Source organism: Lacerta agilis, chromosome 2 (genome assembly GCF_009819535.1).
Source record: "Lacerta agilis isolate rLacAgi1 chromosome 2, rLacAgi1.pri, whole genome shotgun sequence".
NCBI lineage: Eukaryota > Metazoa > Chordata > Lepidosauria > Squamata > Lacertidae > Lacerta > Lacerta agilis.
Genome location: NC_046313.1, coordinates 9,477,956 through 9,549,244, shown reverse-complemented (window position 1 = coordinate 9,549,244; position 71,289 = coordinate 9,477,956). Strand labels below are relative to the sequence as shown.

General features: G+C 47.5%; 1 protein-coding gene across 2 annotated transcripts; it reads left to right on the top strand.

Annotated features, from left to right (window-relative positions):
- The first annotated feature begins 32,554 nt into the window (after positions 1-32,554).
- Positions 32,555-64,727, top strand: CALCOCO1 (calcium binding and coiled-coil domain 1). Of its 2 annotated transcripts, none has more exons than XM_033138525.1 (15): positions 32,555-32,673; positions 42,078-42,226; positions 46,975-47,080; positions 48,509-48,708; positions 50,626-50,784; positions 52,117-52,265; positions 52,502-52,592; positions 53,644-53,799; positions 55,612-55,866; positions 57,568-57,693; positions 59,326-59,421; positions 60,994-61,105; positions 61,702-61,916; positions 63,503-63,609; positions 64,477-64,727. In XM_033138525.1, the coding sequence occupies exons 2-15, from the start codon at positions 42,086-42,088 to the stop codon at positions 64,676-64,678; spliced, it is 2,115 nt and encodes a 704-aa protein (XP_032994416.1). In that variant the 5' UTR covers positions 32,555-32,673; positions 42,078-42,085; the 3' UTR covers positions 64,679-64,727. The 2 variants fall into 2 exon arrangements, with proteins under 2 accessions (XP_032994416.1, XP_032994415.1); XM_033138524.1 differs by having other exon boundaries at positions 32,629-32,701.
- The last annotated feature ends 6,562 nt before the right edge of the window (positions 64,728-71,289 follow it).

Sequence of the window (71,289 nt, the reverse complement as noted above, 5' to 3'; positions counted from 1 at the left end):
AGATTCTTTAAATGGTAAGGGACTCTTTTCACTTTGTCCTGCTTCTCTACGGCCAAAGGGGGGGGGGAGGAAGCCGAGGCTCCAGAGCCTGACACCCAGGCAGCTGGTGCACTGATGCAGTGACCTCTAGCCCTGCTCCCTTTAGGGTCCTTGGCAGGATGGCGATCTGCTGCAGAAGGAGTAGCCTTCATCCTCTGAGAGCCAGTGTGGTGTAGTGGTTAAGAGCGGTAGATTCGTAATCTGGAGAACCGGGTTCGTGTCTCTGCTCCTCCACATGCAGCTGCTGGGTGACCTTGGGCTAGTCACACTTCTCTGAAGTCTCTCAGCCCCACTCACCTCACAGAGTGTTTGTTGTGGGGAAGGAAGGGAAAGGAGAATGTGAGCCGCTTTGAGACTCCTTCGGGTAGTGAAAAGCGGGATATCAAATCCAAACTCTTCTTCTTCTTCTCTTCCAGATCGAGGTCAGGTTCCAAATCTGGCCAAGGTCAGGGCTGAACCCTTTGCCAAGATGGCAGTCCTTGCGAAAGGTATGAAATTGCAAAACAGAAGGTCATTTTATCCACCTCTTCATGCACACCGCCAAAACGCCAAAATATCTACCACTACTGAAAAACAGCGGAGAATAGGGAGAGACCCCAATTTTACATCTCTGTGTCTTCTTGTTTTTCCTGCGCCATCATTTCCACCTTTGACCGGAGTTGCGGGGGGCAGGAAGGCTGCGCCTGCCAGAACTTTATTTCCCAATTTGTTTCCGTCTCCCCCCTTTTCCTCTTGTCTTTCTCTCTCTCTCTCCCTTTCCCCTCCACACACCCTGCTCCCCCTCACTTTCCTCCTCCTCCTCCTCCTCGCCCCCCTTTCTCCTTTCGTTGGGCACCGTAATGCGGATCCGGTTTTCAGGTCATGTTTTCAGTAATAACCTTTAATGCAGCTGGCTGGGGTCCAAATTGTTGCTATGGTGCCGTGCGTGTAACTGATCAGATGGACTATGAAGTGTTAAGCTGCCTCGGGGGTGCACTCCCACATAAAGCTATCATTAATTTCTCTGAATTACACCAATTCCGGGACATTCTTTATGGACAGATAGTGAGGGAGACAGTTATATGACAGGACTTGCTGTGCTAAGCAGATGTGCCTGCTTTTCGGCTATTCTATGAATACTAAATGACTGCTCTGGAGAGCCTACATTACAGCACGGCTTTACTGCCAGACAGGAAAATGGCCGACCACGTGCCTCTCTGCCAAAAGGGGAGGGAGGGCAGGCTTTTTTCCGGGGGGGTGGGTTGTCTTCAGAAGTCGACTTGCATTCAGATGCCAACTTTGAGGGGATGAGCTGATGGGGAGAGGAGCAAATAAAGGGGGGGTGCTCCCCCTCCCACAGGAACTTCAAGCAGCCATGGGGTCATTAGCATATGTGAAGTCACCGAAATGCAGACAAATATTAATAATTGTGCAGTGAAGCTTTTTAAAGGGAAAAGGAAAGGATGAAGGCAGGTGGCAGAAGGCGAAGACAAACCTGTCGAGGTGGTTTAAAAATTGGGCAGGTGACAGCTCCAGTTTTGGGGTGTTGCTCTGACAGGGCTACATGTTCTTCCCCCTCACAATCACCTCCTTGTTCTTTCCCTCCCCCCAAATTTCACTCTTCTTCCCTAAAAGCTGTCCCTAATGGAGGACGGAAGGCCTAAAGGTGGTATTTGGGCAAGGTTAGGATTCATCAATGGTAGAAGAGTGCCAGAACAGTAAAGGGATGAAGTAGCTGGGGGGGGGGGAGGAAGAAGAAGAAGAAGAAGAGAAGAAGAAGAAGAAGAGTTTGTATTGGATATCCCGATTTATCACTACCCAAAGGAGTCTCAAAGTGGCTTTTGTTGTTGTTCAGTCGTTCAGTCGTGTCCAACTCTTCGTGGTCCATGGACCAGAGCACGCCAGGCACACCTATCTTTCACTGCCTCCCGCAGTTTGGCCAAACTCATGCTAGTCGCTTCGAGAACACTGTCCAACCATCTCATCTTCTGTCGTCCCCTTCTCAAAGTGGCTAACAATCTCCTTTTGCCTTCCTCCCCCACAACAAACACTGTGCGGTGAGTGAAGCCGAGAGACTTCAAAGAAGTGTGACTAACTCAAGGTCATCCAGCAGCTGCATGTGGAGGAGCGGAGACGCGAACCCGGTTCACCAGATTACGAGTCTACTGCTCTTACACCACACTGGCTCGCAGGATGTCGTTTATCATCAATGGGAATTGGAGAAGTTAAGGGCAGCCATCATGACACCAAACTGTTTCGGCTCCCATGTCTATCTTGAGACGCTGGGTGCTTCCAGACTGTCGGTATTGGAGGGGGATTTTGGGGTCATCCAAACTTCCCTTTGTCCCATGATTTCTTCCAGTTGCCCTGTGATTCCCAGGCATGGGTCTGAGAGGCTTTTACTTTTGTCCCGTCATTTTCACCAGGAAAGCCCATGGTTTACTGCTGGATCGGAAGAAGCAACAATCCGCAGAAAACTCGATAGACAGTTGTTCTGATTCAGCACTAAACTGTGGGTTTTCCTGGGGAAAGCGGTGGGGCAAAAGGAAACCTCTTGGACCCATGCCTAGAAATCATGGGGCAAAGGGATTTTGCTCTGAGTCACATGTCGGCAAATTCGGGTTGATTTGGAGCTCCTGCACAACAAACTCACTTTCCCTTCCAAACGGAGGCCTTTTGCAGGAAGGCAAAGAGATGGGTTAGTGTGCTGGGAAATGTGGGCTAGCAATTTCTGGTTGCCATGGCACACAACCTCCCTGCAAAGCAATCAGAAGGACCATTCATCCTATAGCCTCCCTGCCAACTTTGTGCAAACAAATCAGGAGAAATGTTCAATAAGCAGGTTGTGTGGGAGCGACCTCTGGGCAGCCGCCGTGACAAAAGGAGGGGCATCAATTTATTTTAATTTTTCTATTTAACAATTGCTTTTCAATCATTGCAGGGGGTTTGGACTAGGTAAACCTTTGAGGTACCTTCCCATCTCTGCAATTGTAAGAGTCTATGATTAGCCTTTTGTGTACAAATGCATTGATTTGCAGCTCGATGCTGAAAGAGTATGTCACATTTCCATAAAAAGGAGTAGCAAAACTGACCAAATACAAAAAAAAACAACCCTCCAGTGTCTGAACTTGAGACCTGCTTTGAGCTTCAGGCCTCAAATGGCCGCCCTTTTGTTCCCGATTGGCCCTGCTGACATATGCTGACTATGCTACACATTATACTGCCTTCCCTCCCTGCAGGAATCCTGGGAAATATTATCTGATGAAGGTGCCCAGGATTTGTTGTTGAATGTTACTGGCATACCGTCTAACTTTAACCCAAAACCGGGATGTGTGTCTTCTGAGACGCACGGCCGGGTGAGTCACGTGACCCGTGCCTCGCTCTCACCCCAAAATCGCAGCCCTGAAAAAGTGCTTTTGGGTGGCAAGAGCACAGCGTGGGAGTGCACGAGATTGTGGCACCCAAAATGGCCGCCGCAGTTTTGCACAAAATACACAATGTTGTGTTTTTCCTGGGACACATTGCAGGTGTGTACTAGTCTCCCCACTCCTTGCCCCCTACCTACTTGTCAAAGAACCAAAGTTCCCAGCATTCCCCAGGGCAAGGGATTGATTGTTAAACTACAGTGGTGCCCCGCTAGACGAATGCCTCGCTAGACGAAAAACTCGCTAGACGAAAGGCATTCGCTAGCGGAAGGCTGTCTCGCAAGATGAAAATGTCAATGGGCTTGCCTCGCAAGACGAATTTTTTTTTTTCATCAAACCACTATTTTCCCGTTGGTGCTTCGCAAGATGAAAAATTCGCTATACGACAACACTCGCAGAACGAATTATTTTCGTCTTGCGAGGCACCACTGTAGTTGAATTCTGGTGTGATGCAGATATACCCCCATCTTCGACAGGGTTATTGTTCCACCAGCACTAGAGAACCAGAGTAATGTAGTGATGGCCTGGGAGATTGGGGTTCAAATCCCCATGTGGCCATGAGGTTTGCAAGATGACATTCATGTGACTGTCTCTCAGCTACGCTTCGGCTTGTCCCACCGCTTTCTCCCAGGAAAACCCGCTGCTTACCACTAAATCAGAACAGACGACAATCAGCTTTTCTGCAGATTAATATTTCATTCAATTCAGCAGTAGGACCTAAGCAGAGGGCTGTCCTGGGAAAAGAATCCGGACAAATGAAAAACCACTCAGACCCATGCCTAAGAACCTCTCGGACCCATGTTTTCTAGACACAGGACAAACAGAAGTGTGGCAGATCACCAGTGTCGAAGCAATGATTCTTCAACATCAACTTCGTTGGACTGGTCATGTGCGGATGTCTGATTATCGACTTCCAAAGCAACGACTCTATTCCGAACTTAAAAATGGAAAAGCACAATGCTGGTGGTCAACAAAAGAGGTTTAAAGACTCCCTCAAGGCAATTTTTTTAATGTAGTATAAACACCAACAATTGGGAAACACTTGCCTGTGAGCGCTCCAACTGGAGAACAGCCTTTACCAAAGGTGTCATGGGCTTTGAAGACACTCGAACTCAAGATGCAAGGGAGAAATGTGCTAAGAGGAAGGCACGCTTGGCAAAACCACACCGTGATCAACTCCCGCCCGGAAACCAATGTCCCCACTGTGGAAGGACGTGTGGATCCAGAATTGGCCTCCACAGTCACTTACGGAATCATTGTTAAAACCGTGTTTATGGGAGACAATATTACTCGGCTACGAGTGATAGAAGAAGACGAAGAAGAAGACGAAGACGAAGAAGAAGAAGAAGAAGAAGAAGAAGAAGAAGAAGAAGAAGAACCCGCCTCATAGGGTTGTTGTGAGGCCATTTGCCCCGAGGTTTCCTTTTACACTGCATTCCCTGTTGCATTATGAAACTGTGGTTTTTTGATCGATTTTCTACCATGCTGCGCTGAATTTCACTCACATCAGTGAGTGACATAACAGCAGGCATCACGAGTCATGTCATTACCCTTTCTGTGCATGTGTGCTTGTGTTCTCCCATGATTCACCCATGAAAGAACTGTATGCTAGAATACCACCACCACCCCTCCTCAGCTTCTGTCACATGGTGTGATCTGTGAAAATTGCAGGGAAATTATAGTGCAAAACTCCCATGATTTCCAGGTTTGCGGGTTGTAAACAGGGTTTTTTTCTGGAAGTGATTAAGGCAGAAATCAATCCCCCCCCCCCAGTTTTCCAGAAGTGCCTCTTACACCCTGTGAAAGATCCTGTAAGACGTGGACTGTTATCAAGTAAGGAAATGTTGCAGAAATGGAGTAAAGTACTTTCTGAAGGCAACCTTGGTAAGAAAGCTCAAAGTGGCTTATGTGGAGGGGAAAGACCCCATTTGCTTTGTACAGGGGTGTCGCTAGGGGGGTGGGCCGCCCCGGGTTCCAGGGGAGGGGGTTGACTCTCAGCATGCCCACCCCACAACTCATAAGTTGCTCAGTGCAGCAGCTGGCTTACATAGCACACACTTTGCTTTCTCATTCTTGCTGGAAAGAGCCATAGAAGCACAGCTCTGCCCAGCCCAGGCTCCACCCAGCAGCCTGGCACATTTCACCAGGGCACTGCCCTCTCAGGGGGCACAAAGGTGCCATCTTCAAGGGGTGACATTTGCCACCTCCACCTAGAGCCTCAAGCACCAGCCAGAGCAAATCCAGTGGCTTTGGGCTTAGGACTCACCACAGCACTGCAAAAGCATTGGCTATGCTTGTTTTACTCAGTCCACCTGGACCTGGGGTACCATCCGCCCACACCCCTTCAAGTCACAGTGAGTGTTTTGCGCCCCCCCCACAATGCTTTGTGGCACCTCATTTGTATGCAAATGAGGTGCTGCAAAGCATTGTGGGGGGACACAAAACACTCACTGTGACTTGAAGGGGTGTGGGCAGATGTGTTGGGGGGGTGACAAAAAAAAATCTGCACCGGGTACCACTTGGGCTTGCTATACCTCTGGCTTTGTATGTTTAGGGAACTGAGTGACCTGCCACAGGCAGCCTGATGGGTGAGCTGGCCACGAATGGGTAAAATGGGTAAAATGGGTTGAACTCAATACTCAGATGGTGATGGAAAAGGTAAATGGGAGCCCTTCTTGAAACACACAAACCCCACTCCTTGACCTTCCCCTGTTTTTTAAACAAATCTTTGCACCCCACATAGCATTATAAAAATGTAGCTAAGGAGCTGTCACCGAAGAGTAGGGGGCTGCCCCTCTTATAGCTTGCACAGTGCTTGATGTGATTTCCTGGCTTTGCCAAACTTTTGTTTTTAACCTATAGTCTGATGTTCTTTTTCACCTGGAGCCAAGAAGACCTTTGTTTTCTTAAGAGAATTTATGATATTTCCCCCACCACCACTGTTGAAAAAGAAAGTCACTTTTCAGAATCGTCGCTGAATATTCCTCACAATCCCCCCTCCCCGGAGGGCGCCATTTGTCACCCACAATGCCGCGGAACGATGCTAGGCCCAGGGCATTGTGGGTGGTGCAATGGTGACCAGGCTGCCAGCACAGTTGGTGAGGTCATGGAGGATAGGGCTTCTGACAGTCAGAGTTGGGAAAGACTCCTGTACAATATCCTGCAGAGTCTCTGCCCGTCAGTGTAGACAATACTGAGCTAGAAGGACAGGTGGCCTGTCTCAATATAAGGAAGCCTTTTGTGTTTTGTGTTCCTCTGCAACGGCAGCGGAAAAAAACTAAATACCTAACCTGGGGCGGGGGGAGAGAAGCTGTTGGTGTAAGACTGCTGAAGAATTTCTTCTTTCCCTGGAGAAATTCAGTGAAATGGTCCCCCAATTTCAGGAGGCTCGTTGCACACAGTTCTTGTTTTACCAGCCTACACATTATGGTCATGTATGTGTGTGGCTCCCTGTTAACATTTGGTCAAGGAAGGCATGTAACAACATGATGCCACTGCTCTCAGAGTTCCCCTGTCCCCCTCCCCTGAAAATGAGAGCCAATGAAATGGAACTGAGATAATGACTTCACATTCTATGTCACCCTTACTGAAAGATTGCCAGGCAGATTCAGCTGGAGACATGGATTCGCAGCAGACACACATTCATCACTCATGTCCATGTGTCAGTTGAGCCTGACGAAGACAATTTCTGCCCTCTTGCCAGACCTGGCAAGGAATACACACACACACACACACACACACCAATTCCACTGATGGGAAATGTAAGGTCCTTGGATGGTTGCTCATGAGTAACCAGGCAAAACTCCAGCCGTTCCTTTAGTTGTTTTATTGTGCATACAGTGGTGCCCCGCTAGACGAATGCCTCGCTAGATGAAAAACTCGCTAGACGAAGGCATTCGTCTAGCGGAAGGCAGCCCTGCAAGACGAAAAAGTCTATGGGGCTGCCTCGCAAGACGAAAATTTTCCACCTTTTTTTTTTCCATCTAGCGAAAACGCGGCTTGCATTGCCGCTTCGCTAGACGAAAAACCCGCTAGACAAAAATTTTCGCAGGATGAAATATTTTCGTCTAGTGGGGCACCACTGTACTATGTACAGTGCAGAGCTTAAAAGTTCATGTCTGTATCAACCGTCTTCAGAATCCGGGAGTGGCCCCTTCCGGTTCTGACCTCAACATAAGAGCTTTGGTATACGAAATCCCCACCTCCCCTCTTTTCGTTTCACCCCTGGAAATGGCGTGTCTCTCTCCTCTCCCTCTGCGTGAGGGGAGTGCAGGGTCTCTCCAACATCCCCAGAGCCTCGGCTCTCAGTTCCCTGGGCTGCCTCCCCCTCCCTACTGGAGACATCGCTGTCACCCCTGCTGGAAGAGGAAGTGCTACTGGTCAGGTGGGACTGAGGCTCTCTCTAGCACCCCGAGAGCCCTTCCATCACCCTGCGCTGAGCCTGGGACAATCCCCTGACAGGAAAAGATAGTTGTGTGTGGACGTGGTCTGAGGCAGGTGGGTGGGACGGCAGGATTTGCAAAAATAAAATTTATTTCTCCCTCCCCAACAAAAGAAAACAAACCTCTCCCTTCAATACAAACAAATCGGAAAGATATTTGGCTTGCTATTCTCCCCCTGTAAAGGAAAGAGCTGTGTGTGGGGGAACCTTCACCTGAATCTCTACCTTCCCTGAATAAGAAAACAATTAAAATTTCGTAAAAGAGCTTTGATGGGTCCCTGAGCTCCATTCAAAGTCATCGGGTCTCTGCCGCCGAAAGGCTGCGATGCACAGAGACTTAAATATAGCTGGTAATTTACGTAAAGCAAGTCAGCAGATGGTTGAGCAATTTAGCAATTACTGGGTGTTAGAACATGTAGATCTCGGCTTTATGTAGAATTTTATTATTCCTAATTGTCTCACTTTTTTTTTTACCTTTGGTTTTTTTTTAAGGGGAAAAAAATCTTAAACAATTTCTGTGGCTTTTGGTCTCCCTTGCTGCTGCTTCTTCTGTTCCTTCTGCAGTTGAGGGGTTGGCTGGAAGGAGGCTGAGCGTCACCTTCCCAGGAGGCTCTGGGGGAAATCCTTGTTTGTCTGGGGGGGTGGGGTGGGGGTAAGAAGGGGCATTTAGTTACAAGGTTGTTGTTTTTTCAATTTGTCCTTAAGGATAAGTCACGTTAAAGGTGTAATCGTAAAAAATAATTGCCAGGCATAAAGCTTTCGCGAAAATGTTGTGCCCGTTACAAATTGCCGTTGCTTTCTTATTGGGCTCTGGTGGCACTGCACACTAATGCACTCAGCTATTTGCCTCGGGAGAGGCCGGGTTCAAATCCTGGGTAAGGTCACTCGCGAAATGAGCCCACAGGGCCTCGGCGCTGCTGCCGTGGAGGGCATTTGGCTGCTGCCTTTAACAGCCTGGTTCCGTAGTAATTGGAAGGAGGACGGTCTATTTAGTTACAGCAAAGAAGACCAGAGAGGGAGGGGGACCCAAGAGAGCCTTAACACAGCTCCTCTGAACTTGTTGTGTCTCTGCCAACGCAGCGAGAAATTCAAGAGGAGAGAGAGAGAGAGAGAGAGAGAGAGAGAGAGAGAGAGAGAGAGAGAGAACCCTGTGAGCAGGAAGTTCTTTGGCTCAGTTTGCATGGCAATTTGGCACATGGTCGCTTGATGCCCACATGCTAAGGAAGAGCCCTAACCTTCCGCAAGGACTTGAGGTAGGTACAGTCGTGCCTCGGAAGTCGAACGCCTTGCGAGAATAACGTTTTGGCTCCCGAACGCCGCAAACCCAGAAGTGGTTGTTCCGGTTTGTGAACGTTCTTTGGAACCCGAACATCCGGCACAGCTTCCCCAGTTTCTGATTGGCTGCAGGAGCCGTGCCTTGGTTCCTGAACATTTTGGAAGTCGAACGGACTTCCGGAACGGATACCGTTCAACTTCCGAGGTACGACTGTACTTTGCTCCAGGGCCAAATCAGTGGGGTTAGGGAGGGGGCAGGCGGGTTGGCCCCCCAATAGTTAAGTGACAGGGCCTGGAAGCCTGGCCTCACCGAGCACCTGCTTGTGTTTGCCTAATTTTCACATATTTATGCGTTGCCTCTTTGAGCCCCTGACTGAGCTAAGGTGCTGGCCTCAGTGCATCCTTTGTGGTGGCCAACTCACTGTTTGTTTTCCCCCTCCCCAGAATGCCCTGTTCCTAGGGGACAACAGGGAGTAGGGCTAGGGGAGGAATTTGATTCAGCCAAATTTCCTCAAATCCACACTTTCTGAAGCAATGCACAAACCGAAACAAAGCCAGCCTTCGAAATTCAGGCTTATCTGAATTTTGTGGCACAATTATCCAACCAAGCAGCAATTACAAAAATGTATATATTTGGGAGAAATGTGCAGAAAAAGTGAATATATTTGTGAAAATAACATGAAAGTGCATTAGATCAGAATAGTCAAAACTGCAGACAGAAATGTGTTTGTAAGTCACGGGGATTAAAAAACAAAAACAAGAATTGCTGCAAAAAAGCAGGCAACTGAATTTAATATTGGAAGAATGAGAACAAAATTAACAGATCCTTCCATCCCTAGTGAGAGAAACAAAGGCAGCCAGAAAAAGAGGATGTATTGGTGGGGGCCAAAATCTGCCTCCCCTGAATCTCACACCCCTCCCCAAAATGGTGCTCCCCATTTTGTGGCTGGAAAATTGGCTGAGAAACCAGAGGAGTGGAATTGAAGCCCAACTCAACAAAAGCAAACTTGTGGAAAGTGGGGGCAGAAGTGACTACCAATTTTTGCAAAAAAAACAAAAAAAAACAAGTTGAACTTGGAGACTTCTCAAATGCTTTTACCATTCACTTCTGACAGAAGCAAACTAGATTTCAGTTAGACCAAAGAAATGGTTGGGTTGTATTTTCAGCTGTACCACAGTGTTATTTACATTTTGAAGATTCTGAAGTGTCGAGCTACAGTCATGGGACATGTTGGGCAATTCACAAGATGGTTTGCTGCATCAGTAGACAATAGACATGATAACTGGCACTGCATCAGAGATGGTGTCAGAGAATGCTTGTGGGGGGGAAACCCTAGATCAAATTTACTTGCAAAAAATCTGTTTTCATAACTCATATCTCCTTCAATTCCATAATCCATCTTTCCTCAAAAAGTCAAAGTAAAATTGGAAAATGTTCATGTTTCAGAAAGCTACCTCTGAATTCTGAAGTTGTAGCAAATTTCAAATTTGTGTGAATCTTTGTCATTTCTTTAGTAGCCATGATGATGATGATGATGATGATGATGATTTTTTAAAAAAATCACCCCATAGATAAAACCATCCCCTTCATTGTATCAGTTGATTCTTGTTACTAACATGGGGAGTTGGTGGCAGTCAGGGGGTGAGGACCATGTATACTCTTCAAAGGAAGGACAGGACACAAAGTGGGATGATGAAGACACAGGAAATCTTGGTTAAAGGAAATGAAGATCTGGGTCAGTTCTGAGCATCCTTCTTTGTTGTCAGGTCTGAAAGGCCTAAGATTCAGGTGGTTGGACAAAAGATGATGAGAGCTGTGGTCCAGGAACATGTGGGAAGATTCCACACCCCTTGTCCTAGCACATAGCAATAGCATCAGCCAGGGTGCTCCGTGAACAAGGAGCTGCAACATCAGGACTTCTCTGCTTCTGCCTCTTTAATCTCCCCTTCGGGTCCTTTCTCCAAGCTTGTTTCTCTCCCGTGACGTTGCTCGTCTCACCCTTGGCCACGCTTGGCCTTTGCACTTGAGACCCAGTCAATTTTTTTGTAAGCTTCCCAACAAGGGATGCAGCAAGGAGACACGGCAAGGTCACCCAGCAATGTCGTTTTTAACAACATCAACATACATGAGAGCTCTTAAGCAATGAAGGCAGCGGCTTTAATGGGATGATCAACAGAAGCATATGTACAATTTGAAAGAATAATGGTGAAGCTACAGCTTTTGACTACTGAAAAGGCGTCACTAGTATTCCAGCAGGAATGGATTGTAGTTCGTCAAGCTGTAATCCTAACCTTTGGGGAAATGGAACATTTGTCCCCAAGCCAGCACCACCATGAGGTGTGCCCTCCTCACTGCCCTTCATGTGTTGAGCTGTGACAGAGTGGGGAAGGCCAAACTTAGACAAAAGGGGTGAATAAGGCAGCTGACACCAGTATTAGCATCGAGGCATCATTTGAGCCAGGACTCATCAAGTCTTTGCTGCTCTCTTGGTGACATGGGTGGTTGTTGTTTTTCCATCTTTCATCTTGTTATTTATTATGGGTGGTTGTGGTTGTTGAAACCCAGCCCTGATGTGTGTCAAGTAATCATTTCAAATTGAGAATGCTTCTGAGCAGAAGAAGTCAAGGCAGTGATGATACACTGGGCTAGAGATTTTGGATATAATATTCAACTTTCATCTTGGGAAAAGTTATGGAAAGAGGAAATAAAATTTACTGCATGCTGTTCGCTGAAAGAAAATTATATGAAAATGATGTATCGTTGGTATCTAACACCGAGTAAAATTGCGAAAATGTATAAAACTAGTTCAAATCTGTGTTGGAAATGCAAAGGGAAGGAGGGTACTTTTTACCATATGTGGTGGACTTGCGCACTGGTAAAAGCTTTCTGGGAAACGATACTTAATGAATTAAAGAAAATGTTTAAAAACACATTTGTTTAAAAAAAACCAGAAGCGTTTTTGTTAGGTATAATAGGTGAAGAGATACCAAAAAAGGATAAAAGACTTTTTTTATTAAAGATTTTCTTGGTTAACAAAAGTGTGTGTCTCTCTCAGGTTCCCCCCCCCCCCATGTAACATTGGTTGTTGAGATATTAGGGAGAAAAGGGGGAAAGAGGTACTAGACACAATCAAAAAACAATGGGAGGATGACATAGGATACAAAATCAACCCCACCCAATGGACAAGAATGTGGTCTAAACCCCCCTTTAAATCCATATCAGCAAAAAGAAGAGAACTCACCCTAAAACTAACCTACAGGTGGTATCTAACACCAAGAAAATTAGCGCTAATACGCCCAGGAACCTCACCAAAATGCTGGAGAGGGTGCACAAATGGTGGGAGTGCCCCAAAATCCAACCACTCTGGACAACAACCATACAAGAAATATGTAAAATAACCAAGCAAGTTCTAGAGACCACCCCAGAACTGGTCTTACTAAACATCTTCCAAGACAATAATGCCCACTTATAAAGGACTTTTTAATGTATGCAAGGATGGCAGCGAGAATGCTTCTAGCCCAGAGATGGAAGGAAGGAAAAGTACCAACGAAAGAAGAATGGCAGATTAAACTGATGGAGTATGCGGAGATGGCGAAACTGACGGGGAAGATCAGAAACCAGGAAGATCAAGTATTCTTAAAAGACTGGAGTAAATTCTTAATTTATTTAAAAGACCATTGTAAACAGTTAAAATCATTGGCAGGGATGTAATGACACTTCTAATGTGGAATTAGGTATGATAACTAAAGATATTTAATAGAAGGATAAAGGGAAAAGATACAGGAAACTTTATCTTGAATATGGAACTCATGGAGGGAAGGAAGGAGGTCCGAAGGTTCAATAGAACCTTTTATTTTAATATTTGAAATGGTTAAAGTTAAAACGTATAAAATTTTGTATAAACAATTTAAAAATGCTATTAAAAAAGAGAGGGAGAATGCTTTCTGAGCATATCCAAGATTCATATCCCTCCCTGTTCATTACAAACTCAAGACTTTGGGGGGTGATCAGTGACGTGGGTTTTCCAGGAAATTTTCTGGTGCAAATTACGGTAAAAGTCTCCGAAGCCACGGAGAGGGATCCAATCTGGCACATGTTGTTTACTTGTATTTAGTAAACATCCCTTGAAAACGTTGAAACTGATAAGCTTGCCTAGTATTTATTTGCAATTGACACCCGCAATGAACTTATGGAATGGATTATTTTTCCGGGGGGGGGGGGGGAATAAAGCACTGGAAATGTTTCCATTTTGGAACATTTTCCACCCCACATTCCTGGGGGGGTTGAAGGCAAGAAAGCTTTCTGTTCTGTCTGATTTCTGGGCAAATGTTGTCCTGGAGAGGTCACATCCAGGCAAGATAATTTGTGTGGCCTCCGTTTTAGAAGCAGAAACCTCTGTGGAACACTTTCTCCTGTACAGTATTGTGGAAAACCTGTTCTTTTCCTTCTCTGTCCAACCGGCTTCTCTCTTATCCTTTTACTCTCACACCATGCCTATTTCCTACCCCTCTCCGGAGGCATATGACTTGACTCGCTTGCTCGAGTTCTTTGGAGCTATTTATTCATTCGATTTCTTTCCCACCCTTCCCCCGCAAAGGAGTCCAGGGCAGCAAACACCAACGTCATAAAAGAATGCGTTTTAAATTAAAACACGACGTATTATAAAAGATCTAAGAACATCAAGAACAAGTGAAAACATGTAAAAGCGCCAGCCTCTGTCTCATCCGAGAAGTAGACTCAAGGTTTCTTTCCTCCAGCCCTCTTCTGTTTAATTAGGGTTTTAAAACCCTAATTAAATATTAGCCCCATCCCTAAACTTAATTGCAACTGGATCCGAGGCGGGGGCAAGGTGGGAGTGGTCACCAGGTTATTCCACTGTGGGTCAGAGCCATGGGGAAGATTGGGCAAGTGTCTACACACACTTATTTAACAATTTGATTCCTCATTTTGTACTTTGTGTGTAGCCTGTTTCACGACTTGGGTGCACAACTTATACACACCATTTTATCCTTGTCCTATACTACAATAAATATGGGTGCATGGATCTGATCATAATCCCAGACATGCACACTGGTTGTTCGGTGGGCAGCGGGGCTGCAATTTAACAAACCAAAAGAAAGAATGTTATTTTGCCGGCCATGCAGGTCAATGTTGCCAGCTTTACAAGTCAACTTGAACCGTTTGCACTGTTGGTTTCAGCTGTTGAGTGGCAAGTAGTTGAGGAAGGGCTGTAGCTCAGTGGTAGGGCATCTGCTTTGCATGCGGAAGGTCCCAGGTTCGATCCCAACCATCTCCAGACTGGGCTGTGAAAGACTTCTGCCTGAAACCCTGGAGAACTGCTGTCAATCAGTGTAAGCAATGCATACAGATGGTTTGACCCAGTATAAGACTGCTTGTTCCTAAAGCTGAGTAGACGGCCAGGGCACCTCCTCAAGTCTTGTAGCCACAACGGTTCCCTGCAGCTCTTAAATTCAGGCCTGGCCTGTTGTACGCAGCTGCATGGAACAGGAAGTTTCACTGCAACGCTGTGAGTTTCTGCTTAAGATCTCTCTTGCAAAGAAACTTCTGGTTCTCCTCTTACGTAGCCAGAGATTGATGGAAGAACTTTCACACGGTTCGCAGATTGATGGAGCCAGTTCCAGGAAAACAATTGCAGGTTGATGGCTCAGGGCTTCGCTCGGAGCCTTACCCTCTGGTCTCCGCAGCAAAGATTTAATTCCTCCAGCTGGCAAAGAGGGGCTAGATGGGCAGGGCCAACAACCTTTCCCTCCCTGGCTTCAGCTGGTGCAGGACCTGCCCAATCCGAGCTGCCAAGATCCGGCACTTTGCCCCTTGACTTCCTCTGACAGATGGGACAGACTTTTCCAAGACTGGCATGCTACTTGCCAGAGGAGGGGGAAGCCATTAACCCCGAGGAAGCACCAAGATTTCATTTCTCCAGATGGCAAAGTGCTGCCAGCTGGGCAAAGCCAGCAACCTTTCCTCAGATTTATTGCTCTTGGGGCAAGATCTTCCTCCCCCAGCTGCCCTCTGATCCGAGCTGCCAAGATCCAGTGCTTTGCCCCCTTGCCTTCCCGTGACAGATGGAATGGCCCTTTTGGAGAACGGCATAATGTCCCTTCAGCGCATGCCAGAATCTACACATGCACGCACGGACAAAAGAGATCCTATTCATGAAATAATACTGAGATTCCTCAATCAAAGGTAAAAACTCAGGTTGAGCAAAGTTTGCTCAGAAGGTGAGATTTGCCCATCCATCCCCAAGTAGACAGGGCAAAGCTGGGTTTGGATCCTGCCGTCAGGGCAGATCATGAACTAAGATGTGCAAAGGACAGTGGATACATATACACCGCAGGTGGGGAACCTCAGGCTCCAGGGCCAAATAAGCCCTCCAGACCTCTCTAATCTGGCCTTCAGCACTCTCCATTGTCAGGAGTGAGCCGACAGTAACTCACACCATGTGCGTTGAAGTTAGCTCTTTATTAGCAAAAACCCAATTTGCGCAGGAGTGTCAACCCTAATGAGCACAGCAACCCATCTCCGGAAGGTCTTACCCCTATGAAGCAGGTGCTGAGACTGAAGGTCCCCCCCCCCTCCAAGGTTTTTTTCCAAGCAATCGGAGACTTCATCTGTGGATCGGCAATCTCTCCTCCGCCCTTTTCATGCCTCATCTGGTTCTGGGAAATTCTGGACTTCTCTCTGCCACTGACTCTCCCAGCTTACTAAGCCCCTTTACCCCTTCAGCTTTTGACACCTCCTCTTCCCAGTTTTCTCCTTCTTCTCCCTCTGACCACTCATTGTTGTTCTGCCAGCACTCCCTGAGTTCTGAGCCTTTCCCCTGGGGGTTTCCCAGCTGGTTCCTCCCACCATTCCTCTGCATCCAACCAGTCCATGACACGGCTGTTCCTTCTCCCTAAGCCCTGCCCATCACTGGTCCTGCTCCACCCACTCAAGTGCTTTTGTCTGGCTGGAATCTGTTTGTAAACTGCAAGGGCCTCTTGCCTGCATGGATAGAAGGGTGAGTGGGTGGATTTGGCAAGAGGGAGAGGAGAAAGGGGGGAGAGAGAGGTGCAACTTGTATTTGCTTGGCTGGAGTGCAACCTATTTTACACATCCTTCGCTCTTCCCACTTTTCCCTCTGGCCCTGCCGATCTCTGCTATGTGGCCCGCAGAAGGTTCCCCATGAAGGAATGTGGCCCTTGTTTCCACATCACCCACATCACCACCCACTTGCCCTCCAGGGTAGTGGAGAGAACCATGTTGACAAGTGTGCCGCCGTTCAAATCTAAGCATCCCACAAGTTCTATGACTGATGGTTTTGTGGGAGAATAAGTTAAGGTTTGCAGTGGTACAGGTCAGATTGGCAAAGGAACAACTGGAGTTTGAGAACGCCACCAGGGGTCCGACAAAAGTTGAGATGTCTCAACAAATGGTGTAGTGCGGTGTGTCCCAGAGTTAGGTCTCCAGCTGTTGTTGGACTACAACTCCCATGATCCGTAGCTAGCCGGACCAGTGGTCAGGGATGATGGGAATTGTAATCCAAAAATGGCTGGAGGCCCAAGTTTGGGAAACACCAGTGTAGTGGTTAGAGTATGGAACTAGGAGCTGTAAAGGTAAAGGGACCCCTGACTCACGGACGACTCTGGGGTTGTGGCGCTCATCTCGCTTTATTGGCTGAGGGAGCCAGCGTACAGCTTCTGGGTCATGTGGCCAGCATGACTAAGCCGCTTCTGGCAAATCAGAGCAGCGCACAGAAACGACGTTTACCTTCCCTCCAGAGCGGTACCTATTTATCTACTTGCACTTTGACATGCTTTTGAACTGCTAGGTTGGCAGGAGCAGGGACCAAGCAACGGGAGTTCACCCCATTGCGGGGATTCGAACCACCAACCTTCTGATCGGCAAGCCCTAGGCTCTGTGGTTTAGAATCATAGAATCATAGAATCATAGAGTTGGAAGAGACCACAAGGGCCATCCAGTCCAACCCCCTGCCAAGCAGGAAACACCATCAAAGCATTCCTGACAGGTGGCTGTCAAGCCTCCGCTTAAAGACCTCCAAAGAAGGAGACTCCACCACATTCCTCGGCAGCAAATTCCACTGTCGAGCAGCTCTTACTGTCAGGAAGTTCTTCCTAATGTTTAGGTGGAATCTTCTTTCTTGTAGTTTGAATCCATTGCTCCGTGTCCGCTTCTCTGGAGCAGCAGAAAACAACCTTTCTCCCTCCTCTATATGACATCCTTTGATATATTTGAACATGGCTATCATATCACCCCTTAACCTTCTCTTCTCCAGGCTAAACATACCCAGCTCCCTAAGCTGTTCCTCATAAGGCATCGTTTCCAGGCCTTGGACCATTTTGGTTGCCCTCCTCTGGACACGTTTAGACCACAGCACCACCCGCGTCCCTTGAACCAGGTTTCAAATCCCTATTTGATCCTTGAACCAGGGTTCAAATCCCTGTTTGACCCTGGGCCGGCCCCCCAGTGCTCAGCCTAACCTACCTTGTGTGCCATCTTGGAGGAAAGGTGGGATGTGGACGTAATGGCAAAATAATAAATAACCATTTCTACTCAGAAATAAGTCCCACTGAATTCAACAGGGCTCACTTCCAGGTAAGGGAGTTGGGCTTGCAGCCTTACTCATGGGCAATTGTGTTTAAGGTTGCGACCTAAGAGCCTGAAAACCTTTGGAAGGATGTGCAACGCAGGCTGGCAGGAACTCAGTACGCAGGAAATAAAAACTGTGTCTCTTGTTATACGAGCCCAGGAGATTCTGGAGGCAAAAGCTGGACTTCCACATCTGCCCTGCCCTTCCAGAGGATGCTGAGGAGCAGTGTGATTAAGCAAGCCACTGACTGGATAATTGCAGGCTGTGAATGGTGGCCCTCTCCGTGTTGCTCGTTCAGCTGCAGCGGAGAGCCATTACCCGCCAGAGCGACTCTGCAATAACACACCGAATCCCGGTGACAACAGCCACCATGTGCAGCCTGCTGCAATTATCCAGTCAGTGGCTTGCTTAATCGCCGGCTGCCCAAACAACATGGCGAGCACCAGGAGGCACAGAAGGACTCGGGGGCGGGGGGGGGGTTCCCAGAAAGGTGGCTCCTAGCAAGAAACGAAAATCCCCCAAGCAGAGCCTAGCTAAGGCGTTGGGTTCCACATTGCTGGCTCAGCTTGCATGCCGTAGGTCTCAGGTTCTGTGCTCTTGGTTGGGAGCACCAAGATAATAAAGGCATCTCTCAGATTGATGAGACATATCGTCATCATGTGAATACCAACTGTCAAGTTTGGTCTTGGATGGCTTTTAAAAAGGGTTGGACAAATTCACAGAAGACAAGGGTGGCTACGGCCCACAATGAATACAGTGGACGCTCGGGTTGCGTTCGCAACCTGCAGTGCCGCTTCTGCACACCGGAAGAAACCCGTTCCAGTACAGCAGTGCTGTCAAGTATCCTGTTTTCCCCAGGAATCTCCCTTATTTCAAGCCATTTCCCGCTGCTATCCCTTATTTTTTATATCCCTTTAATTTCCCATTTTTTCAAAAGAAGCAGCTCCTCTCCCACCCCCTGCTGGCCAGGGACTGGGAAGACCTCGCCTCCTTGCAGCCTCAAAGCAAGCGGGAGCCATTTCCCGCGCTTACAGGCGTCGTAGCCCACGGGCAGCGTTTCCAAAATACAGTAAGCCTACTGAGTGCATTCACACCAGTGCCGCCCACTTTTGCTTCTGGCTCCGCCCACCACTGCCATGTGACTATCCCCGGGATAGGTGAGGCTGCTGATCCCTTATTTTCAAATCCGAAACTTGACAGCTATGCAGTACAGCGGTTGTTGTTGTTCAGTCGTGTCCTACTCTTCGTGACCCCATGGACCAGAGCACGCCAGGCATGCCTATCCTTCACTGCCTCTCGCAGTTTGGCCAAACTCATGTTAGTAGCTTCGAGAACACTGTCCAACCATCTCATCCTCTGTCGTCCCCTTCTCCTTGTGCCCTCCATCTTTCCCAACATCAGGGTCTTTTCCAGGGAGTCTTCTCTTCTCATGAGGTGGCCAAAGTACTGGAGCCTCAACTTCAGGATCTGTCCTTCTAGTGAGCACCTCGGGTTAAGAACTTAATTCGTTCTGGAGGTCCGTTCTTAACCTGAAACCATTTTTAACCTGAGGTACCACTTTAGCTAATGGGGCCTCCTGCTGTTGCCGTGCCGCCACCGCGCAATTTCTGTTCTCATCCTGAAGCAGAGTTCTTAACCCGAGGTTCTATTTCTGGGTTAGCAGAGTCTGTAACCTGAAGCATCTGTAATCCGAGGTACCACTGTACTTCCAGGTTCGGCGCAGTGCGCAACCTGAAATCGCGCAACCCGAAGTGGCCGTAACCCGAGGTATGACTGTGTACAATGTCTCTGAATAGTGTTGCAGGAATGTATGTATAGGTGGGGGGGGGTTGCCCCTCCAGCAGATATCATGCACATGCAGCCCACTACCAAAATCAGCACAATCACTTTTGTGATTTGTCCATTTGTCCCCACAAAACACGTCATCACATTTTCTTCCTATCTATTCAAAGGGCCTCTGCTGCACAATACCAAATGTAAGAATTCACTGATCGATATATCTATGTACTGGCTCACTGGGAAAACTTCAGAAATGAATATACAGTCATACCTCTAGTTACGAACGCTTCAAGATGCGTATGTTTGGGATACGCACCGCGGCGACCTGGAAGTAATGGAACGGGTTACTTCCGGGTTCGCCGCGCATGCGCAGAAGCACGCAGTGACGTCACACGCATGCGCAGAAGCACTGAATTGCATCACGCACATATGCAGATGCGGCGCTTCAGGTTGCGCACGTCACGGGTTACGAACGGGGCTCCAGAACAGATCCCGTTCATAACCAGAGGTACCACTGTACTGTAGACATGTGAGCTCAGCTACCCAACAGCCCCTCTGCCTAAGTGACAATCCCTGGCATCCTGATACCTGAGTGCCAGACAGGTAGCCATTCCAGAAATAGCAAACCCAGATGAAGACAAAAGGGTGTGATTAACTCGGCTGGGAAACAGGGAAATGTACCGGTAAAGATCTCTTTTATTTTTCACTTGATGGTTGTTTGGTTGAGGGCAAGAGGAGGCATGGGGCAGGGTCCAGGACGCTCAGATTACTGCCACCAGACCTCCCCTTTCATGATGTAACCATGATGTATTAGTGATGTAGTTTGGGAGGGGGTTGTAACATAGGGATTAGCAGCTAATAAAAGTGTGGGTTCTCTTTTTGGACGGGGCTTCCATCTTGTTTCACCTGGTGGCAGGTGGGAGACCTGTCGCGACAGTCTTCAATAAAGGACAACAACCATACGAGAAATATGCAAAATAACCAAACAAGTGCTAGAAACCACCCCAGAACTGGCTCTACTAAACATCTTCCAAGACAATAATGTCCACTTACAACACAAGGAACTCATAATCCATCTACTCTCAGCAACCAGAAACATCATAACCAGACACTGGAAAGACCTGTCAGGAGTCAACATGGACCAATGGTACCAAGTAGTATGGGAAACAGCCCTACTAGAAAAATTAATCAGCAACCTAAAACTAGCACGGGGACAAACAGAAGAAGACACCTTCACCCCCGTATGGTCCCCCTTCATCGCACACACAGCCCAACAAGACAATGACAAAAATCTACCGACAGCATACAAATCAATATGGCTAACCTGACTCAAAACACCCACCAACCCCACTCACACAGGAAACCAAATAACACCACAGCCAACCACAAATGAACAATCAAACCCTACACCAATCGCGACCTCTCACCGCCAAAGAAACACAAGCAAACAACAAAGAACCAACACAAGCGACGCTGATACCAAATCCTACATATATTAAGGAAAATAGAAACATCATCTCCCCACCCCACCCTCCCACCCATCCCACCCACTTCCTTCCCCCCCTCCCTCCCTAATGTCTCAACAACTAAAATTGATCTGTAAAAATGTTTTATGGAAAAATACGAGAGAGATTACACACACTTTGTAAACCAAGAAAATCTTTAATAAAAAAATAAATAAATAAAAATAAAAAATAAATAAAGACCAAGCCTACTGGCTGCTGTTTTGCTCTGGTATTCCTGGCTGGTGTCCTTGTTTTTTGTCCAAGGGAGCCCTCGGATTTCTCCGTTAACAATAGCACTTGCTGGAAACCATAGGAGGGGAGCATAATGTTGTGCTCATATCCTTCTTGTGGGCTTCCCACAGGCATTTCTAATGAGAGGTTGGGTGGCCATCTGTCATGAATGCATTAGTTGAGATTCCTGCCTTGGAGAGGGTTGGACTTGTGACCATCAGATCCCCTTCCAGCTCTACAATTCTATGTTTCAGTGATCTGGTTGGTCACCGTGAAAACAGAATGCAGGGATAGATGGGCCACTGGCCTGATCCAGCAGGTTTTTCTTATGTTTTTTACGGTCCTGTGAACATTTAGACTGGGTACACATGACATTTGATTCTAGCATCAGTACAGACTTAGTACTTGGTTGTGTGTGTGTGTGTGTGTGTGTGTGTGTGTAGTCTGCACACAGTTCAGATCTACTGCATATTTTTTGCCCCTGAAAAGCACTTATTGAGAAACTGGCTTCATTCCAAAAATAAAAAACTCAATTTGAAAACGGATGTAGGTGGCCCTGGCAATGGGTGAGGGGCTATATTTACACCTGTCCAATAACATTGTGGGTGGGCATATAGCAAGATCACAATCCCCACTTCTTACTTCATTCGTCTGCGATGTGCATAGGGAAGCAAAAGGTGTGGGTAACCTAATCGGGGGGCGGGGGCGGGGCAGGTTTTCAAATGCTATCAAATGACCATACCCACCCAGAGGCGTACCTAGGTGGTGGCCTCCACAAAGAGCACAAAAATCACACCTCTCCACTCTGGTTAGGCATCTCCCCACCCATCCAAGTGTTCCCTGGGCCACTCCTCTGCTGCTCTGGGTGGCTGGGCAAGGCACACAGGTGCTTCGATATGCCTCTGGTCCCTTGTGGAGTTTTTAGAGTTTCTCATCCATGGTCTCTCCTGGCTTCAGAGCCACCGATACCTCTGGCCAAGGGTGCAAGAGAGGCTAGATAGGCCTCTGTACCCACTCTTGCAGATAGCAGGATCTAGAATCAATCTAGATTGAAAGCAGCACGTTGAGGATGCGGGCGAACCATTTCAGATTGAGGGGAAACGACGTTTTTGTGCTGCAGATGGGTTAGTGTGGAGGATGCAGGCTGGCTTGAAGTAGTGCTGAGTTCAACATGTACAGCAAGGACGGGGGTGCGGCATCCATTGACCATGCTGGCTGAGGCTGATGGGAGCTGAAGTCCCCTGAGGAGGACAAATGATTGTTGTTGTTGTTCAGTCGTTCAGTCGTGTCCGACTCTTCGTGACCCCATGGACCAGAGCACGCCAGGCACGCCTATCCTTCACTGCCTCCCGCAGTTTGGCCAAACTCATGTTAGTAGCTTCGAGAACACTGTCCAACCATCTCATCCTCTGTCGTCCCCTTCTCCTTGTGCCCTCCATCTTTCCCAACATCAGGGTCTTTTCCAGGGAGTCTTCTCTTCTCATGAGGTGGCCAAAGTACTGGAGCCTCAACTTCAGGATCTGTCCTTCTAGTGAGCACTCAGGGCTGATTTCTTTGAGAATGGATAGGTTTGATCTTCTTGCAGTCCATGGGACTCTCAAGAGTCTCCTCCAGCACCATAATTCAAAAGCATCAATTCTTCGGCAATCAGCCTTCTTGATGGTCCAGCTCTCACTTCCGTACATTACTACTGGGAAAACCATAGCTTTAACTATACGGACCTTTGTCGGCAAGGTGATGTCTTTGCTTTTTAAGATGCTGTCTAGGTTTGTCATTGCTTTTCTCCCAAGAAGCAGGTGTCTTCTAATTTCGTGACTGCTGTCACCATCTGCAGTGATCATGGAACCCAAGAAAGTGAAATCTCTCACTGCTTCCATTTCTTCCCCTTCTATTTGCCAGGAGGTGATGGGACCAGTGGCCATGATCTTAGTTTTTTTTATGTTGAGCTTCAGACCATATTTTGCGCTTTCCTCTTTCACCCTCATTAAAAGGTTCTTCAAATCCTCCTCACTTTTTGTCATCAAGGTTGTATCATCAGCATATCTGAGGTTGTTGATATTTTTTCCGGCAATCTTAATTCCAGTTTGGGATTCATCCAGCCCAGCTTTTCGCATGATGAATTCTGCATATAAGTTAAATAAGCAGGGAGACAATATACAGCCTTCTCGTTGACCCTTGTGGTCCCTTCCAATTCTACAATTCTATGATTTCACAAAGAGCCACTTGTTCCCTACCCCTGGCACAAGGTTATGACCATCAGTAGATTTGACTGTGATCCTGTTACTTTTCTGGGAATCGGCCCTACTGAATTCAGTGGGACTTACCGTACTTCTGTGCAATACATGTATGAGAGAGTATGTTTCTCAGTTATTTTATATCTCAGGTCCAGAGCGGTTCAGTTTCTACTGTGGAACTGCATAATGTCCTTTTCAGAATCATTATCTGGACTCCTTCCCCAATCTCTCCTGAAAGCAGAGTCAATACATCTGTGTCAAATAATTTGGTTCATTCGTATCATCCTATTGAAGAGCTATTAAAAGCTAAAACACTCTCCTGTTGTCATATTTTATTTAGCGGTTTGTTTGTTTTGATTTATATCCCACTCAGGGCAGCAGATCTGAATTGTACAGCAGTGTCCACATCCTTAAAGGGCTCTCAATAAATAAAATTTCCCATAAATATATGCAGAAGTAGAGAATGCAAGGGGGAGGTAACTGGAGCAGGGGAGGGAAAGAGAATTTTGTAGTGTTGATTCCAGAAACGGCAAAAAGCTTTCCAACACACAATGCCGTAAGCAGCAGCAACAAAAAAACAGATTTTTGCCCCACTGTGCTTATTAATCTATGACAAGTTGTGCACATTTTTCTCTAAAGTTTATGTTAATTCAACTGCAGAAATGTTGGGACTCAACCTCCAGGAGTCCTGCTTTGATCTAGCAGCTCAGTTCTTGCAAAGCTTCCTCTTGGGTTGCCACCAGTAATGCCCTTTGAATAATAGAATCAAACAATTGTAGAGTTGGAAGGGATCCTGAGGATCATCTTGTGTGGGAAATGTCAATGAAGCAGCAACATAGCGTGGTTTGCTGGAGCCCGGGGCAGGCACATAGGCACTAGGGGTGGAGAGTGAACATGCCCACAACGCTAGCCCAGCCCTTGCCACTGACACCGCAAAGAGGCACAGGGCTGGCAGAGCGGCATGAGCAGTGCCCCCCACAAAAATATGTCCGGGGCCATCGCCCCGGTAGTCCCCATCACCACGCTATGCCCCTGCATTGAAGAAATAAGTACCTGTTGAGAATAAGGTTACTTTGAAGAAGTTTGGATGCAACGGGCTACAAAATATTAGATGAAGGTGGCCTTTGCTAGAGAGAACACCAGTTTTTCCTTGGGTCGGCTGCCCAGTAAATATCAGGTCACGCCTATCTTCTCAGTACAATAATTGTGGCTAATCCTACCTGTTGCCGTGGATTGCGGTGGGAGCTCGTAGGAAGCAATGGGTCTCTAAACTCTCTGCACTCCACATGACCACAATATTATCTCATTTGAGTGTTAAGGTGGAAGGGCCCATCTGCTGCACAGGTGCACGCTCCCTGACACCTCGGTGCAGGTGAACTGGCCTCTAGTTTGATGGAACCTGTAACTTTGTGCAAGAAGGAGCTTGTGAAGATGCGTAGCCATCGCCAGCGAGCTCTTGCACTGCAGGAAAGCCTGGTTCACTGTGGCATGGGTCCCATCTGGCTTTCGCCACACTCACACACAGCCTGGCCAAACAGGGCCGTCTGCTCAGACCAGCTGGCCCCAAACAAGGATGTGCCAGCAATGTGGCAGCGCGATGGAGCCTTTTGAATCCCCCCCCCACACACACAGATGCCTTCAGTGATACCAGCCAAGCATCCATGTAGGCAATGAGCATGGTGAGGTTCAGGTAGGAAATGGCTACCGTGTGGCCCAGCCATACTTTCTCTGGGCAAGTCACTCGGGGAGGAGATCACATGGAAAACTCGTGTTGTACTGCTTCAGACTGTAAGTTGCATGTCTGAATGCTCCCGTGTCGGGGAGGGGGAAACCTGCATTGAGAAAACTAGTGTTTTATAGAGAAGGCTCAGCTAGAACCTTGATTCCTAACATCTAGTGCAGGGAGATGGGATGCAGACCATAGCTGTCAGATTTTCCCTTTTCTTGCGAGGAATCCTATTCGAAATAAGGGAATTTCCCTTTAAAAAATGGGAAAAGTTGACAGCTATGATGCAGACCCTCCAAGTGTCCTGGATTTACAGATGCCATCCCAGTTTCTGATTTGATCCTGGAATGTCCCGCTTTCCCTATTTTCGTTGGAGAGTATGGTTATGCAATCCCTGAGCCAAGGAGGTAACCAACTACACAACCTTTAGAAAACAGCGGAAGGCAGCCCTGTAAAAGGAAGCTTTTTTATGGTTTAATGTTTTGGTATGTTTTTATATATGCTGGAAGCCACCCAGAGTGGCTGGGGCAACCCAGTCCCCAGTCCGATGGATGGGGTATTTATTATTATTATTATTATTATTATTATTATTATTATTATTATTATTATTATTATTGACGTCCCTATTTTCATTGGAGAAATGTTGGAGGGTATGTAGATGGGCATTAAGTCACGTGAGCCCCTCAATTCCGAAGTGGTACCAGCCCTCATTCTCAGCCTTAAATCCCCTACTGTTAAATGGGAGCACTGGTAACCTTTCTCACGGGGCTACTCTGAAAGTCTGCTTTCAACCTGAGCCTCCATAATAATAATAATAATAATAATAATAATAATAATAATAATAATAATAATAATAACAACAACAACAACAACAACGAAAGCTCATACCAAGAACAAACTTAGTTGGTATCTAAGGTGCTACTGGAAGGAATTTTTTTTTTTTACTATGGCAGACCAACACGGCTACCTACCTGTAACTGGAATTATTAGTCCAGTTTAAATATCAGGGTTGTATTTCCAGGTTTCCTCGTTCTGTATGACATGAAGAACGAGAAAAACAGTAAATCAAATCCTTTAACTTGCCTCAGTAACAAATTGAAGGCAGGCAGAGATGACAGATAGATAGATAGATAGATAGATAGATAGATAGATAGATAGATAGATAGATAGATAGATGATGCTGGATGAATACTGCACTGCCAAATGTTCTTCTGATGAGCATTTTCACTTTAAGCCCAGTGATTGGCAGGCCAGAGGAGGACAGGAGCAGCCTGCCGAGACGAGGCGAGCTGGCACTCAGTGCGGGGCTGGCCACAGAATGCTGAGCCAACAACCCCTTCTGTTCACTTTAGTGCCAGGCCTGGCATCAGAGGCACTAATGAGAGGCAGATGAGCCAGCCGGATCGAAGACTTAATTAGGTCCCTATCAAGCCGTGGTCTCTGTTTTTTAGCACTCTGCTGCGTCACCATCCTCCAAACGGCAGCCCCATCCACAGCATGCCGGGGCGCAGGAAAACATTTTTTATGTCCAAGTTACGACGCCCTCAGCCTACCCACCAGCGCATAGGCGCACACACTCATGCACTCTCAGCACACATCCACGCGCTCCGTGCTAGCCTGAAAGCTGCTGACATGGGGCTCTGTGGGATCTTAAAGCACTCTCTCAAGATACTCCAACTCCTGCTTAAAACCCAACAAGACTCTTGTTGCTTTTTACGGCACGAGGCCCCAAGCAGCTATAACAACCAAAGGCTTATAGCGGCAGATATTTCTTGCTGTATCTTCTCTTCCGCTGAGCAAAACCTGTGCGGTGCACCGTCAGAATTAACTCTGGCCAAAGCACATAAGCAGGGTTGTGCCCTCTGGGAATCAGGCTTATGGGTCCAAAATGGTAGTCCTCTCTGCCAGCGCCCACAAGGGTAGCAGCAGTGTTCAAAACTCCCATTTTTTCTAGGCGCATTTTGCAACAGGGAATTTCATTAGTGCCAGTAGTTTCTGAGCTCTGGGAGCAGAACCTCATCTGAAATTTCAGATTAAAACTGCAGAGTGCAAGGAAAAGAGTGTTGGGTTTTATTTGAGTGACCAAAATTGCACCTGAGCCGGTCTGATGTCAGTACTGTCTCTTGAAGAAACAGAAGAAACAGGTGCCGGTGTTTTGTTCTTAATTCTTAATTTCCCGAAGTGTGGGCGTTACTCTGTGTATATAAGGCTCTGTTGGAAAGCAGTTTCTTGTTGGGAGTTTTGGGGAGTGTTGGAGGTTGGGAGTGTGAGTTCTTTGATAAAGCATATTTGTTTTTGTTTTTTCCAGAAATTTATTGATTTTTAACAAAACACAAACAAACTACACATACAACAACAAAAAAACATTACAACAAAATACAAAACAAATGAGATTAATAAAAACACTTATTTAAAGCTGTAAGGACGCTTAGTGGTTGCTCATGAGTAACAGTCCAAGGCAAAGCACTTCTAAAAACTAAGTTCTTTATTGTGCAAGCTATGTACAGCAAAGCAAAGTCTCAAGCGTCCTCTCAATGCTCAGCAGTGTCCAGGAATGAACTCTTTCGGTTTCTCTTCCAGCAGAAAAGCCTCGGAACCCTGAAACCCCTCCTTCTTCCCTCCTGTGACCTCCCACGTAGCGTGGGAACCTGACCTCTATCTCTGCTTTCCCTGTGCTGTGGAGGCTCTCTGACCCCTTCTAAGCCCCTGCATCACCTTCCTGTCTCCCCCTCTCCGTCCCTGCCTGAGGAATGCGAAGAATGCGAGCTCCCACTGGAAGAGGGGGAGGAGGAGCTCGTAAACAGCGGACGTGGATCCCTGTACTCTAAATGCTCCTGCGACGCTGGCCGTAGCGGGGAGGGGGTTTTCCTCACAAAATCTATCTAACCCTCTTTTAAAACATTGTGAGTTGACTTCCTCACGCCCTTTCCGTCTGCTTCCCTTGTAAATCATCTTTAGTAATTTCTTTGCCTTTTTCTATTCTCATATTAATACACAAATCAACTTCTCTTCTTTAATAACTTTAACATTACTTCATCTATAACTATCACTTATCTAACTTCTATATCTGCTGCCTACCTGTTTCTCCCTGCTTGTTTTAAATACTAATTTTAGCATACTTCTTTAAATATACTTTAAATTTATTCCAATCTTTCTCCACCGCATCATCCCTTTGGTCTCGGAGTTTCCCAGTCAGTTCAGCAAGCTCCATATAGTCCATCATTTTCATCTGCCATTCTTCAATCGTTGGTAGATCCTCTGTCTTCCAGTTTTTAGCTAATAAAATTCTTGCTGCTGTTGTGGCATACATAAAGACTGTTCTATCTTCTCTTGGGATTTCATGGTTTAAAATACCCAGTAAAAAGGCTTCTGGTTTTTTTTTACTAAATGTGTTTTTCAACACCTTTTTCAACTCATTGTATATCTTCTCCCAGAAGTCTTCCACTTTCGGGCACATCTACCACATATGAAAAAATGTCCCTTCTACTTGCTTACATTTCCAGCATTTGTTACATTGACCATGATACATTTTTGCCAACTTAACCAGAGTTAAATACCACCTATACATCATTTTCATGATAAAGCGTATTTGGAATTAGTTTAAAAAGAGTCTCTGAGAGAAGGCTAGCAGCTAACAGGGAGTTCTAACTTCATTTGCTTAAAATTAAAGTCTAGATTAGAAAAGCCTTTTTTCTTTTACTCCTGGTGGCCTGCTTCAGCCAAGTCAGTTTCTGTTGCGTTTTTTCTTCTTCTTTTGACTCTGCAGGAAGCGTACTTTTATGGGCCACTGTTAACTGGGGTGTGAGTTTTTCTTTTGCACCTTTGTTCAGTGCTCAGTTATTTTTCTATCGAGGAGGAGCTTGTTCTGCCTCCCCACTTCCAGCCACTCTCTGAAGAATGGAGAAGAGACCCTCTTAAGAATATTAGGGTGGTGGGGTGGGCAGGAGAAGCATGGCTTTGTTTTTGTTTGTGTTGTTGTTGTTTTTTGCAGTCTTCAGATGAGGACTAGACCATGTAAAAAGGGAACATAATACTGCAGTTCATTCATTTTCAGCTTTGTATTCTTGTACTAAAAAAGTGCGCCTATAACCTAGGTTTAAGGTGTCATTTAGCTCCTGGCTTTCATATCTCAGTTTCTAACACTGGGTAGCAGCTCCTGCTCAATCATCTAGTCTGGACGCTTCTTCCAAGTGGGATCTGAAACAACAGGAATGCTGTTTTTGTGCTGCCATTTCCGTTTAAAGCTGCAGGATGCTTCATAATGATTCCCATGAGCCCATCTGCCTGACAGGAACCAGCAGGGTTACTCATATGCTCCAGGATGGGCATAGCTGAGATTTATGTTAGGGAGACAGGAGGACATCCACCCGTCATCATCCTCTGTCTGGCTCTGTCCAGCAGATTCAGAATGAAATGTCCCAACAACAGTTATTTTAGATTCTGCTGCAAGGCTACTACTCGCTAAAAATGGGAAGACTCAAGATTTACCAACTATAGATGAATGGCAAATGAAGATGCTGGACTTTATGGAACTTGCCGAACTGAATGGGAGACTCCGCGATCAAGGAGAAGAGACGGTGGAAGAAGATTGGAAGAAATTTAAAATTTATTTGAAAAAGTATTGTACTGTAATATTTAGTATTGCCTAAGGAAGTAGTTATAGGTTTATCTGCATTATTTTTAGGTAATCTTTCTTTCAAGGAAGTAGGTGACAAGGCCTCCCTCTCGCCCCCACCTAGCGGTGCCGCCAATGTTTGGATTGGCTCTGCTTTCCTGCTTTAGTCAGCAGCCTATCTCGTTGACATTTTCCAGATGACATTTTTCCTGGCATGGAGACGGAGGAAGCTTAATTTTCTCCCCTATCTTTTGTCAGGCTTCTGTTAGGCATAGGAGCATGGATGACCTCGCCTCCTCCTCCTCCTCCTTTCACTGTTGCTGGGTTTGTAGCAATGGTATCTCCCCTTCACAATAGCCAGGGAAAAGCGTGAGGAGAAGGAAATGAACCCATCCAATGGAATTAGGCTAATAGAATGAGTATCAAACACTGGTGCTGGGAGTCAGGTTGCTGTCATTCACGATAAGGATGGGAGGGAAATCCTATTTGGCTCACAATGAAAGGTTAATCTACCTATTTGGCACTTTCTGAAACACGACGTGAACTGAAGTGCAGGTGTCTTTCTTTCAAAATTCACACTTTTTCAAATTTTGCAATGCACTGCAAGTAACGTGCACCAAAATATACCAAGATGACACGTGCCTAGACTATGTATTAGTGGAAATAACTTTTAAACCATGGGTTATATTAGGGGAAATATAAACCTTGGGGGAAATCCACTTTGCAAAACAATGTGAACATTGGGGAAAATGTATACAAAAATGTACGTGTTAGGACATTAAAGCACATTAAAGCGCTGGTGAATTTTCATGAGGACTTTTCGAAACAGAATTTGCAAACTCCTGTGGAAATGAGGACAAATGAATTGAAGATTAGGGAACTGAGAAAATGTGAGAAACTGTAAAGGACAGATTCACCTGTCCCTAATCACAGATTATTGTTGTTGTTGTTCAGTCGTTCAGTCGTGTCCGACTCTTCGTGACCCCATGGACCAGAGCACGCCAGGCATCCCTATCCTTCACTGCCTCTCGCAGTTTGGTCAAACTCATGTTAGTAGCTTTGAGAACACTGTCCAACCATCTCGTCCTCTGTCGTCCCCTTCTCCTTGTGCCCTCCATCTTTCCCAACATTAGGGTCTTTTCCAGGGAGTCTTCCCTTCTCATGAGGTGGCCAAAGTACTGGAGCCTCAACTTCAGGATCTGTCCTTCTAGTGAGCACTCAGGGCTGATTTCTTTAAGAATGGATAGGTTTGATCTTCTTGCAGTCCATGGGACTCTCAAGAGTCTCCTTCTAATCACAGATACTCTCCCTTAATTCTTATCATGTTAATAACAATGCCAAAAACACCAATAATATAGATCCTGCAAACCTGAAACATTTCCAACCCTCTTTTTGTGTGCATGTGTGCATGTTGTTGTGTTCTAGTCAATATCCATGTTGTAGGAGTACAAAACCCTGCTTTCACCTTGAAATCCTTATCCCCTAGCTTCTACCTCATTCTGGTGACTTTCCCCGTCAATGAAGTTGTGGTAAAGGTCTTGCTAAAATCAAAGCAGTACCATGCAAGAGCTCAGCTCCTCCGCAAGTAAACGGAGTGATTCAGCTCAGTAAATAACACTGAGCTTTGCAAAAACCCAAGTTGCCACATTCAGCAATAGGTCCTGGGACGTCCTGAGTCCTTTAGCAAGTTAATTTAGATAAATGTGGGCAAATTCTAGGACTTCCCTGCGCGGGGGGGGGGGGGGGGCACAAAGTTGCAATGCTCGGAGCATAGATCAGAAGTGCCTAATGCACCAAACCCCGCCAATTCCTAAAGCTACACCAGGTCAGGAGGAGAAACAACTTGAAAGCCAGCAATTCCAAGGAACAGGGAACAGGAAAACCGAAGACCCCAAAAATGGAGAAGGGAACGAATACGGTAGCAGAAGGGGCAGGTGAAACTTGTCTGAGGCTTTGGAGGCAGGCAACAGCTTTTGCGCGAAACACCAAGAGCTTTGCATTGCATACCGCACATCTTTTCCTATCAATTACACCAGAACAGGTGCAGTTTGGCTATGGCGATGAGTCATCACACATGGCACCGACTTCCTGTGCACGATTTCGCTCTCTGCGGGTTTTGCGTGGCATTTGAGAATGCCTCTCTAGAGTTTCGCACACCTGCGGGTGCAGGCGCATTTGTTTCTGCTTATTTGTGTGCTTATTTATCCCTTCCATCTCTGACTGCTTGTATAAACTCTCCATGTGCATGTCGTTGTGTGTATAATACATGCATGCATGGAGCTGCACATTTTTGCACGCGTTCCCCCGCCTATTCCTTCCTATTTGTCTGTGCTCCATCGTTGTGCTTTTCACGTCTCTTTTCCATCCGTGCAATTGCTCCCCCCCCCCACGATCCCGCGTGTAAACTACTTAGCAATGTTCATAAAACACCCAGGCCAGAAGCTCTACAAAAGTATTCTCAGGATTCCTCTCTTGGGCAACTTGAGCGCCCTCCTGCATGGTCTCCTTCCAGCAAACTGCGCCCATGTCCCGTCCCGTCCCGTCCCCCCCCCCCCAGCCAATGCTGCTCCCTGGAACTTGGAGTCCCCCGGGCCCCATCCTCCCCTTGTTTCTCCGAGCCTTGGGACTACGAAACCCACAATCCTTAGCGGCCTCCCCTGCCTCGCGCGGCTCTTTGGGAGATGCAGTCTCTGCGCTGCGCTCCTGCCCATTTACGAGCAGGCGGAGAGGACTACAATTCCCAGCAGCGCTGCGAGCCCTCGCCTGCCTCCGCCTCCCCAGCTGGCTTGAAGGCTGTTATTGTTGTTGCTAAAAGGTTAGTGGAACAGCTGGTTGCTCTCTGGGTAAGAGACGTCTTCGGGATTGGGGAGGGGGACGCTGCTACTTTCTCTCCTCCTCGCCTTTCTTTGCTGCTGCTGCTGCTGCTGCTGGGAAAGCGGATGGCGCAAACGGACTCGGGGTGCAGTGGGGCGCATTCCTCTTATTCCAGGAGATTTTAATCCCCCCCACACACACACTTCCTGCGATTGCTGTGAGCAAAACAATATGTAAGAAAAGAGGGGGAGTGACTTGCCTCCCCCGCAGTCAAAGGAGTCGTTTGCATTGATTTCCACTCCTTCGTCGCTGAAAAGAATCTGGGGAGGGGTGGGGGGGAAGGCAAGAAAGGCTTCAACGGGCCTTTAATCCTGAGCTTGCGGCACAAAGGGTTGAGGTGGTGATGGGGGGAAAAGATCAAGGGAATCTCTGAACCCCTGTACCAAATGCTAAGGTCTTTCCTGGCTACCTCTCTCTCTCTCTCTCTCTCTTTCTTTCTTTCTTTCTTTCTGCCACCCCCCTCTTTGCACACACAAGCCTCCAGAATCTGTCAGTTTGGAGACAGCCCAAGCCCTCCTTCCTCCATACTTAATAGGCCTGGGATATTCTGTGCCTGCCATGCCTCCCTCCCCTCTGTTCTTCTTATTACTCTCTCTGTCTTGGATATTATTCCTGTCCTGGGGCCGCCCAGAAAATGTATTAACTGCGAATGAGATGCGAGAGGCTTGTGTTTATTTGAAGACAGCCTGGGACTTCTGGTTTCTTGAAAACAAGTTTCCCTTTGTTTGGCTTCGAGCCGCAGGACTCCCAGCCCTGACGCCTGCTAGGAGGACGCTTTTACAGGAGAGCCATAATAAAGCCTTTCCCAAAAACGAGGTGGGGATTGAGCACTCCACGCCATTTCACCATCCCCTTGTAAAGGAGGAGGATGGGCTCCTCTTGCGTAAGCCTTGAATCAGGACAGCCAGGTCCTCAAGACTTCTCCTTGAGCCTTCCCACGCTTCTGCCTGTTAGATGGAGAGATCTGATTGCTGGTTTGTTTTGCTGTACCCTGCACAGACATGTCCGGGCTGTTTGCTGGGCTCTCATTGGTGTTCCTGTTGCAGAAGCACCACCCAGATGCTCAGGGGGAAAGGAATTTGGCCCAAAGTGCTGGGAGCTGCCAGGCGTCCATGTGGTTTGGCCGTGACTCTGCCTGGGTCATGGGGCATATTGGGATAAGCTTGTTGCCTTGACTTGTTGTGTAGATCTGAAAGCATCTCGTGTGACAAGGTTTCATCACAGGCTTCCCCTACTAAGAAAGGTTGGAAGGCCTATTTAGAATCGATCTGAGTGAAAGTGGATTGTTGAGGTTGGTCAAATTATGTATGGTGTGTGAAAAGTATACAGAGAAAATGTGTCCTCCCCCCGCCCCCTCATTTTCTCTCTCTAACGTACACACTAGCTGGGGTCATTCAAGGAAGCTGAGAAGTGGGACATCCGAACAGACAAAAGGATTTACTGTACTTCTTCACATATGCATGGAGGATATATATGGAGGACTCTTGAGAGTCCCATGGACTGCAAGAAGATCAAACCTATCCATTCTCAAGGAAATCGGCCCTGAGTGCTCACTAGAAGGACAGATCCTGAAATTGAGGCTCCAGTACTTTGGCCACCTCATGAGAAGAGAAGACTCCCTAGAAAAGACCCTGATGTTGGGAAAGATGGAGGGCACAAGGGGAAGGGGACGACAGAGGATGAGATGGTTGGACAGTGTTCTTGAAGCTACTAACATGAGTTTGGCCAAACTGCGAGAGGCTGTGAAGGATAGGTGTGCCTGGCGTGCTCTGGTCCATGGGGTCACGAAGAGTCGGACACGACTGAACGACTGAACAACAACAAAGTCGTGTCCGACTCTTCGTGACCCCATGGACCAGAGCACGCCAGGCACTCCTGTCTTCCACTGCCTCTCGCAGTTTGGCCAGACTCATGTTAGTAGCTTCGAGAACACTGCCCAGCCACCTCGTCCTCTGCTGTCCCCTTCTCCTTGTGCCCTCCATCTTTCCCAGCATCAGGGTCTTTTCCAGGGAGTCTTCCATATAACGTTCAGGATCCGCATTATGACTCTGCATACCAGTCGGTGGGGCACAGCACTGGGAGAGGGCTATTTCTCTCCTGCTTTGCTGTATGGATTTCCCATGTGCCCCTGTGAGAAACGAGATGAGGAACTAGATCAGCCTTTGGTCTGTTCCAGCAGGGCTGCTCTTAAGTTTCTGTGCACTAAACGGTATGTTTGTGTGTGTTAAAAGTAATTGTGAAGGGTCCGTTTCATGCGCTTGCAAGCACCCAGCCAAGAGACCTGCACTGTGCATGTCCCATCCCTGTGCAACATGGCTGCTACTCCAGCAGCAACATAGAACTCAGTTATTTGATCCTTAAAGGTAAAGGCAAAAGGACCCCTGACCATCAGGTCCAGTCGTGTCCGACTCTGGGGCTGCGACGCTCATCTCGCTCTATGGGCCGAGGGAGCCGGCGTTTGTCTGCAGACAGCTTCCAGGTCACATGGCCAGCATGACAAAGCCGCTTCTGGCGAACCAGAGCAGCGCACGGAAACGCCGTTTACCTTCCCGCCGGAGCGGTCCCTATTTATCTACTTGCACTTTTGACGTGCTTTCGAACTGCTAGGTGGGCAGTAGCTGGGACCGAGCAACGGGAGGCAGGGATTCGAACCGCCGACCTTCTAATCAGCAAGCCCTAGACTCTGTGGTTTAACCCACAGCGCCACCTGGTTTGATCCTTAAGCTACACTAATAAGAATCTAATAATTGCCTTGCCCTTGCTGGGTGACAGCAATGTTCATATCACTCTGCATTCCCTCTTCCATCCTATTGTGATAGTATTATCCTTGCACTAGCACAACCATTCAGTTGAATATCTCCCATATTTGTGCAAAGTTTGGGGTGACAAAACCTCTTTCCAAAAAAAGCTATTGTGCTACCATGAGGACTAGAAACTTTTCATTTTTTAATTAAAAAAAAAATACTCAGTGCTGCAGCATGGCAAAGTGTCACATGAGACCTCTTCATTCCTAGTCTGGGCAGACTCCAAGATTTGCAGGTGAGGGAAGAGGAGAAGTATCAGATACGGTTATATCATTAGGAAACAAATCAGTTCCTTGCCTAGTCTCAATGCCAAAGTTAATAATAATTGCTGTATCTGGTAAAAGCCAAGAGTGCTGGTATCTGGACTACATTCCACCATAGATGACTGATGCCTTACCTTGATGACAAATAATCCTTTTCATCCTGCCTTCAAATTTACGATGCTATGAGCCTGGGTCTCAGTTTAGCCGCTTTGCGGCTCGTCTTTATTGTTACGTTTTGTTTTTAATAAATGTTTAAGCTTGAGGTCCACAGTGAAACATATTTTTTCCTAGTGCAGCAAATTCAAATCAAAATAAATAAACAAGACCAGTGAGCCAGTGTGGTGTAGTGGTTAAGAGCGGTAGACTCGTAATCTGGTGAACCGGGTTCGCGTCTCCACTCCTCCACATGCAGCTGCTGGGTGACCTTGGGCTAGTCACACTTCTCTGAAGTCTCTCAGCCCCACTCACCTCACAGAGTGTTTGTTGTGGGGGAGGAGGGCAAAAGGAGATTGTTAGCCGCTTTGAGACTCCTTCAAGTAGTGATAAAGCGGGATATCAAATCCAAACTCTTCTTCTTCAGTGAAGTCACAAAACCAGCAGGCCATAGACAGATGACAAAACCCTAGCAAAGCCATTTCATTAAAGAAAAAGTTGGAATGTCTGGGCAAATAAGCAAATGTCTCTTGCCTAGTACCAACATCAGTTTGGGTACCAGGCAAGCCTGTCTGGGGAAAGCGTCCCAGATATGCAGCACCACAGCCAATAAAGACCTTTATCTTGTTGCCTCCCACCTGACTTTTGATGTTCATAGCAGCTCAGTTTGTCTGTGGGCTCTGCTCCCTTGTAGGCAGAGGCCAATAGTTAACACCTGGGGAGACCACGAAGGAGGGCAGGAAATGCCAGCGGAATAATCTGGGCACCCTAGGGGCGCCGTGTTATTTCTGTTGTTGCTGAAACCGGACATGGATGTTGTTTTTATTCTGAGAATCTTCTGAGAGCCTCTCGGGTCTATGATGTGGGAAATATTAGTCTTCTAAAATAAATACATATAGAACAGGCTCATATTGTAGGAGCAGTCCTTATATATGCTGTGCTCTGGGCAAAACTAAAGAGAGCGCTGTCTGCCCGTGGCCCGCACAAGAAAGAAACCTCCAGTTCCTCGATTCTTTAGGTTAAGTCGGTGGTTTTCAAACACTCTGCAGGGAATTTTTCCTCTGTTGACTTCCGTATTAAGGGAAGCCTATACATTTGCCACAGGACTGATGAGTATTGCAATGCATTCTGGGATGTGTGCCAGTTGCCCAATAAATTTATATGCGGTGCTAACTGGGCCTGTTGGGTCTAGCTGTTGCCCCACACCAAGAGTGGCTGTGTGTGACAGGGGGACACAAATAGTAGTGGCTAAACTGTCTTTCAAGTGAATTTGGTCACCTCTGTTGGTGTGAGGAGCCCACATTCGCTTTCCAGGAACCCCAGAAGACCACTGGGTCCAATGAAATCAATGGGTGTTTGAATTCTTACTCATCTCTACGCCAAGTCTGCACAAGTTTCTAGTCCCTTGGTTTTCCCAGCTATATGCCATGGCACTGCTCTGGGCAGGGCTACCTGGGGCTGGAAATAAAACTTCGTGGAGAACACCAGCAAATCGTTCTCGCCCACCTTCGACGCTGGTCTTCCAGTACCAGTTATGGGCAGCACTGGCAGAACCTGAATTCTTAATTTCTTTACTGCCAAAAGCCTTTTCAGCCGTGCCCCACCCACTCCTGATTTGACAATGGAAGTGCAGCAAATCTGTGTGGAGCGGTGGAGACCTATCTTACTATTACATAATATTATACAGCATTTTTGTAAGATGAAATGGAACGTTTGAGCAAAACAAGCAGGCCAGCAGCTCCAGTGAGCAGAGGAAACAATTGAGTGGGCAGGTGGGTGGCCCAGGCTGGCTTTCTCGTGTTCCCTTGGTTGTTGCCGCCTCCACCCACATTAATAATAATAATAATAATAATAATAATAATAATGCCCCGTCCATCTGACTGGGTTGACCCCAGCCACTCAGGGTGGCTTCCAGCATACAGGTGAAACTCGAAAAATTAGAATATCGTGGAAAAGTCCATTTATGTAAGCAATTGTTTTCATTAGCTACTGGAGTTTAATATATGAGATAGACTCATGACATGTCAAGCCTTTTGTTTGTTATAATTGTGATGATTATGGCATGCAGCTGATGAAAACCCCCAAAGTTGAAATTGTTAATTTGGGGTTCTCATCAGCTGTACGCCATAATCATCGCAATTAAAACAAATAAAGGCTTGACATATCTCGCTTTGCATGTCATGAGTCTATCTCACATATTAGTTTCACCTTTTAAGTTGAATTACTGAAAGAAATGAACCTTTCCACGATATTGTATTTTTTCGAGTTTCACCTGTATATAAAAACATACTAAAACATTAAACCATTAAAAAGCTTCTTTTTACAGGGCTGCCTTCAGCTGTTTTCTAAAGGTTATACAGTTACTCATCTCCTTGACATCTGATATGGGGTGGGGGCTTTCTGTACTTGTTCACGTGCTTGCACAGCAGGGTAAGGGAAGTCTGGGGTCCGAGAAAGCAGGCAGCCCAGCTGAGCAAGCAAGCTAACAGGTGGAGGGGGGTGATCTAGAGCGAGCAGGCATCGTTGTCACCAAGGAGAGGGAATTGTTTCCCCCCCCCCCTTTGTCTGCCACCACCATCATCAGAAGGAAGTTTGCATTTCAAAATGCACCCTTCCATCTGTCGGGATCAGCACAGGACGAAGGGGAGAAAGACTTTCTCTTCGTTCCCTTCTCCATGAGTGGTGTCAGAAGTGGGATCCTGGGATTGGGCAAGCTGTGAGGGGATGGGGGATTTGGATGAGGTGTACAATGGGTAAGGGGATAGGCAGGGTTGGTGAACCCCTAATAAGAACACAATACAAACCCTGCTAGATCAGGCCAACGGCCTATCTATTCCAGCATCCTCTTCCTCACAATGGCCAGTCTGTGGGCAGCCTACAAGCTGGACCTCAGCACAACAGCACTTGGCCCTCCCGCATTTCTCAGCAACTGGTATTCAGAAGTCTGTTGCGTCTGACAGCGATGAGAACTGTCGCGGGAGATCCTAGTTCAAATGGCTGACCATTCAGTAATAAAACTTGCTGCGTGGCTCAGAGGCAATGTCTCCCTCAGCCTATCCCCCTCCTGTCATATTGGTTGCATGAATAAAAGATTTGGATGCAGTAATGTGCCAGAGAAATTGTTATGCTTAATTATAATGATGCCAAACGAACACTGATATAGGTGGCCAGCCTGTCTGGGTGTGGCTGTTCTCTCCCTCCCACAACTCTGTATTGCACAGTTGTTGTCATTAGCTTTCAGGAAAGGAGCATGACCTGGTTGTTTCATTTCCTGTAACCAACATTGGCCTACCTCTGTGAATTTACAGAGGACGGAATCCAACCCAGCGCTAAGTCTCTTGTTCTGTTGGTGCCCCCCACCCCCTATTCACCCTCTAAATCTGCTCTAGGGGCTACGTCAACCCTTTGGAGCAAATTTGGGGAGGGTGTGGAGTGCACGATTGGGGGGGGGGAGTTGGCAGTTCTGCTGCACAAGCAAAAATCCTTGCATTGTCAAGGCGCAGTTGGTGAACAATCCAGAATCTCATGCAGAAAGTGGATTCCAGACATGTTCGTTTTCTAAATCCCTCGCTCGCAGAATATCAACACGTTATCGCCTCTCTCTCTTTCTCCCGCCAAGTTCCCCACTGCCACCACCCCTTGAAGCCTCATAGCTGCATATTCCTGCCCTGCAGGACTAGATGGTCCTCAGGATTCCTTCCAACTCTGTGATTCTTCTGCCATGTCCTTAAAGGTAAAGGGACCCCTGACCATTAGGTCCAGTCATGGATGACTCTGGGGTTGCGGCGCTCATCTCGCTTTATTGGCCGAGGGAGCCGGCGTACAGCTTCCTGGTCATGTGGCCAGCATGACTAAGCTGTTCTGGCGAACCAGAGCAGCACACGGAAATGCCGTTTACCTTCCCGCCGGAGTGGTACCTATTTATCTACTTGCACTTTGACGTGCTTTTGAACTGCTAGGTGGGCAGGAGCTGGGACCGAGCAACGGGAGCTCACCCCGTCGTGGGGATTCGAACCGCCAACCTTCCGATCAGCAAGCCCCTAGGTTCTCTGGTTTAACCCACCCGCATGTCCTTAACTTAACCCATTAGCCCTACTGAAACGCCTTATACGCAATGGCACTAAATCACATTCATTCACTCTTTATCCTTGCCTCTCCTCTCCCTCTGTTGACTCTCCTCATTGTCTCAGCGCAGACTGTAAGCTCCTTGGAGCAGAGACTTGCCACACACACACACACACACACACACACTGCAATGCAGCGGTATAAATCAGTCGTGTCACTTCATAATGAATAGGTCCTCATAGTTGTGGAAATACAATCTGCAAAAGATCGAGGGGGTGATATTTCTGTGCCCTGCGTAGCTATGACCTTTCCTCGTGATCTCTATCAACGCTGCCCTGCAAATGCATCCCCCACTGCCCATTGCATCCTTACATTTCCCCTTCCTGCCTGAAGGCAACATTTTGCTGAAAGTTTCCTAGTTGTGCAGAACAAAAACGCAAAACCCAATTATTGGATTGGGAATGAAATGCATCAGTGGTGGGGGACCTCAGGCCTGGGCCCAGAATGTGGCCCTCCAGGGTTCGCTGTCTGGCCCTTAAAACTCTCACCGGGCCGTGCTTCACAACTTCCTTGAGTGCTTTGGCTGCCGAATGTGTTCTTGAGTTCTTGCTTGCTTGGGTGGGAGGTTAGGGAGAGATGCGCAGATTCTAGCCTACTTTACAAAGGTGAAATTCGTGTTTGTTCCCCACCTGCTTTTGCATACTCCCCAATATTTATCCGATGAAATTTAGCTTCCAAAATATATACAAACATAATAAAACATTAAGCTTTTTTTAAAAAAAACTTCCCTATACAGGGCTGCCCTCAGATATCTTCTAAAAGTTCTATAGTTTCTTGGCTTGGGGGGTCGCATAACTCCAGACCCTCCAACATTTCATTGATGAAAATAGGGACGCCCTTAGGAAGTACATGGATTAAGCACACATGCATAATAAGCAGATAATTGCACTGCAGTCTTATTTTGATCCACGGAATTTGTAATTTGTTGGGGTAGGGGAGGAAAACAAGGTCAGGCCAGAGCTGTGTGTGCCTTCTGCAATCACATCATCCAGATGTAGCAATTGAAACTGTTTGCATCCGAAGAATCAGCATAGTGCAATCCTGTTTATTATTACAATCGTACCTCGGAAGTTGAACAGAAATCCGTTCCGGAAGTTGGGCCGACTTCCAAGACGCGGTTTCCAATTGGCTGCAGGAAGCTCCTGCAGCCAGTTGGAAGTTGCGTCGGACATTTGGGTTCCCAAGAACGTTCACAAACTGGAACACTCACTTCTGGGTTTGTGGCATTCAGGAGCCAAAACGTCCGACTCGCAAGGCATTCAGGATCCAAGGTACGACAGTAAAGGTAAAAATAAAGGACCCCTGTCAGTTGTCCAGTCGTGAACGACTCTGGGGTTGCGGCGCTCATCTCGCTTTATTGGCCGAGGGAACCGACGTTTGTCCACAGACAGTTTTTCCAGGTCATGTGGCCGGCATGACTAAGCCGCTTCTGGCGAAACCGGAGCAGCGCACAAAAACGCCGTTTACCTTCCCGCTGGAGCGGTACCTATTTATCTTCTTGCACTTTGACATGCTTTTGAACTGCTAGATGGGCAGGAGCTGGGACCGAGCAACGGGAGCTCACCCCGTCGCAGGGATTCAAACAGCCGACCTTCCGATCGGCAAGCCCTATGCTCAGTGGTTTAGACCACAGCGCCACCCGCTTCTCAGGAATAAATTCCATATTATTCAATGCAGCATACTCCCATAAGGGTTGTGGCCTCGGTTTTTTCCCCCCCAGGCTGGGCAGATATTTCTGTCTTGGAAGACAACATTCCCCCCCCCCCAAAAAAAGACTGGTCCCTGCCCCACTGAGCTTACAATCTCGATTTCAACAGTGGGGAAGAGAAGCCTGGTGAAATGTTCAGATGTTTGATGGGTGGGTGGTTCTCCATGCCAATGGAGCTAGTTCAGATTCCTGCCTTGCAGGGGGTTGGGCTAGATGACCCCCCGGGGTCCTCTCCGACTCGACAATTCTATGGCCTTCCTTGCCCCACTAACCACCCTCATTTGCCTCACAGCCGCCAAGATGGAAGAAGCGCAGTCCCAACCCGGCGTGGCTTTCCTGAATGTGACCTCGAGCTACGTGCCCCACACCAAGGTGGAGTGTCACTACAGCCTGCCACCTGGCATGAAGCCCTCCGCCAGAGACTGGATTGGAATATTTAAGGTATTTCAGCTTGGGCAATGGGTGGAGGGAAAGTGGGACACACTAGTGTTAGAAACTCGGATACAGTATATAAAGTAGGCGCCAAATTGCTCCTTAAACCAGTCACCAAAACGGAAAGTCTAGTTGCCATTTGGGGGCAAGATGGCTCCTAAAGTCTTGTTTTTTTTTCAAATGATGGACTGACTGTGATTGATTTCAGTTAAACATCTGGCTAATTCAGATGACAAACCTGAGCTAGGTTAAGAGCTTTGGGAACTTAAAGAAGAAAAGTCACTTGATTCAGGGACAGTCCAAATATCTATTGGTCTGTTCCGACCTCTTTTTCTTAATGGTGACACGGACCATTCATAACGTAGGAATATTCTTCACAACTGTGAGCAGGGCTGTGGGGTATTGGGGTAAGCGAAGACAAACTGCAACAATTTATTTAATTTTTTGGGAAATAATTTTGATTTGATTTTACAAGTGTAAAATTATTACAATACAAAATATATATCCATATTTAGAGATTTCTCCGAGTCCCTAGACTTCCCACCTTCCCCTCCGTGGGTCCTATTGTCAACCTTTTCAACTGCATACTATTTCATAATCCATATTTTATATTTCTCCATTTTATCCATAATATTTACTACATTACAAGTGTTATTGCAATCCTGCTAATGTTTTCATCTGCTTACAGTGGTCTCTCAGGTAAATTATAATTTTTTTTCCCATTCTTTATTAAAGTTTTGGTCTTGAGAGCCAGTGTGGTGTAGTGGTTAAGAGTGGTATACTCGTAATCTGGTGAAGCAGGTTCGCGTCTCCACTCCTCCACATGCAGCTGCTGGGTGACCTTGGACTAGTCACACTTCTCTGAAGTCTCTCAGCCCCACTCACCTCACAGAGTGTTTGTTGTGGGGGAGGAAGGGAAAGGAGAATGTTAGCCGCTTTGAGACTCCTTCGGGTAGTGAAAAGCAGGATATCAAATCCAAACTCTTCTTCTTCTCTTCTTCTTGGTTCCTGAGCTTTCCAGTCAGTTTTGTCATTTCAGCATAATCCAACAGTTTAGTTTGCCATTCTTCCCTGGTGGGGACTTTGTCTTCTTTCCATCTCTGGGCTAGTTACATCCATACAGCTGTTGTCACGTACATAAAAAGTCTTTTCTGCTCCCTAGGAATATCAATACCTTCTGTTGTTCAGTCGTTCAGTCGTGTCCGACTCTTCGTGACCCCATGGACCAGAGCACGCCAGGCACGCCTATCCTTCACTGCCTCTCGCAGTTTGGCCAAACTCATGTTAGTAGCTTCGAGAACACTGTCCAACCATCTCGTCCTCTGTCGTCCCCTTCTCCTTGTGCCCTCCATCTTTCCCAACATCAGGGTCTTTTCCAGGGAGTCATCTCTTCTCATGAGGTGGCCAAAGTACTGGAGCCTCAACTTCAATTCCTAATAGAAAAGCTTCTGGGTTTTTTTCCAATTCATTATATATCATTTCCCAGAATGCTTTTATTACCTTCCATGTCCACCACATATGGAAAAGGTGCCTTCCTTTTCTTTACATTTCCAGCTGAAATTTGTATTTATCTTACACATTTTTGCTAACTTACAAACTGCAACAATCAACTATAATGTTGTTCACTGCTCCTGCTTAGGCTGCACAGAAAAAAAGCATTTTAGTTCTAGAAATTCATTCTGATTGTGCAGATAAGATATAACTGATCGAATTCTACAGGATGGGGTATTAGCGTGTGAAAACAGTCCAGGTTCAATGATCCCCAGGCATGCATCTCCAGATGGTGGAGGTGTCAGGCACCTTTACATGGTCACAAGTGGTTGGAAAAAGGTAAAGGTAAAGGGACCCCTGACCATTAGGTCCAGTTGTGGACGACTCTGGGGTTGCGGCGCTCATCTCGCGTTACTGGCCGAGGGAGCCGGCGTACAGCTTCCGGGTCATGTGGCCAGCATGACTAAGCCACTTCTGGCAAACCAGAGCAGTGCACGGAAACGCCATTTACCTTCCCTCTGGAGCAGTACCTATTTATCTACTTGCACTTTGACGTGCTTTCAAACTGCTAGGTGGGCAGGAGCTGGGACCGAGTAACGGGAGCTCACCCCGTGGCGGGGATTCAAACCGCCGACCTTCTGATCAGCAAGCCCTAGGCTCTGTGGTTTAACCCACAGCACCACCCGTGTCCCTAAGTGGTTGGAAACCAGGTGCAAAATGTGCCTGGCACTTGGCTAATTTCGAACACAGGACACCTATGTTCCCATTTCCCTCAGCTGTTGCTTTGTTGACGTTATACAGGTGGAACTCGAAAAATTAGAATATTGTGGAAAGGTTAATTTCTTTCAGTAATTCAACTTAAAAGGTGAAACTAATATATGAGATAGACTCACGACATGCAAAGTGAGATATGTCAAGCCTTTATTTGTTTTAATTGTGATGATTATGGCGTACAGCTGATGAGAACCCCAAATTAACAATCTCAGCTTTGGGGTTTTCATCAGCTGAACGCCAAAACCATCACAATTATAACAAATAAAGTCTTGACGTATCTTGCTTTGCATGTCATGAGTCTATCTCATAAATTAAATTCCAGTAGCTAATGAAAAGAATTGCTTACATAAATGAACTTTTCCACGATATTCTAATTTTTCGAGTTTCACCTGTATATGCCACCCTTTTCTCCAAGGAGCTTGAGGCGGCACATGCCACTCTCCCACACCCCTCGTACCTAAGGGACCGCCTCTCCTGCTATGTCCCGTGTAGGACCTTAAGGTCCTCAAATAATAATCTTTTGGAGGTCCCGAGCAACAAAGCTGCTAGGTTGGCCTCAACTAGGGCCAGGGCCTTCTCAGTATTGGCACCGACTTGGTGGAACAGTCTATCACAAGAGACCAGGGCCCTGCGGGATTTGGCATCTTTCCGCAGGGCCTGCAAGACGGAGCTGTTCCACCTGGCCTTTGGGTTGGTTTCTGTTTGATAGTTATGCTTCATTCTTTTATTGGTGGGCTATTTGGAAATGAGACTGCAGTTTTAATTTTTAATTTTTAAATTTGTATTATCATCATCATCCCACCCCACCCCCACAACAAGCCTGCGAGGTGAACTAGCCTGATAGGCTGTAATTGACCCAAGGTCCTTATGGCCAAGTAAGGATTTGAACCCGGGCTTCCCGGATCCTCACTCAAAGAGGGCCTTGATTCCACTGTTGATGCACACAATTGCCAATTCTGTTCTGCACAAACAAAGAGCAGAATGATATGGGAGAGTCCTGGAGGTGGAGAGTGGGCTATACCACTTCAGACTGCCAGTGAGGAGGGTGTCTCATTTTTCGTGGTGCTCCTCTGCGTTTTATTTTTATTTTTAGGGAGCTTTGTAAATAGAAAGCCAACAGTGTAGGAGGTTGATGTTCCCGTTCTCCTGCTTTGAGCCTGCTGTTACAGGATGTTCTATATGCAGGGGAGCATTAAAAATGCCATTTATTCCCTTCCACCCTGCTGCACGACTTAAGACCCAACATCCATCCAGTGTGGTCCTTGGGGGAAGGGGGAGGGAGGAGAGAGAAAAGAAAGAACACTGTCCCTTTGTGCATCACAGTGGAGGGCTGTTTATGCAGGAGCAGGGCTGCAGGTTTCCTTTTCTGTCCCGCTCTCATTAGAAATGGAAATTCAGGAACTCAAGTGTGCTTCCTTCCTGCCTGTCCCCAACAGTACTGGAGAAATGACTTCCCAAAGTGAATTGTGGGGGGGGGGGGGGCAGGGAAAGCCTGGGTTTGCTTTGAGACTCGGGACTTGAGAAATTCCTCGTCCATCCTGGAGGTGCCGAACAATTTTTGTTTAGTCCTGTTGCTGCTGGTGTTAAGGGCGAAATGTACCTGCAGTTGTCACCGAGACAGTTCAGAATGAGGCAGGAGATTCACAGAAGGTTAGAGCCAGGACGGACCTCTAAGCTCATCTTCTCTGCTGTATCTAAAAAACACCTGGCTCCTACCTTGTTTTGAGGATGGGGAGGGGGAAAGTGTAGATTCAAAAGTGAATGAGTCTGTGCTATTCCCTGAACCTCTTGTGTGTCTCTTATCCTAATGTACTGATCTAAGCAACACACCCTAGGGGGAAGCTGTAGGGCATGGATAGGTAAACTAAGGCCCGGGGGCCAGATCCGGCCCAATTGCCTTCTAAATCCGGCCCGCAGATGGTCTGGGAATCAGCATGTTTTTACATGAGGAGAATGTGTCCTTTTATTTAAAATGCATCTCTGGGTTATTTGTGGGGCCTGCCTGGTGTTTTTACATGAGTAGAACGTGTGCTTTTATTTAAAATCCATCTCTGGGTTATTTGTGGGGCCTGCCTGGTGTTTTTACATGAGTAGAATGTGTGCTTTTATTTAAAATCCATCTCTGGGTTATTTGTGGGGCCTGCCTGGTGTTTTTACATGAGTAGAACGTGTTCTTTTATTTAAAATGCATCTCTGGGTTATTTGTGGGGCCTGCCTGGTGTTTTTACATGAGTAGAATGTGTGCTTTTATTTAAAATCCGTCTCTGGGTTATTTGTGGGGCCTGCCTGGTGTTTTTACATGAGTAGAATGTGTTCTTTTATTTAACATGCATCTCTGAGTTATTTGTGGGGTATAAGAATTCGTTCATTCTCTCCCCCCCCCTCCACAAGGTCTGAGGGACAGTGGACCGGCTCCCTGCTGAAAAAGTTTGCTGACCCCTGCTCTAGGGGCATGGGCTACTCTCATGGTTTCTTCTCATCCCCTTTGCCAGGTGGAGTCCTCTTCAGTGCGTGATTATTATACCTTTGTGTGGTGCACAGTTCCAGATGGAGGAGCTTCTGCAGGAGCCCTTCTTCACTGTAACGTTCAGTTCCAAGGTGGGTGTTATGAGGTCCGATGTTCCGCAGCAGGTTACTCACGGCTGGAGATGCCAAAGCAATACTTAAATTGTGCTTTTCTAACCAAGGCAGAAAGGTGATTCAGGAATCGTAGAAGGGGACAGGGGGTGGTGACCACGGGACTCTGCTTTATTTGGGTTGAGCAACGTTTCCGACTTCTCCTTCGCTTTCAAAACCCATGTATAAGTTCAAAAGCACGCACATATGTGGATGGGAGTCAACTAATGAATTCCATCAGCGGAAACCCTGTGCAAGAACTGCAGCTTGCCCAAGGGGGCTTTCCCCCACTCTCTTCCCCCCCCCATATGTGTCCCCTGAAATTGACTCTGGAGGAGTTGGGAGAACCCCTGGAATAGCATATGGGGGTGGAGAGGGGAGATTTTTCCATCTGGCAAGTCAAAACATTTGCCCTGACAAAATGATTGCCTTAGCGTGATGTTGAATTCCTCCTATGTCAGGCTTTGCCTTTTTGGAAAAAAATGGTTCTCTCCTTAGCCATTCGCTCAGCTGCTATGATATCACAGAATGCTCGTGAGCATTCTGACCAATGAAGGAGTGCTACCATTTTTTTTACTACTACTGTCACACAACTGTTAAATTTATATAAAGCCTCTCTCTAACATAAATTCAGAGCAGCTTTGATTGAATGCAGTGTTCACGAAATGCAAACAAGAGAGGGAGCCAACCAACCTCAAGAGCAGGCATGGGCAAACTCGGCCCTCCAGATGTTTTGGGACTACAACTCCCATCATCCCTGACCACTGATCTTGTTAGCTAGGGATGATGGGTGTTGTAGTCCCAAAACATCTGGAGGGCCGAGTTTGCCTATGCCTGCTCAAGAGCATGGGTCGACAAACTAAGGCCTGTGGGCTGAATCAGGCCCAATTGCCTTCTGGATTCGGCCCGCGGACGGTCCGGGAATCGCTGCATAAATCGCCAGCATGCACGTCCTTCCCCTCTCCCTCATGGTGGCGACGGCGACTCCTCCCTCCCTCCTCCTGGCTTCTCCCCGCCCTGCCTAGAGGAGGAAGGGCGCTGGGCTTTGTTGGTGCCAGCAGCAGCAGCACTCGAGCGGCCGCCATTTTTAGCAGCCCCTCTCCGGAGCCCTTTCGTGCGCCGCTAATTGTCCCTCCACTGCCGTCGCCGTCAACCCCTGCCGCTCGCAAGACACAGGTAAGCAGCCACCGGGGCTCGTGGTGCTCTTGCATCATTATTATTTTTTTCAAAATATAGTCCGGCCCCTCCACAAGGTTTGAGGGACAGTGGACTGGCTCCCTGCTGAAAAAGTTTGCTGACCCCTACTCAAGAGCCTCATTTCATTCCTTTGCTGCAGTGTCAACCATTTTGCTTTCTTCAGACTGTACGAAACAACAGATCAGCAAACAAACCAATTTGTTGTGTTTGCAGCCAGCTACCTGCCCAAGCCAGGCCCCCAGCAGTACCAGTTCCGCTATGTGGATCGCCGTGGGGAGGTGCGTGGTCAAAGCTCCCCTTTCCAGTTCAGCGAGCCGCGGCCCATGGACGAGCTCGTCACTCTGGAGGAGGCGAGCGATGACGGTGGGGGCACCGACATGTTGCTGGTGGTTCCCAAGGCCGCCCTGCTAGAGGTAACGTACTCCAAGCAACACCCTGAATTTCAGAAGCCCCCTGGCTGTACAGCCTGGCGGATCATTTGCCCAACAATGGCCATCATCCCTAGTCCTTGGCTGTGTTGTTCAATGCTGATGGGAGCTGGGAGCCCAGTAAAATCCACACAGGTTTCCCAACCCTGAAATATGGATTCCTAGAACACTGACTTGGCCTTGAAAGCAACATGGTACAGTCTTTCCCAGACTGTACCACATCGTTCTATAGATGGGGAATCACATCTTTGAATTCTCCTTGTGGAAGCAGTCTTCTGTAGTTTGACGTGCTAAGTGGGCAGGAGCTGGGAGCTCACCCCATGGCAGGGATTCGAACCGCTGACCTTCTGATCAGCAAGCCCTATACTCTGTGGTTTAACCACCTGGGTCCCTTACATTTAGCTATATAGATCTAGCTAAATTAACAGATTCGATAAGAGGACGCAGCAACCAAAAAATTCAGGAAAGTTGGGAAAAATTTGGCGATTATATGAAAAAGCAATGCCCCACATTGAAGTCTTGGATCCATTTCTGAATATTCCGTATTGAAGAAGGTTATAAAATAGTGGTGATAGGTGAAATAAAGGATAGAGTATAGCAATAAGAGATATTAACGTAGTTGAAATTAAGGAAAATCTTAATACCCGAGAGGACGACAAGTGGAAGCCAATTGGTTGGTGTGGAGTATTTGCTACGTGTTGAATGATATATTTTTTAGAGATATATAGAATATATGTGATAAAAGCGATAAATTAGTTGAAGTACTGGTAAATGTTAAGTTTTGTATGTTTGTTTGATTTGTTCTGATATGTTCTGATATGTTATGTTTTGTTATGTTTTGATGTTTTGATTTTTTTTGTTTTTGTTTGACGGTTTTGTATGTTTTAATTCAGAATTTCAATAAAGAAAAAAAAAAGTCATAATCTAGGAAAGGCTCTGGGTCTGGATGGTGGGGCAAGGCAGATGGGAAATGGCCTTGCCTGACAACCAGCACATACCGTATTTTTTTGCTCCATAGGGTGTACCGGACCATAAGGCGCACCTCGTTTTTAGAGGAGGAAACAAGAAAAAAAATATTTTTCTGGTTTTCCTCCTCTAAAAGCCCTGGGTTTTTTTTTGAGGATCAGCTAAAGGTTTTGCAGCTTTTGTTGCAAAGGGAAAAGCCCTGCTTTTCTGAGGATCAGCTAAAAGTTTTGCAGCTTTTTTGCAAAGGGAAAAGCCCTGGTTTTTTTGAGGATCAGCTAAAAGTTTTGCAGCTTTTTTGCAAAGGGAGAAAAGCAAAGCTCCTTTTGCAAAGGGGAAAAAGCAAAGAGGAAAAGCCCCGTTTTTATGGGGTTCAACTCACATTTCTGCAGCTTCTGAAGGAAAGGGAGCCATTTCTACAGTTTCCAGACAGATAATCTAATCAGCCAGTCCCATGTCGCTGGGGAAACAAACAACCTCCCTCTGCAGCACATTCAACAATGGAGGGCGGGGCTGAAAGGGAGCCGGGACTCTTATCTCTCTCCCGATCTCTTGCTGATCAGCTGCTGAGCAGGGTCCTTTCAACACCCATTTTCTCTCTTTGTAAAATAAAAGGCACTATCTGCTTTTGGCCCCTGGGCAATTCGGCTCCAGGGACCACCATTCGTTCCATAAGACGCACAGATATTTCCCCTTAATTCTCAGGAGGGAAAAAGTGCGTCTTATGGAGTGAAAAATACGGTAGTTTCTTTCCCCTTATCAGTTAATAGCCCAGAGGGGCTCTGTCATGCTGTTTCTTCCGAACCATCTCTCAGTTCCAGCCCTGTTTGATAGCAACATAGGGACAGTGACTTTAAGGTAGCTGCTTAAGCAAGTCTGCTAAACGTGGTCCCTGGCCTCTAATGAAGCCTCTCTGGTATCTCTCCTTATCCTTCACAGACGCAGTTGGAAGAGAGCCGGCAGGAGCAAGGAGCCCTGCTGCAGGAGTCGTGCCGCCTGAAGGATGAGGTTCAAGAGCTGAGAAGCCGCGTGGCGGAGCTGGAAGCAGTCCTGGGCACGCTTCGTGATGAACACACCAAGCTGGCTGCACAGTACAAGGCAAGAGAGGAAGCCCAGGGACCTGGGAATTCTCAATCTCTCCAGGTTCCCAAAGCTACTCAGGGCCAGAGGGGAATTGTGCCCTGTTCTCCTGCCCTGAGGTTCATTTCAGGGCAGGTCAAGGAACCTTCAGCTGAAATTTGCAGAATTTTCAGCAGGGTCTGCCTGTCATAGCCCCTTTGTTAGACATGGCCCACTCCTCACGCTGTCACCGTCTGTCTCCCAGTGGAGTGGCTCGTGCAATCCATTCCTTCATTCATTTAAGATTTATGCACTGCCCTTCAAGCACTTTGTCACGGCGGCTGAACGTTAAAATGTTTTAAATGGCATGAAGTACCTAATGCACAAAATAAAAGCATCTGATCTGTAAAATAACGCCAACCTAGTCCAAGTAAAATGAATCAACGGAAGTTATAAAGCCTGGAAAAAAATGAAAAATGAAGTTATTTGCTTTAAAGACATCAGAGTAGTTGTTGCTCTTCAGGTAGCTGGGGCAGTGGTGTAGCGGGGGGGGGGGAGGGACTGTTGCCCAGGTGCAAAATTGGGGGGGGGTGCACGCCACAAATTTCAATAGAAAAACAAACCACTTTGAGGGGTATATTTAGTAATCAAGTGGTGTAAAAATGTCAATAAATAAATAAATAAATAAATGGCTGCCTCAGCTGTCCCCTCCCCAGCTTCCCTCTCATTGCTGGGAGGACCCTTCCCCACCACCATGACCACCACTGCCCCAGCCCTGACTGGAACCGCAGGTTGCTGGATGCAATATTTGCCTTGCCCCGGGAGCCAGCAACCCACGATATGCCACTGATATGATAGATTATGGTAGTCTTTTTTTAAAATGGAAATTGTCCATCTAGCTCCACTCTGATCCCCCTTTGCCTCCCCACCACCACCACCCCATTCATCTTGGCATCACTGTCATGCTAGCTCCTGGTTCTTTTTCTTCTTGGGCTGATCCCATCCAATCAGGGATTCAGAGTGGACAGAATGTTGTCACAATGCCACCTAGCCAGACAAAACCTAGCCAATCAGCTTTAGTTGCGTAGTGATGTCACTGTAGGCAAGAAATTAAAGAAATTAGCAGATAAATAAATGGAAGTGTGCTGAGAACCCACTGAAAAGGGAGGTGTACATTTCAGGGTGTAGAAAAGAAGTAGGAAGAATTTATGTGATGGTCGCCTTGTGCTCAGTTACTACCCGTGCCTGTAGGCTGTGTTTCCTTCCTTGGTTTTCTGCCACACACATATTATCAGAAATATTACGTCATGTTTCAAGCATCCACCTAATGCCGTGAATGTTGCTCACTCCTCCATCTCCCTACACTACCAGGAATTATCAAATTCTTTTGCGGAAGTATCCGAGCAGAGAGATACACTAAACCTCCAGGAAGCTGAGCACGTGGCCCGAATCCGAGAGCTGGAGGGTGACATCCAGGCCATGGGTGAGAAGATGCTGCAAAGAGAGACGGAGTTAGACAGGTGAGGGTCATGGCTCAATGTCTGGTGCCGTGTGGCCTAGTTGCCACGGCACCATGTAATTCCCTAAGCTTACCTGCCCACCACCAGAGTTGGCGGCCTCCATTATGGCTTACAAACTGAGCTGAGTCCATCAGAGGGTGCTAATTGTTTTTCAGCCTGGTTCATACTCTGACCCACAAGCTGAGTAGGTCCACTGCTTCTCACCTCACCCTCTCCTTTCACCTTTTGGTCCCCAGAATGAAAGACACTGTCAAGTCTCTGCTGCGTGAACAGGAGCAGATTCACAACCAGCTCAAAGAGGAGAATGCGGAGAAGGAGCAGTACCAGTTGAGTGCTAAATCTCAGGTGTGTGGGCCAAATGTGGCCCCAGGGCCTTTCTGCCTGGCCCTCAGAACTCTCTCCAGGCCACACCCCTCCCTCGCCCTTGAGTGTTTCTGCCTGGCTAGAATGCATCGTTGCTTCCCTGGAGCGGGGTGTGAGAGTGTGTGTAGAAGCTAGCCTACTACACAATGTCAGTTGCTCTTTGCCTCTGGACGTGCCCGCTGGGCGATATATCGAGATATCATCCAAAACCAATTTGAACTCCATATTGACATACAGTGGTGCCTCGCAAGACGAAATTAATTCGTTCCGCGAGTCGTTTCGTATTGCGAAAAATTCGTCTTGCAAAGCACGGTTTCCCATAGGAATGCATTGAAATTTAATTCCCATAGGAATGCATTGAAATTTTCGTCTTGCGAAGCACGACCATAGAAAATTTCGTCTTGCGAGTCACCTAAAAAAATCGCAAAACCATTTCGTCTAGCGAGTTTTTCGTTGTGCGAGGCATTCGTCTTGCGAGGTACCACTGTATTGGTTTCATAATTTTTGACCTGGCAATATATTGTGAATCATGATGTTGGTGTGTACTATGGCAAAATCATAATGTGGGAAAACTGTGAAGCCAGCCTCTTCTTAGCTCCATCCTTATTTCAGACATTGTAATATAGCAGCCTATTGTGATGTTTAGTTGGTGATATATCACAAAGTTGAAAATCAGCTCCATCCTTTTTTCAGACGTGGTTAAAAATGAGTATATTGCGATGTTTAACGAAGTTGGAAACCAGATATCACCCAGCCCTACTGTTCGCGTCTACATAGCTCCGTTCTGATTTTAGACAACATGATATATTGGTATGTTTAGCTGGTGATAGATCACAGTGTTGACAACTAGATCTCGCCAAGCCCTACTGCTGTTGGGATGTGGCCCCCGAAAGGCTTCCCTGTAGAGAATGAGGTCATTGAGTAGACCAAATCGGAGAGTAGGAAATCCCAGTCAGTGGAAGGGCAAGTATCGCGGCCTAAACATTGTGACTACAACCTCCTTTCTCCTCCTCAGGTAAAGCTGCAGGCCTCAGAAGAGGAGAGCCGCAGCCTGGCCTCTGATCTGCAGGATGTGAAGACCCTCCATGGGGAGAAGGTCTCACAGACTCTGGGGCTGCAGGAGGACATCAGCAAATTGCAGCAGAAGCTGACGGCTGCTAATCGCCGCACCGTAAGTGCCGGAGAACAGAATATGCTGAACCTCAGCAAGGCACTCTGTCTCCAAGGCAGTGGTGTGGTGCTTACTGTGTTGGGCTTGGGAGACCAGGGTTCAAATCCCCACTCAGATGTGAAGCTAAGCTGGGTGACCTTGGGCCAGTGACTGTCCCTCCGCCGAACCTATCTTGCTGTGGTGTCGTGAGGATGAAATGGAGCAGGAGAGGAGAAGAAGAAGAGAAGAAGAAGGGTTTGGATTTGATATCCCGCTTTTCACTACCCGAAGGAGTCTCAAAGCGGCTAACATTCTCCTTTCCCTTCCTCCCTCACAACAAGCACTCTGTGAGGTGAGTGGGGCTGAGAGACTTCAGAGAAGTGTGACTAGCCCAAGGTCACCCAGCAGCTGCAAGTGGAGGAGTGGAGACACGAACCCGGTTCCCCAGATTACGAGTCTACCGCTCTTAACCACTACACCACACTGGCTCTTAGGAGCGCATATGCAGCTTTGAGCTTGCAGGAAAAAGCAGGATATGAATGTAACCACGAAATAAAACAGTGGGCACTCAGATTTTCCCCTCCCACTCCAATTCTTTCTAGAGGAGCTCAAAACAGGGTGAGGTAGAGATAGCCAGGGAAGTGGGGAAATAGCTGGAAATTGGGCTTGGATCCTGATAAGGAAGCTCCCGGACCCAAAACCCAGATAGATTCCTGGTCCACCATAAACTCTTGCTCTGCCAGACCTTGTAGAGGAGAGGAGGGTTTGAATCTTGTCTCTGGGAAAGAAGTCGGGTGGGTAGTCTTGGGTTTGGGAGAGTTGGGTGTCAGTGGAGAAAGAAGGAATGAGAGGGATTAGGGTGGGCATAGACAGCATGGTACCCTCTAGATATTCTTGGAGTCCAGCTCCCATCATCCCTGACCCTTGGCCATGCTGGCTGGGTCCTCATGGGAGTTGGAACCCAACAACACCTGGAGGGATAGCACATTGGCTATCCCTGGATTAGGTTGTGTATTGATTATCATCCCTGGTGGTTGCATGGGGTTTGGGCCACTTGCTATTGTACCACAGTTCCCACGAGGCCTTGCTGCAGGCAAGACATCCCATAATAGGGTGTGGCTGAAATTTTGCTGAAAAGAGATAAAATTTCTGACATGTTTTTTTTAAAAAAAAATCATGCTGCTCCCGAACCATTGGGAGAACATCAGTCCTTCACTAGAGAAAATTTCACAAAATGGCCTCCATAATTTCACCATATATTTTGGCAGCAACTGTGTTTTAATAATCGTTCAGTATTCTTTCAATAGTGTTGAAGGAAGCAATAAGCTTGGCCCCGTACTCCTTCCAGTCCTCCTCTCTTTGCCCACTTCACCCAACAATGGAAACCAACTGGAAACAGTTCCATTCAACGTGAAGTGAGTCCAACTTTGTCAGAGGAGAAGATTCATGGAAAGCCTACTGGAGAACTTCACCTCCCTACTCCATCAAGAATATTAGGCAAAATCCACAAACCGACACATCAGTTTCACTGTTCAGATTGGATCCTAAGAATCTGTGTTATACTGAACCACACCATTAGTCCATCTAGCTCAGTATTGTCTACACTGACTGGCAGCAGCTCTTCAGGGTTTGAGATGGGATATGATCCATGCCCTACCTGGATATTGAATCTGGGACCTCTTGCTTGCAGAGCGGACACTGTTCCACTGAGCTGCCACCCTTCCCAAAAGTAGCATGGAGAAATCTGGGAGGTCATATAGGCTCATCCCTACCCACTCATCCCCTCGTTGCCTTGCTTGCCCCATCCATGCCCCCCCTCCTGTCCCTTCTCAGGTGCAGATGGAGTCTCTGTGCGAGCAGCTGCGCACCACGCAGGACATTCTGGCTGCCAGCCAGCAGAAAGTGGCTCTCTTGGGGGAAGAGTTGGCCAGCGTCGCCTCCATCCGGGACCGCACCATCTCCGATCTGCACAAGAGCCGCCTGGAGGCAGCCGAGATCAACATCAAGCTTGCTGACATGACTCTCAAGTGGAAGGAGGGAAAAGGGCAGTGGTGGAAGGAGAAGGCCACACTGCTGCAGAGCATGGAGGTTTGTTTGACCCATCCCAGGGTTCCCCAATCGTGCTTAGTAGCTGGTGGTAAAACCCTCATTGTTACACTTCCGGTAGCGGGGGGCAGGGCGATGGCACTTACTTCCACCATCATCACTTTGGCTTCCCGGGAGGGAGACGAGGGAGAATGAAGGTCATGCGCAGTGCAAACTCGCCCTTGGGAGTTCTGAGTTGGTTCCCCAGTGCATCTGCACCATGTCGACATCTCCCTTTTCCATCTCAGTAAGTTGCAGCGACGCTGGTGACCAGGGACGCTTCGTCCCACTTTGCCACCTGAGGCAAAGAGGGAAGGTGCCACCCCACCGTGCTGCCGCTACACCACCCCTTCTGAAGCCTCTCTTACCTGTGTTGTGTGGTGGCGTCTGCAAAGCAGCAGTGACCACGGCAGGTTCCAGTGAGATGTCGCAGAGTGAATGAGATCTCGTGAGATTTCATGAGAGCCAGTGAGATTTTGTGAGAGCCAGTGTGGTGTAGTGGTTAAGAGTGGTAGACTCGTAATCTGGGGAACCGGGTTCGCGTCTCCACTCCTCCACATGCAGCTGCTGGGTGACCTTGGGCCAGTCACACTTCTCTGAAGTCTCTCAGCCCCACTCACCTCGCAGAGTGTTTGTTGTGGGGGAGGAAGGGAAAGGAGAATGTTAGCCACTTTGAGACTCCTTCGGGTAGTGATAAAGCGGGATATCAAATCCAAACTCTTCTTCTTCTTCTTCTTCATCCTGTCCCTTGCCAGGAATGGGAAGTCAGGGAAGCACCCTCGGCCCAATAGCTGCTACCTGCTTCAAGCACACATTTAGCATTGTCTTCTGCTTTTAGTGGGAAAAGGGGTAAAGTGGAACATAGCATACACAGATTCAATCATAGAATCGTAGAGTTGGAAGCGACCCCAGGGGTCATCTAGTCCGACCCTCTGCAATGCAGGAATCTCAACTAAAGCATCTCTGACAGATGGCCATCCAACCTCTGCTTTAAAACCTCCAAGGAAGGAGAGTCCACAACCTCCCAAGAGAGACAGTTCCACTGTCGAACAGCTCTTACTGTTCCTGATGTTTAGTCGGAATCTCCTTTCTTGTAATTTGAAGCCGTGGGTTCGAGTCCTACCCTCCAGAGCAGGAGAAAACAAGCTTGTTCCCTCTTCCATGTGACAGCCCTTGAGATATTTGAAGATGGGAGTCAAGTCATTCTTCGTACAGGGATTCTGATGGCAAGCCGATGTTCAGGGTGGAGGTAGGGAATCAGGGAACTCAGCATTCTGTGTCTTCAAACATGAAATATTCCCCCAAGTAACTCCTTCCCTATAAGGTATACAGAGAAGTGAATCAACATTTCCAGGTACGCTGCACTAGACAATCTGATTTGCAAACTAAAGCTACGTTTTAAATGCAGGGAATGAATGGCAGGGACATTCTGTCACATCCAGTTTTACTTGTAGAAATCACGTTTTTGAATTTGACTTCTGAACTGTCTGTTTTAAATGTTGGCACGATTGCACATTTCCCATTCCACCTCCCCTGTGCAGCCCCTTCCCCCCCCCCTCCGATTTGTGGATTCCATCCACCCCCAAAAATGATTCCAAAACTGATGCGTGATTAGTTTGCTGCATTGAGGGATGGGTATGGGGTGGGGAGGAGTCCCATCCGGCCCCTCCCCACCCATTCAATTCAACCCTGCGGTGTCCGCAGGCAGAGAAGGACAAGATCCTGAAGCTGAGCGCGGAAGTGCTGCGGCTGGAGAAGAGCCTGCAGGAAGAGCGGGCGCAGCGCCAGGTGTTGCGTTTGGAGTTGGCACAGGAACGCGACTCCAGTCTGGTAAATTGGGGCTCTGAGGGAGGTTGGGGGGGGTCCTCATTGCCCTGGGTGGGAGAAAAATAATCCCTTTGAGTTCTGATGGTTTCATTGTACTGCATCCAACACCCGCCAATAGAAACTACTTGCCCTTGTTTCTTATTCCCGTCACCAACTAATTAATTTGAGTTACAGGTGGGTTACAGGTGGTGTTGGTCTGCCATAGTCGAAACAAAATAGAAAATTCTTTCCAGTAGCACCTTAGAGACCAACTGAGTCTGTTCTTGGTATGAGCTTTCGTGTGCATGCACACGAAAGCTCATACCAAGAACAGACTCAGTTGGTCTCTAAGGTGCTACTGGAAAGAATTTTCTATTTTGTTTTAATTAATTTCAGTGTGTCTGTTCTGAGTCAAGGTTGGTTCAATACAATACAGTGTCCTTACCAGTTGCAGAGCCCACATCAGATATATTATATCCTTTTGGGAAGCTTTTCTTGCCTTCCCCTTTAGGGGATTTTTTTTTTAAAAAAATTGTATTTCTACAAGCCTTGGGGTACCCATCACCCAAGTTTGCTGGATCCTCCCTCTTGTGCGTGGATGCTGTCATTTTGGCTCCAAAGGGATTGGCGCTCACTCCCAGACATTTGAAATAGAAGGAAAGATGGTCAGATCCCAACAGGAGGAACGCGACAGCAGGCATTTAGGGGGGATTTGTTGGAGAGGGCTGAGGTCTGGCTCATAGTTGAAAACAGCTAAATCCTTGGGGATATTCAAGACTCTGCAGATTGGATATTTGGCTCCACAGCCAGTTCCTTGACTCGCCACCCGTCCTGCCCTGCATCCCACCCCTTGCCTTAATATTTTGGAATGTGCAAACTCTCACTCCTGAATGGGGTAACTGTGCCCCTGAAGGACCAGGTACGTAGCCTGGGAGTCATTTTGGACTCACAGGTGTCCATGGAGGCGCAGGTTAATTCTGTGTCCAGGGCAGCTGTTTATCAGCTCCATCTGGTACACAGGCTGTCACCCTACCTGCCCGCAGACTGTCTCCCCAAAGTGGTGCATGCTCTAGTTATTACTTGCTTGGATTACTGCAATGCACTCTATGTGGGGCTACCTTTGAAGGTGACCCGAAACTACAGCTAATCCAGAATGCGGCAGCTAGGCTGGTGACTGAGAGCAGCCACCAAGACCACATAACACCGGTCTTGAAAGACCTACATTGGCTCCCAGTACGTTTCCGAGCACTGTTCAAAGTGTTGGTGCTGACCTTTCAAGCCCTAACCGGCCTCGGTCCAGTATACCTGAAGGAGCGTCTCCACCCCCATAGTTCTGCCCGGACACTGAGGTCCAGTGCCAAGGGCCTTCTGGCGGTTCTCTCATTGTGAGAAGTAAGGTTACAGGGAACCAGGCAGAGGGCCTTCTTGGTAGTGGCACCTGCCCTGTGGAACACCCTCCCACCAGATGTCAAAGAGAAAAACAACTACCAAACGTTTAGAAGACATCTGAAGGCAGCCCTGTTTAGGGAAGCTTTTAATGTTTAATAGATTATTGTATTTTAATATTCTGTTGGAAGCCGCCCAGAGTGGCTGGGGAAACCCAGCCAGATGGGCGGGGTATAAATAATAAATTATTATTTTATTTTGCCCTATCAGGTGCAGGTCTCTGAGAGCCGCCGGGAGCTACGGGAGCTACGAGCTGCACTGCAGGTTGCCCAGAAGGAGAAAGAGCAGCTCCAGGCCGAAAAACAGGTTGGTGAGAGGGAGGCCATATCAGAAAGGTTGCAGAAGAGGTCCAAAGGGGAAGGGCAACCGGAAAGCACGAGTTTGAGAAAGAGGAGAAAGGCAACCGTGGGTCTCATCCAACCTAGCACGACATTGTGGCCCCATCTGCGCGAGGGTTTACTCTTGCGCAGGGGGACTTCCTGCCCTCACACGCCCCCTAAATCTGTTCTAGGGGTTCCCCTTGCAGCCCCTTTGGGGAATGGGATGAGTGTGCAGGGAGGGGAGGGGAGAGTCCCATTGTGCAAGTGGAAATGCTTGCGCTGACGGGTCACATTCGCTGGATGCTGCCCACAGCCCGTGGCTAGAACTTGAACACAGAACTTGATTTGGGGACATGACCACCACATGTGGAATAAGGTTCCTTCGTTTTGTTTACATCCCCCAACACATATTGCTGTTCTTTTCATCCAAATTAGCAAAAATAAATAAAAATGACAGCAATACGTGTTGGAGATGTAAACAAAACGAAGGAACCTTATTCCACATGTGGTGGACATGTCCCATTTTTGAGACATGATCTATGAGGAACTAAAAAGAATGCTAAAACACACATTTTTAAAGAAACCTGAAGCTTTCCTATTAGGCATTCTAACGATTAGCATCCCAAATGAAAATTAAAAAGTGCTTCTTTACGCGACAACAGCGGCCAGAATGCTAATAGCAAAATACTGGAACAGTGAGTTAATACCAACCAAAGACGTGAGCAATTAAAGTTATGCGAGTATCTCAAACTAGCCAAAATGACAGAATTAATAAGAGATCACTCAGGTGACAAGGTAAAAAAGGAATGGGATTTTCTTTAAAAACTACCTGAAAAAATATGGTTCCAAAAACAATACTTGGTTGTGCTTAGATTAATTTCACAGATATAATAGGAGAAACTGGTTTTAATACACGAATACAGAATATTTGTCACTTAAGAGAAGTGTTGAAGCCGCAAAGAGACAGAGGGAAGTCAACTAATATAGCAGGGATTCAAACTAGTTTTCTGGAGCAGAAAGAAAGTGACTGTAAAGATAGAATGAAAAGAAGGATTAAAAACGTATTTCTTTCTGAGAACCTGTATAGAACATTCAAATCAGTGTTTGTATCCTTTGAACTATTTTGTGTACTTGACTAATTCTTTTTTGTTCTTTATTATTTATCAATTTTCTTTCCCCCCTCCTTTTTTTGTTATTCTTTTCTTTTTGTATTTTTTTTCTTTTTGCATATCTAGATGTAGTGCTTAATTTAGGCATTTTTCTGTAATTTTTTATACACACAATAAAGATAATAATAATAATAATAATAATAATAATAATAATAATAATATAACTTGAACACAGAATGTGGGAGGTATTAAGGGGAGCATAGCTGTCAACTTTTCCCTTTTTTTAAAGGGAAATTCCCTTATTCCGAATAGGATTCCTCGCAAGAAAAGGGGGAAGTTGACAGCTATGAAGGGGAGGGTCTTTAACAGGAGGTGGGTGGAGTGACTCTTCCTACCTGTTTTCATTCTGGAAGTTGTTGCTGACCTTTTCCCGATTCCTTGCCCCCCAGGAGCTGCTGGTATATATACGGCGCCTTGAAGAGCGTCTGGAGAAAGTGGCCGACGAGAAATGGAGTGAATCTATTCTCTGCGATGAAGAGGAGGCAGCGCCAGAGACTCCTGGTCAGTCTCCCCGCCCCACTGCCTCGCTTTGCATGCCCAATTATACGTACCAATCCCCATCTCCACTAGTGTCGTGGCAAAAAATAAAATAAAATGTATTCTGTTTTCTTTTTACAACTTGGAAGCTCTTTAGATCCTAGAAACCCAAACATCTATTAGCTCAGAATTCCCAAGTGCCAAACCACTACCGCCCCCCAAAAAATAATAATCCCAAGGGCCCAAGTAGGGGCCCCAGACAGGGGCGTAGCAAGGTAAATTGGTACCTGGTTCCCTGCCTCCCCCACCCATGTGCGATCTTATTATGACTTAAATTACCTTTTTCTGTTGTGTTATCTGCTATTATACTTACTATTGTTACTCTTCATAATGTTATCCTGTATCCTTGCGAACAAAATTACAAATATATACAAATATTCAATTATTCTTTCCACACTCTTACATATGCACTTCTACTCTCTCCCATTCCTTCTTAACTTTCTGGATAGAGCCCCCCTCTGATTAGCGTCGTTAACTTTGCCATAGCCATAAATTCACAGGTCTTAGATCTCCACTCCGATAACTCTGGTATTTTTCCTGTTTTCCAATTCACCTCCCAGGCTCCCTGGACTCGCCGCTGTCCGACTCTGAGGATGAGTGTCCCGAGGACATGCGCCTGCCTGCGCAGCTCGGGTCCTACAGTTTGTGTGACAACCGGGCAGCTACTACCACTCCTCCTTGTGCCCGGGGACCCGCTCACACCGTGGTGATCAGCCAGCCGGCACCCATTGCCAATCAGATCAAGCAGCCAGCCGAGGATTCCAGTTCCGACTCGGTGAGGCCCTGGGAAGCAGAGAAGGGTGCAAGTCATGGATCTGGCCGAACTTTTATGAACCTAAGAAGTGAAGAATTTCCTTGCTGGTTGTGGCCAAAACTGCATCTAGCTAGTGTGTTGTGTTCCTGGGAGGCTCTTAAGCAGGGCACGTTGGAGAATGCAGGAGTTCCCATTTTAGCTAGCGCAAGTGGAACACGAAATAAACTGTTTCAGTGCAGACTGCCCTTGTTCACTGCCAGCCAGCAAGCCATGCCCTCCGCCACAATACTCCATTCCATCCCTCCTCCTACTTTGATTTCATCCCCACTAGGGCTGGGCAGTATACCAATATATCATCCCAAACTGGTTTGAAGTCCATATCCATGTTAAGGGAAGTTTTTAATGTTTAAATGCTGTATTGTGGTTTTAATATTCGATTGGGAGCCGCCCAGAGTGGCTTGGGAATAAATAAATAATTATTATTATTATTATTATTATTATTATTATTATTATTATTATTATTATTATTTATATAGTAATAATCAGTTTCATAATTTTTGACGTGGCAATATATCCCAAATCATGATGTGTGTTAGGGCTGGGCAGCATATCATCCCAAACTGATTTGAAGTCCATATTGTGATAACAGTTTCATAATTATTGACCTGGCAATATATTGCGAATCATGATATGTGTGTGTACTTATGCAAAAATCATGATGCAGGAGAAACTGTGAAGCCAGCCAAAGCCTCTACCTAGCTCCATCCTTATTGCGGACATTCTGATATATCGGTATATCGCGATGCTTAGCTAGTGATATATCGCAATGTTGAAAACCAGATATCGCGCAACCCTACTCCCCACCCCACCCCCAATAGTCAGTCGCTACTCCTTAACCACTGAGCATGCTCATCCTCAGTGGTCTGTTTTATGGGAGGTGGGCAAAGGGGTATTTAACCTCCCTAGTTTTTTTTTCTGTTTTCTAAATATATTTTTGTAATGCTGCAAACCTCAGGGTGGCCCCTCGTCCACGGCCCAGCCTGCTTATATATCTCCCTTTTATGTGTGGCTAGTGGCTTCTCGGAACGCGGGTAGCGCTGTGGGTTGAACCACAGAGCCTAGGGCTTGCCGATCAGAAGGTCGGCGGTTCGAATCCCCGCGATGCGGTGAGCTCCCGTTGCTCGGTCCCAGCTCCTGCCAACCTAGCAATTCGAAAGCACAAAGTGCCAGTAGATAAATAGGTACCGTTCCGGCGGGAAGGTAAACGTTGTTTCCGTGCGCTGCTCTGGTTCGCCAGAAGCGGCTTCGTCATGCTGGCCACATGACCCGGAAGCTGTACGCCGGCTCCCTCTGCCAGTAAAGGGAAATGAGCGCCGCAACCCCAGAGTCGTCCGCGACTGGACCTAATGGCCAGGGGTCTCTTTAGTGGCTTCTCATTTGCTCACATATGCAAGAGAGAACCCAGGACAGCTTCCCCTGCCAACCTAGGCATGCCACCACCTGTTTCCCCTCAGTGATGGGCAAAGGATGTTGGGGGCTGAGCTGCGTGGGGTTGGCAGAAGCCAGGCCTGCTTGTGCCGCTTCTTACTTTTTCCTTCTGTATTTAGGAGGCTGAGGACGAGAAGGCGGTGCTGATGGCAGCTGCCCAGAGCGGTGGCGAAGAAACCAACCTGCTCCTTCCAGAGCTGGGCAGCGGCTTCTATGAAGTGGCCAGGTAACAGCAGCCAGGATGCTCCAGACTCTTATTTTGACTACAGTTCCCCCTTTTCAGAGAGAGGGCTGTACACCAGTAGTGGGGGGACCTGATGCTATGGAGCTCCAGTTCAGGGATGTTGGTAGATGTAATCTTAACAACATCTGGAGACCCACAGGTTTCCCAGACCCACTTGTACAGGCTCTTAGTTAGTTAGCACCTTGAGATAGGGTTTGTGTGCGCGCATATGTCTTAAAATGGGACTGTACCTAACATGATGGCCCCATCAGCATCTCCAGGAGTCATGCGCCTTGTCTGCTATCGCAACAAGCTACAAGACTCTTTACCAAGGGTTTGCATGGCGTAGTCCAGGGTTTCCCAAACTTGTGCCTCCAGCTGTTTTTGGAGAGCCAGTGTGGTGTAGTGGTTAAGAGCGGTAGACTCGTAATCTGGTGAACCGGGTTCGCCTCTCCGCTCTTCCACATGCAGCTGCTGGGTGACCTTGGGCTAGTCACACTTCTCTGAAGTCTCTCAGCCCCACTCACCTCACAGAGTGTTTGTTGTGGGGGAGGAAGGGAAAGGAGAATGTTAGCCGCTTGGAGACTCCTTCGGGTAGTGAAAAGCGGGATATCAAATCCAAACTCTTACTCTTACAACTCCCATCATCCCCAGCTAGCAGGACTAGCGGTCAGGGATGCTGGGAACTGTAGTCCATAAACTGATGGGTGCCTAAGTTTGGGAAACCCCGGTGTAGCCCCATGCCAAAGTAACCACCGCCACTCCGAACCCAGCCAGGACAGCATTTTTGCCAGATTTCCAGTTCCGCGACGCAGCACTTCCTCAGCCCGTTTTGCACCGTTTCCTCTTTCTTCCTCCCTCTGTTTGCAGTGGCCTGACAGGGCGGCAGATGTCGGAGCCAGGGGCTTGCGGCATGGGGGTCTCTCCCTTAGACCTGCCCTCGCCGTCCCATTGGAAGGAGTGCCCCATCTGCCACGAGCGCTTCCCACCCGAGAGCGACAAGGAGACGTTGGATACACATGTTGACGGGCACTTCTTTTTCAGCACCCACGACCCCTTCACCTTTGAGTAACCGTTTCTCCCCTTCCCCCCGAACCCCCTTCCTCCCAACCACCACCATGCCCCTTCTGTTCCCCCCCCCTCTCTCTCTCTTCCATGGGATCCAGCCTGGGTATATATTCCCTTCCTTCTCCCTTCGATAGTGAGATTGCTACGGGGAATGCATTGCCCCAGGAAGGGTGGCTTCAGCTGCTGGGTGGTAGCAAGGGGGTGCCAACTTCCTGGGACGCCCTCTCCACGGCCAGTCAACTAACAAAGTTAGTTGTTTGTGTGTGTGTGTGCACACATTAAGTCAAACTGAGTGTCAGTGGCTGAGAGCTCAGAAGTTAAGAGCGTGTCTTCATGGCACCCAGGGTAGGCACATGTGTGCTGGGGGCGGGGGGCAGAAACCTCCAGCCTCGCCGCCAATGCAACGCCAGCCCCGATGATCCCAGCCTTGCAGAGCGGCTCAGGGAGGGCGGCATGAGAAAGACACAACAGCCACGCGCCTCTTGAGCCCAGGCTCACCCTCGCTTTGCAAGGCTGGGGTCGAAGGGCGCGTGGCTGCTGTGCCCTTCTCATGCCGCCCTGCCGGTGCGGGCTGGAGGGGCAGCGTGAGGAGGACGCAGCAGGGCAGGCAGGCACCCTTTGGTGCGTGCCCGTTGTGTCCTCCTGATGCCCTGCCAACTCTCTGCTGTTTTGTGAGGCTGGGGTATGGGATCAGACCCGCAGAGCAGCATGGGGCTGGCAGGGGCGGTGTGAGGAGCAAATTGCGCCCTCTAGGAAACAGCACCCGGGGCAACGACCCCCCTTGCCCCCCCCCATGCTACACCTCTGCCCATGAGACCCTGTTTACACACACTCTGTTATCCTGCAGTGGCAAGCGAGTTTGAAAAAGGGGCCGTCAATCCCTGGCAGACTCAGAGGCCTCTTGACTCTCCTCTCGTTCATCCTGGCAAAACAATAACAAAGGGGGAGTTGACCAGATGTCATTGGACTCCAACTCCCATCAGCCCCAGCCAGCCTGGCCAGTGATGAGGGGTGATGGGAATTACAGTAACAGCGATAGCTGGAAGGCACCGCATTGGCTGCCCCCCCCCCACCCACAAAACAGGCCTCGCAGACGGTTGTCACCTTTTGGTGGGCGGAGCTCCCTGTTCAGCGGAGGGTCACTGTAACCTCAGCGAAAGGGTGTTGCCACAGTGCCCTGTGATTCTTTGTTCGTGCAAAATGGGTTGCTTGTTGTGGAGAGCCAGTGTGGTGTAGTGGTTAAGAGTGGTAGACTCATAATCTGGGGAACCGGGTTCGTGCCTCCGCTCCTCCACATGCAGCTGCTGGGTGACCTTGGGCTAGTCACACTTCTCTGAAGTCTCTCTGCCCCACTCACCTCACCCCACTCACCTCACAGAGTGTTTGTTGTGGGGGAGGAAGGGAAAGGAGAATGTTAGCCGCTTTGAGACTCCTTCGGGTAGTGAAAAGCGGCATATCAAATCCAAACTCTTCTTCTTCTTCTTCTTTAACCACAGAACACTCCTAAAAAGGATAAGCACACACAGCTCACACATGAAACGCCCTTTTCCCAGAGGTGGCGCTATCATCCTCACATCCTTACGCAGTTGTACCCTGGGGACAGAAGAGTCACTGGGGCACCGTGGCATTTCAGTGTGGCATTTCAGAATGCCAAAAGTTCACGCAATCACTCACGGTGACACACGCACACATGTGGGTTTCTCACTCAAAGTCTGTTCGCTCCAGCTGTTTGGCCCTGGTAGCGTAGGAAGCAACACGGGTGATGTTGTTCAGGAAAACCCAAAACTCATTTTAAGAATCGTTGAAATGCTAACCCCTATAAGCCCCATGGGCACCATGACTGCAATCCCTGGACTCATAAGCTTAGAACCGGCTTTGGCCATGAGTTTGAAGCATACTGTAGACATGGTGGTAAAGGGATTCATAGCACACCCACAAGTACACATAACTTGCACCCGTCTTAAGACCTGTGCCATCCTTCCCACACTCTTGAGATCTCAGTCAGAGGCCCTCTTGGGGAGTCTACACCCTAGGTCTGTGAGCTGTGTGTCCCCAAGGAAGGGAGTCTCCTCCGTAGTGACTTCATGCCTTTGGAATTCCCTCCCACTAGAAGTGTGGCATGCCGCAGGGTTTTCAGGAGGCCTTTGAACCTGTTTTGCATTGGCCACCCTTTCCCCGAGTAATGTGGCCCCTTTTGTTGGATTGAAGCTGGAATGTTACAGAGGTTTTGAGTGTGCGTTATCTATTTTTTTGTTTTTGTAACACTGGTTATATATATATAAATATATATATAGTTGCAGTTATTTTCTTTATTGTTCTAAGCCACAGTAGAAGTGCTTGACATGGGATAATTTTTAAATAAATAAAGAGGGAGGGGGGAGGATATGTCTTAGCAATGAGAGGGGCTTTGGGGCAAAGCAGATGAGCAAGACCCCCCCACCCCACCCCCGCTGAATAGCAGCACCCCAGGCTATGGGTGGAATGATTTGAGTGCTCTCCTCCCATAAAATGCCCCCTACGTGTACAACATTTACATGTCAGGAATATTGGAAGCCGTCTTAAACAGAGTCTGCCCATTGGTCCATCTAGCTCAGTACTGGCTGGCAGCAGCTTCTCAGGGGTTCAGGCCAGGTTTTCACCCAGAGCCCTGCCTGAAGATACTAGGGATTGAACCTGGGATTTTAGGAATGCAAAGCAGACGTCCTACCACTGAGCTGTAGCCCTTCCCAAGAGTAGCTGGACCCAACTCCACAAGCCCTCCGAGACCACAGGAAGCTGAATTATACTGAGTTGTCCAGACAGTTGGTCCATCTCATTCAGAAATGTCTACTCTGACTGGCTGGTTTCAGACAGGCACGTCTCTCTCCCCCTCACCCCCTTCCTAGAGGTGCCTAGGACTGAACCTTCCACATAAAGAGTGGATGGTCCACGGCTGAGTTACAGCTAGCGTTTCCCTAGCGAGGGTGGAAGAGAGCCAGTGTGGTGTAGTAGTTAAGAGCGGTAGACACGTAATCTGGTGAACCGGGTTCGCGCCTCCGCTCCTCCTTGGGCTAGTCACACTTCTCTGAAGTCTCTCAGCCCCACTCACCTCACAGAGTGTTTGTTGTGGGGGAGGAAAGGAGATTGTTAGCCGCTTTGAGACTCCTTCAAGTAGTGATAAAGCGGGATATCAAATCCAAGCTGGTCTTCCCTGGTCAGAGTATATATTCCCCACTCTTCCCCGCAGTCTGTAAAGGGCCAGCCCAGCCACAGATGCCTAGTGAGGCTTCGGTTCAACCTAACTTTTAATTCTTGAGTGTGCGTGAGCAGAAAGCAAACGGACGAATGCAAATGAACGAATGTGTGTATTTATCGTTCTAGCTGTAGCCCATACTCCAGCAATTCCCAAAAGATTTTATTGCTTGCATTTGTATGGTATATGGCATTGGTGTTTTGTGTGTGTGTGTGTGTGTGTGTGTGTGTTGTTTTAAATAACAACTAACGCAACCAGGGTAGTAGACACATAAATTAGAATAAAGCAGAGAAAGGCTTCTAATAAAAAACCTTCTGTATGCCTCAACACCGCCGGGGAAAGAAATTATCTAAATTCGCAGGCAGTTCCCCTCCCACTTTAAACATGATCAATATATTTCCTAAACGTCGCTGCTGCCTTTGCATAAGCAGCTAAACACTAAGGTTATTTATTCCATGATAATTCAAACTCAGAAAATAGTCCACCAATATTGTTTAAACTTTTGGGGAGGAAACAGGAGTGCCAGAGTGGTGTGGGTGGGGGTAAAATACATTCCTTTCTTAGCAAGGAATAAAAATTAGAGAAGTTCACCCACAAGGGATATTTTTAAATTAAGGGTGAATCCACATGCTGTTGATCAGGGTGGTGGTCTGCATCCCCCTGTCCCATAATAAATTGGGCAAATTATGCACATTTGCACAAGCAGTGAAGTAATTCTGCATCCACAATAAAAGAACAGCAAATCTTTGGATTTCAGAAGCAAAGGCCAGATTGGGCTACTGCAAAAAAAGAGAGAGCCGCAACTAATTTATTGTAGGGTGCAATAATAACAGCTAAAAACAGCATTTGGGGATTGCTTTTAAAAAGAAATTAAGGAAGCTGCATTTTGTAGGGTGAAGAATTGGAGCTGGGGACTAGGCATCTTATTCCTGATTATCAGGGTTGTGTGTCCTGCTCAGCCCCTATCTCCACATTTGTCCCCCCAAAAAATAAATTTGGCAAAGTATGAATATTTTTGCACCATTGGCACAAATTCTCCTTCCAGAATACAGGATAGCTAATGGGGTTAAATTTCAGAAGAGAAGCAAGAAAAGGTGACTAAGAGAGAAAGAGAGAGAGAGAGAGAGAGAGAGAGAGAGAGAGAGAGAGAGAGAGAGAGAGAGGCCAGTAGCACCTTAAATGATAGGCTGATTTACTGAAGCATGCATTGTAATAGGGAAGAGGCCACATCATCAGAAACAGTACCAAACCACTGTAGGATCTTTTCGAGAGAATGAGAAGGGCAGAGAAGAGCATGGAGACGGATACCAGGTGATGCCCACGGCAGAGGGATGTTAGTCAAGAGTAGCCACAGAGGAAAGTTGTGGAGGGAGGATGCCAACCCTTGAAAATAAAGGCATACCTGGGCAGCCAGAATCACATCCATCAGCCTATCTTTTCCATCCTAAGTGACTGAAACGAGGAGAGCTTTGGGGTTTTTCTGAGCTGGGAACCGTTGATGTGCAGAATACACACGGAACGGCTGTGATGATCCCCATTTTAACATGGAGGAAACCCAGTTTCTTTAAAAAAAAAACTTTTGACATGTTTGGGGTATTGTGCAGCAGGAAGATAATGAGCATGAGGGGTGTGTGTGTGTGTGTGTGTTTGCCAGTACACACAGGTTTGACACGGGCAGGACTTGTGGGATTTCTTCTATGCCCAACTTCCACAAAATGGGCATCGCCACTGCGGTCACAGTTAGGTGTGTTATTGGTGCCATGGGGAGGGAGCTGCCCGGAGCAAAGGTTGACCCTGACATACCATTTCTGGTTGAGCAGTTATTCCCTAAGGTCTTCCTGCCTCCGGTGAAGCAGGAGCAAAACCCACATCTAGCTGCAGTGATAGTCAATTCTAGTTAAGAAATAGTACAGTAGTCTGCCCCCCAACCGGACAACCTTGTTGTCTCCCAGCCTGGTTCCCATTGTTGGGCAGTTGTCTGACAGCCAATCTACATGTGTGGCCGGCCTGTACCATTTAAACTGCAGGAGAGGGATTACACCCACCTTTGAACTTCCGGCTCACCGAAAGCTAGCATGGCAGGGAGGACGGTTCAGTTTGAGCCTTCCTCGCTTTCTGTTGTTTCTATAGTTTGGGGGGAGCATTTTGAACACTTCAGCAGTCTGGAGTGATACCTTACAGCAGCGTTTCCCAAACTTGGCTCTCTGGCTGTTATTGGACTACAGTTCCCATCGTCCATGACCACTGGTCCTGCTATCTAGGGGTGATGGGAGTTGTAGTCCAGAAACAGTTGGAGCAGAGCTGTCAACCCTCCCTGCTGTTTCCCAGTGCTATAATAAGGGAATTTCCCGCCAAAAAAGGGGGGAAAAGGTTGACAGCTATGAGTTGGAGACCCAAGTATGGGAAACAGTGCCTTACGGGGAAAGCTGCATGCCCCGATTCTGCTGAATGTTTCAACGGGCTCTGAGACCGGTTTGGAGGCAAGGGTCCCTGTTGGCTCATCACACGGTGGTTGATGATAGCAGATTTACGCCTTGGAATTGTACTCGATGAGAACTGCCAGAAACAGAGAAGGGATGAATGAAGAGGTGGCCCTCCTCCCCCAGTCATAGTTCCTTAAGTAGACTTGGTTCCCCGCCCCTTTTCCTTCCTGTTTTGTTGTTTTTAAGAAGCCCTTTCTCAATGGTGCCCTTCCACTGCCTCTCCAAACTACCTGCTGGCTGCTGCTGCTGCATGCGTCTCCCTTCCAGTACATTTGCACCCCTTGCTGGGGTCCCATTGTGTTTGGTTTATTAGTTTCCTTCCCTTTTGATCCCTCCCCCCCCACTCATCCCTGTACATATACCCTCCGGCTTCCCCCTGTTAGTTGAGCTTTGCACTGGCTTTCTGCTAATTTTGGGTTGCAAATCCTTCATTTTTATTCTGCCTGTACTTCCTGGCATCTCTGCCAGGACCTGGGAAGAAGGATGCAAGGCTTGTATGCAGCTGGAGAGAAAGGTCGCATCCGTGCCACGCATTTAAAGCAATCATATGCCGCAATCTCCCCCCCCCCAAAAAAAGAAAAGAATGCTGGGAACTGTAGTTAAGAGTGCTGACCTACAATTCCCAGATCCCTTAAACTACATCTCCTAGGATTCCCCATTAAAGTGGTGTAGGAGGGCTTTAAATGCAAGGTGTGGACATGACCAGAGATGGCGACTCTCTAGCGACTGTGCCTTTTGGGGAGGCTGTGACGCCTCTGTTTGCTTGCGCGGGAACCTTTTGATTGTGTGGCGCATTTGTGGCTGTGAGCTCTTTTCACCTGCTTCTTTCCCACCCAGTGGTTTGTTTGCTTTTTTACTGAATATAATAGTCAATGGCGAAAAGTTCAAAGCAATAACCCT

Bases quoted from the DNA above. Each gene is read 5' to 3' on its own strand.
- CALCOCO1 (XM_033138525.1), top strand. From the start codon at position 42,086: ATGGAAGAAGCGCAGTCCCAACCCGGCGTGGCTTTCCTGAATGTGACC. The intron at 48,709-50,625 runs GTAACGTACTCC...TATCCTTCACAG, and splicing joins CCAAGGCCGCCCTGCTAGAG to ACGCAGTTGGAAGAGAGCCG. The intron at 50,785-52,116 runs GCAAGAGAGGAA...CTACACTACCAG, and splicing joins AGCTGGCTGCACAGTACAAG to GAATTATCAAATTCTTTTGC.